This window comes from Empidonax traillii, unplaced genomic scaffold (assembly GCF_003031625.1).
Source record: "Empidonax traillii isolate 1590-97213 ecotype Southwest subspecies unplaced genomic scaffold, ASM303162v1 scaffold65:size4453928, whole genome shotgun sequence".
Lineage (NCBI taxonomy): Eukaryota > Metazoa > Chordata > Aves > Passeriformes > Tyrannidae > Empidonax > Empidonax traillii.
In genome coordinates, this window is record NW_020955258.1 from 3,355,438 (window position 1) to 3,416,970 (window position 61,533).

A 61,533-nucleotide genomic window follows, 5' to 3' on the forward strand; every position below is an offset into this window, starting at 1 on the left:
TGTAATTTTGTTTGTAATCCTGTATATTATGGTGTAATGCACACTGGGATTTTAGAAAAACATCCATCCTTTGGCAACAACATAGTATTGAACATTTGGTCGAATGTTGCATTTCTCCTTAAATGTGATTTATTTTTTCTTAGTGTAAGTAATTCCTATGGGATTATTGTTTTATTCGGATAGCTCATGAAAGGTGCAACACTTATTATTTGTAGAATAAAATTGGACTAAAAAAAAGGACATGGATTCTTTACTTACCTTGAGGAGTACCAGGGGAAGGGGGCGGGGGTTGTTGGTTTGTTTACAGCGAACCCTGCTATTTGCAATGCTGATTTGTTGAATTAGGGAAACGGGGGCAGAGACGCGGTTCGCCAGAGAGCTGGAGCTGCGGCTGCCGGCGCGGGATGCGCCAGGAGCCCCGCACTCGCCCGGGCGGCCCCCGGCCAGCTCAACCCTGCGCCTGCTGCCCTCGAGGCTCTCCTCTCGGGCTCCCAACCTGCCCCGAACCGCGGGAGCTCCCGCGCCCGTCCGGGACCGGCACACCGGGAACGCGGCTCGGCGGCTCGGTGGCAGCAGGTGCGCCTTCCTCTGCAAGGCAGACCTGGACCCAGCGCCATCGATTCACCGTCCCTCCTCTTCCCAGAGGGGAAACGTGTTTCTTTAATCTTCAGTGATTATTCCGAGGCTTAAGAAACCCGGAGACACAACCTGCGGGAGAGCAATTCCCCTAACGACCAAGAACAATTATCAACAGGTCTTTGCGTCTGACCATCAGATTTAAGACGTTACCTGAAATACTTTCTATGAAGCCTGCCACAAAGCGAAGGTATTTCACAAATATTTCATTTAAATTCAGCAGAAAGTGAACATCCTTGTCCCCTATGGACGAAGGATTTTTTTTTCCAGGAGAAATCGAGCTATTGACTTCTATTTTGAAGGTGTTTATAGCTACGGAAATCCAATGCGTAAGCATGGCAAACCTGTCCTAGTGGTGCAGCATACCCCTCTGCCAGGCTTCCCAGCTATAAACACGCTGAAAACTAATTGTGACACCGAGTGATGCATTTTGCAGCATCTCCCTGCGCTTCACCCGAGCCTGCAGCTCGAAAACTGTTGCTGAATCTGAAAAGAAAGCAAAAGGCAACTTTTCAAGCACCCGATTAACCTTTCTCAGTTAGTGGCAACAGAGCTAAATGTACTCTAGATAACCCGAGGGGGAGTGAATGAACTTCAGTTTTTCAGATAAAATTGAAAAAGCTGACCCAGGCCTGCTCGCCTTTTGGTTATGCACCTTCTTCCTAAAAATAAGGATTCTTCTAGTCAGTCAAGGGGCAACTCGCATGCCACCATCTTTTATTCAAAGGCAGGCACAGATGTTCCTTCTGCAGGGGAGGTTTTAATTTATGAAAATGATATTGTTTATGCATGAATGCACTCTGCATAACACACAATACTTCCATCTGATGAGAGAAATACCACAGAACCAGTGCCAATGTCAGGAACATATTCTGCAAATTTAGTCGCTTAAATGTTTAATGAATATTTGGAAGGCATTTCCAAACCACAAGAAACCTTTTCAATTACCTTTTCTTTTTCCACTGTTAATAGGAAAATTCAACTCCTCTAGCCAATGCAACTTACTTAAAAGATCTACCTAGGCTATCTGAATGTTTGCCACTGTGATGCTTTAGAAAAAGTAACATTTTAATGTTACGAGCAATGTCATAAGGAAAATAAATTGGGCATTTTGGTAACTAGAGGCTCCATTTTACAAATAACTTGTGAGTCTTGTTATTTCAATTAGTTTTGGGTGCTTTTTTTTTCCCACCACCCTGATAAAATATTGGAGATCCTTCCCCCTCCCCCGCTTTGCTGATGCTTCTGATGTCTCCATGATATTTCTTTCATACTATTAACATCAAGCCAAATCTTGAAATTTCTGTGCATGACTCCCACAGGAAGGTCTATCAAGGTCTCTTTTAATGGAAAGAATTACTCACACTGTTCCTCTTCTATAAACATATCACTAATTAACTAAGGCTATAGTGGGATTATCTGACTTCCACATGCAGAGAAAACTCTGGGGTTGAGTTGTACCCACACACACATACTGGATCATCTGGCACAGACCTGAAACTGTATTTTCATGGCTTATCGTGACCAATGGCCCTTCCCTTCTTCACGGCATACCTCCTACAGCAGAAATTGCTCTGCCACCGGTGCATGCTTGAGGAGACCTCAGAGAAATCTCTGCAGGTTCAGTACATAAGTAAGTCACAACTTGCAGCTTTTCCCTTGGTGTTCTGAAGCAACAGAAGAGGGTCTGGAGTTTGTGGACCCCTCGTTGCCTGTGATACAGCCGAGGCCCCAGCTATGGCAGAGGAATCTCAAATGGTGGAATCCCACCCAGGTTATATCCACAAGACCTCAGAGACTGAAGCCTCAAGTTTCACATAGCCCAAATGAGAAATGTGCCTGAACAACATCAAACTTTGTCCCACTGCCTGCAGAAGTGAAGGGAAGTAGATTCAAGGAGAACCAAGATTCCCGAATTCACTAGAAGAAAACAGAGAGCTGCTTTTTCCAAAGATACTGTTCTACAGTTTTAATAAACTGATAGTAAAAAGCAATATGCAATTCCAGAGCCAACAAGGATTAATGGAAATAATTCTAAACTAAGTTTTGAGGGCAGGTAAAGCAAATCTTTTCTACCTTCTGTAACAGTAAGAATTCTTGCAATTATTTCAATATTGTAACTAATTAATCCACTAGGATCTTAACAATTGCTTTTGACATATCAAAAATGAGTCTCTTTTAAAGTAGAATACAATACTTCTGTTCAAAGAACCATTTTGTCAAATAGTTTTAGAAATTACAGAGATAAATGCCAGTCTCTTTTTTTTATATTTAAAGAGAAAAACAAACAAACCCCATTCATTCTTATTGAGGAAGAACTCACAGAAATGAAACTTGGAGTTCTGCCTGGCGCTGTAGCAGAGAAAATATGTAGACATTTGTCTTTGTTTTTATTAACCAGGATGGGATGTATGGTAATTTCAGAAATTATAAGTGGTCTACACTCTTTCCTTAGCTGAAAATCCCATAATCCAAAAATCCTGAAAAATATAGTACATTAATAAATGTTGAAACCATCGAGCTGAAGATCTATAAATAGACTGTTATTTAAATATGTACATAAGTGTTTTTTAAATAATTCATATATGTATTTAACAACCTGTCAGAAGCAATGCAATACAAAATTAAAACTGACAATGCTCTCAAAGCATTCTCTTAAGTATTTAGGTTGCCTACAGGGTATGTAAAACATAGAATATCAGCCCTAGTTTTCACTTTCCTAGCTTGTAGTAGCTTGCAGTATACAGTTAAGTGCATTTTGTATTAAATAGAAGCAACTAAGATTTACACATTTACACTCATTTTGGTGACAGAGCAATAAGAAAAAGATTCAGAGAAAAAAATTACTGCCTTAAAAGGATAACATATCAACTTCAATGCAAACAAAAGACAATGTCTTCTGATCAAGACATTCGTATTTTATATTCTTCCCATTACCACATTTTTCTCCTATTAAGATCAATATCAGTTCAAGGGGGTCTCAGGAATGACCTCCATTTCAGACTGCATTCCTGCAGCTTCTTATGCCTGCATAATAATTTCACTTGTTATTCTTGCAAATATTTGTCCATTTCCTTACCTGCTTTTATTTCTCTTGTTTTTAATGCTTTCCCTCTTTTGAGAATAGAGAAAGATGTATAGTAATAGTAATGCTCTCTTCTACAGACCTTTGATGCCATTTTCCTTCAGAATAATTTATGACTTTGCTTACTGTCCAAAAAGTTTGGTGTTCCACCTAATGTCTCTTTTTCAGTCACAGTAAACCAAGAGAGCTGAATTAATACTGATAGTTACAGAAGATTCTTTTCTAAAGTAGAAATGCAAGAAGGGAGCATACGTAGGAGAGCTAATATCTGGGAATGAACAGCTGAAGGAGAACTGACTATACACTAAACCTTCATTGTATAAACACACACTGTAGCCAGAAAAACATACGAGCCAATGGTATGCTGCCAACTTCAAAATTCAGCTTTCTCCAGAAGTAAATCTCCATTAGCTACTGAAAACAAGCCAGCTACCAGAAATGTTCAGCTGAAACCTCCAGCATGGGCATAAGGTATTTTCCCCACAGTATCCCCTCATCTCTTCTTGTCTAAATTCCTGTTTCTTAACTTCAATATCACATTGTCCATGAATCAAAAACTGGCCTTCCCATTTCTTATTTATCTCATAGCATTTTTAAACCCATTTTTCTTGAACTGGGAGGAGCTCTTTTCCGATAGCATTCCTTACCTTGCTCTCCTTCAGTAAACTAGCTGTACTTCCCTCACTCGCTATTTCTGCCACAGGTTGTCCTAACTCTTTCTTCATTTCACAGGGTTCTTCTGGAAAACAGTTCTGAGACTCTCACTAAGCATTTAGACAGCAAGAGATGATTTCCAGAGAGAAACTAAGGAGAGGTTAGCTTTGCTCCTTGTTGCCTACTGCCTCTTGTCTGGTAACAGAGGATACTTCCCTCTTCTAGGTCATCTGTCTATGCTCAATGCCATGACATGGAACAAAATCTCCTCTGGGTCTAGACTGCTGACAACACGCTCCAAGAAATCATAAGGGAGATCTCCCCTCCCTCATGCAAGAACTGTGTTTTATAAGAGGCTCTTATGCCTGGTATCTGCCTTCATGATATTGCGGTCATGCCTGTGCCAGGCCATATCCAGGTCCTGACCCACAAACTCGATATCCTTGCTTGACCTTGGACCTGCCTTGACAATATAATGTTCCCTGGTGACTGTTGGGCTAGCACTGACACTGGTTACTATTACCAGACCTGACCTAATAACTCTGCTTTTCAGCTTGATGTTGGGCCTACCCTGTTACAAGGGGTTTGTCTAGCTAGGCAAACCAAGAGTAGACTCTTGATTGAATTTACATAAGTAAACAGTTCTGTTTACTTTTTTCAGGTATATGGGGGTCCTACCTGATTTGTAATCATTCCCAACTCCACTTTCTTTATAAAGCAGCCTGCTCCTACTGTTCCTTAGAACTCCTCCTCTTGACCTTCTAGCTGCTAAGGCTCTAAGACCACTATTGAGCCTTAAAAACCCTGAGGAACTCCACCTGCGTCCCCCTCACTTTCTTCACCTCAGGGCCTGGAGCTCTATTTAAGCTCACCCTGGGGATACAATATTTACAGATGCTGTGGGATGCTGGTTTTCCACTTGTCTACAACCATGATCAGGCTATAAATCCTGCTAACCCAAACCTGTCTCATCATTGTGGACTTGGCTGATGATCTGTATTCCTGATGGATTCTAGCACCGTCCCTAGACTTCCTTGCTCGGGTACTATTAGGTTGGTCCTGGCCAAGAAAGGTCTCTGCCTTGGAAACGCTGGCATTTTCCTTGGCTCCCTGTTCTTAGAGAGCAGCTGGCTCTTGCTGTTCTTGACAGTGGCTTTGCTTCCTTTTCTGGTGTGCCTCCTTCACCACCACCCTCCCTCCCCCACCCCTCCCCCTCGTTTTTATTGTTGTTGTGACTTCGCTTGAGATATTTGTCTAAAACAAAGTAACCAAACAAAAATGCTACAATAATTTCTAGGGCAGTTCGAAACCTCTCCAGTAACTATCTGAAGAGCTGCAAAATTTAATTTGAAGGGTTATTATTAAAAAAATCATTCACCTTACTCTTTATTAAGAGTAGGGCTTCTTTGTTTTTTTGGTATTTCATTGATATTGAATCATAGAATAGCCTCGGTTAGAAGTGACCTGGAAGACCATTTAGTTCCAACCCACCTGCTATGGACAAGGACATATTTCACTAGACCAGGTTGCTCAAGAGCTACATCCAGTTTGGCCCTTAAAAGGAAGAGCCTTGGATATTCTGACATGTAGTTTGAACTGTAACTTGTATCCATCAAGTAAAAGGCAGTATTTTCAATGTATTGCTTTGTTTCTCAGAAACACATTTACATTTGTCTTGTTACAAACACTAAGGATAAAATTACTGAAGCTATCATTTAAAAATACCCTTTTTATGCACTAATAAGCCACCACAACATTATAAAACTTTATATATATACAAGTTTAGCCCTTACAGGCTCAGGATTGCCTTATAAATTGTGAGTTGATGCTGCAGTTCTAACGTGATTGTCATCAGCGGATCTTACAGGACCTGTGAGTAAAGCTGTCATACCTCCAATCAGTAAAGTCTATCACTTACAGAGCAGGAGTAAAGTGGTCTCTCTCCTCTGCATTTAAGCTTTCAGGGTAAGGGATGACTATGCTACCTTTCTGGGTACACTTTCTGCACTGGTCCACTTGCTACAGGAGCTGTGGACCAGTGGAGTATCAGACTCCACTGGTATCAGACTCCGAGTTACTGTGTTTAGGAATGAAGGGCATAATTGTGATACCTCCACTCAGGTTTACAGCAATAATCTGTTTTGCAGCATGAATGCCAACATGGTATTTACATTAAGCCGATGTCATAATCTGTGAAAGATTCAGCCTATTTAGTATGAAAGGGTTATTAGAACTTCACGTCGTAGTTTTCTGAAGCGAAGTAACAGTAATATTGTTAATGATAACAGAACAGTGGAAGACGTGGGACCCTGACAAGGGAAAGTAATTTCTGTAGCTGGAGCGTTCCTGCGTTGCTCTCCTGGTGGAAGAAGCTGAGGAGAACAGAGCGCTGGGATGCCAGAGTGCTTCAGCCCGCTCCCGCATCGCACCTGGCGCGGGGTCCGTGCCGTGTGCGGGATGGAAGCGGCGGTGCCGCCCTGCACCGGGACGGGCTCAGCGCGGCCCAGGCGATCGCACCGCTCTGTCCCGCCGCTGCCATCCACAGCACTGCCAGGCCCGCTGTGCCCGGCCCGGGACGGCTGCCCTCCCGCCGGCCCCCGGGCGGTCGCGACCCCGCCTGCGGGGCGGGGCGGGCGCTGCCTTGGCAGCCGGCGGGACGCGGCGGGGCCGGTTCGGGCGTGCCGCCGCCATGCCGGGAGCCGCGGCCCCGCTCCCCCGGCCCCAGCGCCCGGAGCAGCGCGCCCGGGCGGCGCCCCAGGAGCGGCGGCGGAGGGTGGCCCCGCTGGCCGCTGCCCCGCCGGCCCCGGCGGGGGACGAGCCGCTCCTCAGGGGCATCTTCGAGATCGACAAGAGGAGCTGCGACGTGGTGCTGAGCCCCCGGCGGCTCCGCTGGAGCCCCATCCTGCCCGAGAGCCCCACAGGTGGGACGGGGCGGGGCAGGGCAGGGGGTGTCCGCCCGCGGGGCCGGGACCAGCTCAGGCCGTACCGCGGGGAGCGGGCGCAGGGACGGCCCGGGGCGAGCGGGGGCTCTCCGGGCAGGACGGGGCAGAGTCACCTTAGGACGGGATTACAGTAGAGTGGTTAAAGGCGGCGCTGTCAGGCGCGTCTCTTCCCTTCAAGGTTACTCTGGTGATTAAAAGGAAAAAGAAATTGCGCGTAATGCAAATGAGCGTCTTGTACCTGAACCACCTCTTTCTGGCAATAACTTTTCCTTCTTGGTGGATCAGAATGTAGAATGGATGTTTTTATGTCCTCTTAGCCCCACGCAGAGCAGTAATAGGATTTGATTTTGTTTCTGCTGCATCAACTTTTACCTGCTTACTCTCTCAAGCAGGTACACAAACTAGAGCACATATGGAGGAGGGTATGGTTCTGTGTGATGCACCTGTGTTTTGTAATGAGGCTTCTGTGGCAGGTCGTCGTTGCTCTACACAGTAACACACTGAAAAAGTGCAGTTGAAGAATTTGGTCAAGTGAAACAAATTATACACAAAAGTTTTAGACGGAAAGGAATGCTTCTTGCACTTATCCATATAGTCATGTTTCTCCTGTAAATTGTGAAAACATAAATTTACTTTTAAAACTGCATACACACTTTTAAAGGTGCTTATTTACTTCAGTGACCTCTCAGTGCTTACATGAAGGAGAAATTAAAGTTGTATTCAGGAATGCAGTTTCCAGACAGCTTATTTGCCTTCTGGTATGCTGTTGTTAGCTTGTCCATGCTTAAAAGACCAGGTTTATCTTAATAGTTTTTGGGCAGAACATAAAACTTCATATAGGTAAGATCCAACAGCCATAAAGTCAGCATAGAGAGAAACAAATTTTCTTTCACATACCAGTTTTTCTATGTTATGATAATCTTTTTCCTTTTAAGGTAGTCTGTATGCTGCAGAGGCTTGGGAGGGAGGTGGAAGCATTTTCACTACTGCTGCTGCGAAGAAATACTGAGATGCTCACGGCTGAAGTGATTATGCTTTATTTCATGTAACTGTGCTGGGATACCAGAGCTACCAAAACTAAACAAACATGGTGCCATGCACTGCTATTGAGTCCTCTCCTCCGAATAGTGTAACCGTGTTAATGTTGTGCTGTGCTCAGACTTAAATATCTGCTTTTCAGCAGGACCACTGGGTTCTGGTGACCCCCGCACTGGTGTGCCCGTACAGTCCTTCCTCTTGTGGAGCCAATCTGGGTGCCTTAGGAATGCTGTAGGCTCTCTCCCTTCCCTTTTGGGATTAGCTACAGGTCTCTGTGTATATGATCTGTTGTGTGATTTATTAATTACTTAGTTCTGTGTGTAGAGCTCTAATATGATTGCCATTTTGTTCTAGTTCCTTGAATGTAGGTTGAATTTCCATATATCAGGAACCAGGGTCCATGATTGTCTTTTAATTATCACCAGTGAAGGATTTTAAGGTACAGACAAGAAAAATAGATTTTTGTATATATTGCTTCATGTTTCCAGAAATGGGGAGTATATTCTGCAATTTGGGATTTTTTTTTGTGAGTGTTTGTTTGTTTTGGTTTTGTTTTGGTTGATTGGTTTGGTTTGTGTTTGGGTTTTTTTCCTAGGAAAAATTCACCCCCCTAAACTGATACTTTGTGTAACAGCTGTTCATCTTTAGATTACTCATACAGACATTGGAAACTTTTCTTTGTTCCTGCAAGGTAATGAAGTATGCAGTGCCTAAAGTCAGATATAGCAGATAGCAGAACTTCAGGAGTCTTACAGAGAGCAGCATTGACAAGTTGCTGTCAATGGTATCAGGATTTGGTTTTTTACTGCATGTATATTAAATATGCTGTTACTTCTCTATCTGACAATTGAGTTTTGTACTACATAGCATTGAGCTGCTGAATATTTTGATTTTTGAGAGGTTCTTTATGTCCTACTTCTTTACTAGCTTCAGTGGGAAAGGCAGTGGTGTCTTCCAAATGCCAAGTTTTTCCTGAAGAGTGTGGTAGATGAGTTTTTACTGTAGGATTGTCAAATTCTTAAATGTCGAATACTGATATTGAAGATACAGAGTTTTTCAGTTTCTCTGTTGCCATAGGTGCCACAGTTATATCATCTGCTGCTGTTCTAGGATCTCTTGGAGAGTGAAATAATTTTAAAAGGAAAACTATTGGGCTGTTTTTAAGACCCTTCTATCCTTCTGTCCACTTTGTGATGGGAACACAACGGTCTACCCAAGCAGCATTCTGAAGGATACTTGTGACTCCTTCCTTTGGGCCAGCATGGCTCTGTGTGTGCCCGCCAGTGATTGAAGATGAGATGAGTAGGAACTGGAAGTTTCACTGTGTGGGGCTTGTTCTCTCAGAGGGACGAATTCAACAGAAGTCTTGTCTGTTTTTCCTTCCATCTTGGATATGGTTGGCCAGGGTGCTTTTACCTCTGCAGTTGCGGGAGTCAAATATGGATTTTGGAGCTTTTTTTTCTGCCTCGTTCTTGGATCCCAGTAGCAATTACCCTGGAGTATTATAAGTGTGGGATCTGTACTGGTGCTGGGAGGAGCCATCTGTGTTATGGTCTCATTCGTAAGTACAGCAGTGCAGCATTTGGGGATGGTTAATGGCTGTGTGGGCAAGTATTTCCACTGGGATTTGGCGTATGCATGCTTTCTCCTAACCGAAAGCTTCATAATGTAGTTTTCTTAGGCTCGAAGAGGTCACATCAGGTTTTTGTGCTTTGCCAGTGATGCTGAATGTCTTCTGCTTGGACCTGTATGTAGTAATTCTCCCTATTTTAGGAAAGGACCTTTCTTCTACGACAGTCGCTCTGGTCTGTCAAAATCAGAGTACTTTCTTTCTTCTCTTTTTCCTAACATCATATCCCCAATAGTTCCCCAATTGCATTTGTTTTGCTGCAATTGTTGTTTCTCATCCACAGTTCTGCAGTTCCAGTTCTGTGTTCTTACATGTTTGTATGTTTGTGCACCCTTGGATCCTTCGTTTTCTAAATAGAACTGAAAGCTCCAGCTCAAAGTTGCCAAGCACGCAACACCTGCTGTGCCTGGACCCTGTCATGTCCCACTGATACATGCATAGTTCTGCCCCATTGCACTGTTCCTGTGGGGTTTCAGGCAGTGTGATTGTCAGGAGGACTTCATTCTTTACCGCGTTTTGATTTCTGTAGCTTCTGTCTCCTAGAGGTTTTTGGCTACCCCTGCTTGCTGATGATTTTTAATGGCTTCCTTTGTTGTTCACTCTACAGCAAAGTCTTCTCCCCTCTCAAGCATGACCCATTATGAATTTTCTGTCTTCTTTATTATAACAAAGCTTTGGGCAGAAGTAAGGCCTGAGTAGGCAACTTGGATGTGGAGCCTGGGGGGGAGTGAATGTGTCAAGTGGGAATTTGGGCAGTGTGAGGCATGGCTCAGCTGCTCCCTCTGAAATGCTGCAGCTACAGCCTGGGTGTGCAGCTCAGCTGAGCCTTTTTTTCTCACCAGAGCCAGATACCCTCTGGCCCAGAGCTGGCTGCTTTCTTTTAACAGTGGAGGAGGTGCTGCAATGAGAAGTAGAGCTCACAATCAGTAGTTACTAGTTCTTTCTCTAGCTTCTTTCTGTGTGGCATTTCTATGCTATAAATGTATTAATGGAAATTAAGAAAAAGGCAAGACTTCTCTCCTATTAATAATCCAACCCTGAACTGTAGAGCTTCTTGCTTTGAATGCTGTTTCAAAGAGAAAGCTATCCTAAGTACAGATTTGAATATTATATGTGATTTTCCGGAGTTCCCAGCAATTCAGAAGAAAGAGTGAATGATGGGAAAAAATATTTATATTTGAGAACAAATACTCAGGATTTTGAGTGTGTGGGGCTAAAGTTTAAAAACTAATGAAATGCAGGGGATTACCAGCAGTGGATGTGGAAATCATTTGTATTTTAGAACAGCTTCAGTACAAATAGTGTCAAATCCTCTTTATGCATATGGCCTGTTTTTTGCTGTTGATTGAGAAGTTTAATCCTGATATTTTTTTAAAGCCTTCAGTGTGTTTTTAAAGATTGTCACAGAGTTTTCTGATTAACAGTAATTGCCATTTTCCAGCAGGTTTCTGTCAGATAGGAAGTATAACGAGACTAGCACTTGCTCAGTGATTTATCAGTATGTGAAGTCTGGAGGCTTTTGATCATTATGAAAAACTTTATAAGTGTAATTTATTGTGTGTGGATATAATGGACTGAAGGGTATATGAAGTTATTCTCTCAGACTGACAGCTTGCAACCTGGTCTGACTATTTGGATAATAATAGTAATAATTTAGATAAAACTTGCTTTTTAAATTAAAGTAATGGAACATACTTTATAAGTTAATTGACCAATAAGAAAAATAAGATCTCTGGAGAAATTCAGAGGTTAATGTAATATTGAATATACATTTCGTAATGAATTAAAAAAGAACATGAATATATATTTTCATAATGAAGTAAAATCAATGTATTGCTTAAGTATAATATTCTTATCTATGCTAAACTATAACTCTTGTTGATCTTCATCTAAAGTATAGATTTATAAATATTCTATGTAAGAGCAGCAGTAAGGAAAAAAAATCACTGATGTATTTCAACAGTGAAAGAGTCAGCAATAAAGGACTTAAAATTAATTCCGAGTGCATAGTGGCCTGTTGCCAAGGCTATTTAGGAACAGATGTGGCTGAAATAGATACCAATAGTCTGTTTGGGATCTCTAAAGTAAGACATCTGTCAGTCTATCGGTCAGTCAGGAATAATGGAAATGGAAACGGGCTGTTACAAAATGTGAATTACTGAAGTTCCACGTTGACCAAATTCAAATCTTTTGATTCTGCTTTTGACATGTAGAGAACATAATTTCTCTAAGTGGCTTATCTATTGTCCAAACAGGAAAACTATTTTTAAGGAGGAGAGATAAAAACAAATAATAGAAGTGTAATTGAGAGAGGTGTCCAGGTGTCACATTATATGGCTTTAAGATGTAAACTGAAGGAAGATAACATGCAGTTTTAAACAATCCCGTGGTGTCTGAACTTACCAGGCCCTCATATCTTCTTCCGGGAAGTCCATAAAATTAATGTCTTTTAGATAAATGCTGCATGAAAGTGCAAAATAATTTTTTATTTTATGACTTATTGTGGAAATTAAAAAATGTTTATGGAAATGGGATTTTCTAATCAAAGGACTGTTAAAGTTTGTTCTTTATTTCAGGAGACTTTTAAACATAATGTCTTTACTGTCCGTGTGTCTTATCCTTTATCAGAAGAGCAGTTCCTGACTATGTGTTTGTTCATGCTTTCTGTTTTTTCTTGTATTTCACAGGTTTATGCATTGCTCTGCTTATACTGAAAGGGATTAACGTACCCTGGGTATCTAATAGGGGCTTTTCTATGCACTTTAATTCTCCACCTTCAAAGAGAGACATGAGATATTTAAATCTTTGCTCCAGAAAAAAGTTTCAATTCTAGGTCTTGCAAATTGTATTTGTGTGTGTTTGGGTTTACATACACATTAAGCGCTGCACATGTTAGTGAGTTGGATTCTGATCCTGCATGAATTTGAAATAACAGGGTTTATTTATCTTTCACAGAAAGTCACCCTTCTTGATGGCCTTTTCTTTTTAATGCAAAACTTTCTGTTGATGATATCATAGTTTGTGTTACGTTAAAGCTGCTGTAGGCCATAAACCAGCAAGTTTTAGACTTGCCAGCAGATGATGGGGTTTGGTTTTGTGGTTGGGTTTTTTTTTGCTTTGTTTCTCCTGTTGCCCTATGTAATAATTCAGTCTTGCCATGTGCTCTTATTATAGGTAAGGCAGCGTTCTGCTTTGCTCCTCTCCTCTCTGCCTGCCTGGGGAGCAAGGATGGTGATGGCTGGGTGCTTGGCATAGTATGCATCATCAGGCAGTTGGCACACCAGTAACAAGCCAGACGTGATTGGTGCTGGTTTTTGGCTGCTGAGCAGGCTGCTGGAAGAGAGAGAGGTTGGAATCAAGGGGCAGTCAAGAACGCTGTGGTGGGGGTGAGCTGATGTACTGAGGAAGCTGTAAGGGTTTTGGTGCAGTGCCATATGGATGTGGGAGGGATTTGTGGGTACTGTGGAGAGGGATTTGAGTGATCAGAGGGGCAGACAAGGAGACGTGCAGGGTGATGCTGTAGTGTGAAGTGTGTGTAGGGTAGAGAAATCACTGGATAGTCAGAAGAGACAAAGTGTAAGATGATGAGGTAAAGAGACAGAGAATGCAAATTCATTTAAAAACAAATTATTAAAGTTCCATAATTTTTTTATTCATAGAATAATTGACAACTCTTACTATTTTTTCTGTGCAAAGGCGTGCAAGAGTCAGTTGATGACCTTACTTTTATAGCATAATGGAGAGAATCCAACAGTATATATTAAAATAAAAAAAAAAAAAAAAGAAAAGTTGATATGCTCTCCATACTGGTGATATTTTCATGCCCACAATAGTGCTGTAGGACTAAAAGTCCCTTTCTCAGTAGAAATTTATGTTCTTTTTAAATAATTAAAAAGATTATGTAGTCAAATCCCTTATCTAAGCATAAATCTCATTTCTCGGTTTCTTAGTTGAGCTGTTCTTTGACTCTTGAGAAATACTAATTTTTTGAACCCCTCTTTCAAATGCTATTGTATTCTTTGCCTGGTTTTCATTTTCCCATATCATCCCTGAATTTCTATGCCTCTGTTATGCACCTTTACATCTTTTCTCTTGCATCAAATATTGTCAACATCTTTTGAGTTTTAAGTGCAGTTTCATGGGCATAATTCCTGAAATACTTTCCTTTTTTGGTAATGTCTACAGGAAACTAATACAAAATCTGATTATTTGCTTGGCCTCTCGAATTCTGAGAGTGGTACCTGCTTTCTTTGACTATGGCTGTTTGTCTCTTTGGACTGTGTAGGATGTGATGGTGTAGCACCTTGTGTGGGTTAGTTGTGGGGATTGTGGTGCCTAGTGGGGTCTTCTACTGTGGAAAATCCATATGAACTTGCTTCCATAGTTGTAACTGTTCATGCTCATAAATGTCTCACAAAAGAATATCATATTCCAATTTCTATTTTCTTATTTTGTTGTCTTGACAAAACACATGCTAAATTAGGGCATTTCTATCTTTATTTTACAGTTGCATAGAAATAAAATTAAAGCAGGAAGGTCTGTCATCTGCTCTTGTTGGAGTCAATATAAACAAAACTTAGATAAACAATTTTCCTTTCCTTGTAAATATCTTGTTAACTATGTGTGTTACAAAAGCAGCAGGTAAATAATAGATGCTGTTGCATTATGCAAAACACAAACAAATAGATATTGGATAGAAGAAATCCCCTTTTGTTTCATTTAGGTATATCCAACTGTATTATGCAGTGCCTTTAGAAGGAAGTGTTTACTTCAATACATGCAGTACTCTAAAAATATCTATATCCTACTAGAAAAAGATTAAATGGCTGAAAATCTGAGAACATAACCTGAAGAACTGAGTAATCTTTGTACCTTAACACTAGTGGGTTGTGGAACTAATGTTTTCAAGGAAGTCAGTGGTCCTGGGTTTTATGACTTATGTTGTAACAGTATGTGCAGACAAAAAAAACATAATGTGTTGAGTATCTGATACATGTATTACCATATTGCCATAAGGAACTGCTATTATGTTAGACACCAACTGATTTCGTGATAGTGTTGGATTTCTCTCACATATGCTTATGTTTTTGTACAGATGATCCTTTAGGAACATCTGCTAGTTTTGTGGTGGTATCTGCTGTTTCCTTTCAAAATCTGACCTTTTTGGCATTTAGTAACTGTGGCTGCTAGAGAACTGTGTTTCACTAGGATCCTTTTCTAAAATGATTCCTATGTCCTAGACACTGTCAATGTTTTGAGTTAATAGTGTTTCACCGTTTTCTGATTGTACTACAGAGTTAAGTGCAGCTCTGAAGTTGTTAAATTAACCTTTTAAAATACCATTTAAGGATAACTTTTTTTTTTAACTGCTGACTTGAAATAGGTGACTAGAACATCCTCCTGCCAACTGTTTAGGTGGTTTAAAAAACACCTGTGTTTGCAGACTAAGGGGGTGGATGGTATTTTTCAAACTGTTTCACTAGGGTTTTGTAACTCTTATCTTGCCATTTAGGAACCCTTTCCACATTAGTTGAAGAGCAGGTAATCCTTTGAACAGTGAAACCAAGTGTTACCAAAAAAAAATTGAAATTTTAGGCCTGAATTTTTGTGTGAGCCTTGATGTCTGGTAGCGTACCTCTAGGGGATTTGGTGAAAACAATTCTACTTAGGTTTGAGATCTGGTGTGACTTTCTCCTTCCCTGACTTCACACTTAGGTGCTGCTGTAGGAATATATTGTATCACTGACAAAAAATTGTTTAATAACTTGGATTAACTCAGTTCTCTAATCCGGCGTGTGGCTATTTCTTGCCTGTGTGCTGCAAGTTTAAGCAAATGGTTGGTTCATTAACAGAGTTCAGTGCTGAACTCTGAATTTCCCAGCTTTTGCCTATTTAAGCGATGTCAGATGGTAGGTAGTTAGACGCTTTTCAGTACAGAATAGGTGCTGTAGTTGTCAGCTTATTTGAACTGTGACAATATATCTCTTCTGTCAGTCCATACACTCAAGTGAATATAGGAAAGTATGCTTTGTGAGGCTCCGAAAATGCAAAGCAACAGATGTTATGTACTGCACAATTATACGTATCCTGGAAACAGATCTTTACACAGTGCAGACAGTCTTGGAAAAACAAAATTTGACATATGAATGATCAAGTTAAGGGCAACAACAATAAATACTTAGGGCTAAATATAATGCTGTTTTGCAGATCCTGTTCTGAGTAATTAAATGATCATTTTTATATTACCTCTCCCCATTTGAAAGAAGTTTAAAAATGACCTTATATTTATATTTTTCTGTGTTGTTTTAGTACAGTGGAGTAGAAACAGAGTAAGTATTCTCACTTAAAAATAACATTTTACGAAAATGGCTTTGGGAAACAAAAGCCTACGAAATTCTTACAGGTGAAAATTTTTATGAATAAATGACTAACAGTGAATAGGAAAAAATCAAGATAACCTGCTGGCTTTCCATGTGAAAAATAGCACATCTTTGTCTGGCTGATCTGTTGACTGTTCTGAAGATGATTCAAAATGAGACTGCTCCTGTCCAAGTCCTCTCCCTGCTATACTGTTTGTTGCATGGCCTTTTGGAGCCTTGTCAAACAGCTCTGTCAAGAAAGGTACTGAAAGATTTCACACTTGGATGGTTTTGGGTTTCCCAAAGGCTGCTCTGTCACATCTACATAATTTAACTTGGAGTGAGGTGATTAGCTGGGATCAAAATTATCATAGTGCCAGTGAATAACAGAGTAACAGTTAGGTGGCTGTAGATGGTGGTAACTCATGTCGATGTCAAACTTTGAACAGGTTTGTGATTTCCTTCAGTAAATTCTGCAGCTGACACCTTCCAGGATAAACTGAAGGGTATTGTTATTTTACCATGTTTGGGAGAAGATAGATGTATATGCATGTCTATTTTTAATTTTGCATTATTTTATTAAAGGGCAAAGAATGCTTCTGAGTATTTCATGTGAAGTGTAATGTTTCTTGGTCACTTGACTGCAACATACCCACTGAACAAGGCCTAGTAGTGACTAGAGTTGGTTTGGCAAACAATTCTTAGCTGAAAAAAAGAGTACCTGAAAAATGGTAGTTTTTTTTTTTAAGTGTAGTACAAACAAAAATTAAATAAGAAAGCTTTTTTTTTATTTTGCACTTACATTTGTTGAGGACTTAATTATTTAAAATATGATGGAAACAAGCAGGTGGTGTTTTTGAAATGTTGTCCCTAGGTCTCACTTGTTTTATGGAAATCATTTGGGGAAGTTATACAAAAATTCAGTACTGAACTTACAATGTTATTTATATGTATATGTATGTTTGCCTTGCTAATGAAAAAAACCGGTATCTCCTTTGAGCAAGTTTAACAGTTTTATTTTTAACAGCAATATTAGTTTTATGCAGGAGCAGAGCAATAAAATAAGGTTACAGTAGAAAGAAAACTATTCTTAGTATGTTTCTCTGTTTTATGTCTCTAATGTTTGGGGTTTTTGTCTAATTCATGGAGTGAAGGTTGCCTGAAGAGTTCACAGTTCCTTTGGTATATTAACAATGTGATCTAGAAGGATTAAGGAAGAGAAAAAATGACATTGAATAAACATAGTAAAGGGGAAATGCCAGATTTGTTTGGGGACTGTTAAAATAGGAGTGGAAAATAATTTTTGATTTGTCAGTTCTGTCCTACAGCACAACTTCAGAGACATATGTTAGTTTTACAGATTTGACTAGGCAATGGGAGAGTCAGTTAAAGAACTGGAATAATTAAGTGTAGTGTAATGTATTGATCTCTTATTTGAATGCCATCAGCTTGGAATAGGGACCTGGAGCTGTAGCTTTACCATTCCTAATGTGTATGATCATAGGTTTATCATGTGGAAAATGTCATCTGTCACTGTAATAGTTGTTAGGACTATTATGTTAAGGATAATTAGAAAATAAGTAGAGACTAAAACAGATGTTTGTATGCTCTATAAACCAGCAGTTATTTAACCACATCTTGAATACTCTGCAATTCTGGTGTTCTCAGCAAAGATGATGTGGGACTGGAGAAGGTTCAGGGGGTGACAATGATTAAAGGCACCAAATGGCTCCTGGCTGAGAATGACGGACTAGGCTGGCACTTTTTGGTCTGAAAGGAAAATAGTTGAGATGGGGCCTGGATAAAGTAGATGGCTTTCTATTGACCAACAGAAGAAATATGGTGTTTTTAATAGAACCAGGCTCAAAACAGAAGGATAGGTAAGAGAACTGCAAAACTTACTGCCAAAGGATATTGTTAATGCTAGAAGATTTTGTGGGTTCAGCTGGAGACAGAAGGCCTCATCTGGGTGCTGTTAAAGTTGTAGAAACCACAGTTAGTTCAGGGTGTCCCAAATGAAAACAGGTGGGGAATGGAAAAGTACTAGTGGAAAACAGAATAAATGCTTCCTTTATTCCTTCTCTTCTCTGAGCATCTGCTTATGGCTATGGTTTGATATAAGATACTGGGACAGATGGACGTTTGTCCTGTTGTAGTTTTGCTGGTCTTATGTATGAAAAAGCAGTTAAATTATATTTAAATGATATTTTGAGTAAAAATACACACATCACCAGTCTGTCTTTCCACCTGTGTTTGCTATACTAAGTGAGATTTCTTGATAGATTTTGAACTTCAATTTGCCTAGCCTACCATTTGCAAGGTACTTATTTTTATCGGCGGAACAATACAGTTTAAAGAATGCATGTCCTTTGCCTGACAAAATATAAAGAAGTTAATTGTATTAAATGTTGTTAAGAATTGCAATACAGTAGCAGACTGTACAGAAAACCTGAATTTCTTAGCCATAATTCCCTTGAAAATACTGTTCATCTGAATGTTTATAATTTCTATAGTCTTGGGTTATTTTTTTATTTTTGTTATGGAGAAGGGAAGTTAAATTCCAAGGACGTAGTTAAACTTGTATAGGATAAGAGTCTGAAACCATTGCAAACCATTTAGTTTGATCAACCTCAAAATGAGGGAAAAGGGTAGCTTCAGTATGCTTAGCTGGTATTTTTCCATAAATAACTTTGAGAGGATTTCTGATGCTCATGGAAGACAATCCTCAGTGTAAAACATCCATTTCCCTTTGTTATGTCAATAGCTTAAAGATGTGTGCCAAGGTATCGATACTAATTATATCTTGAACACAGGTGGTGATAATTTTCTTGCCTTGATTCACTTAAGGCTAAGTCAAAGATTTTTGTATGATTTGTGATGTGCAGCTGAATATGTGTAGAAACTAATATCTGTTAAATTTACTTTTAAATGAGCAAAGTATGTTTAATATTGTGACAGACTAAAATTTACATAGAACAGTAACAGTAACATACACACTGTGCAAATGCATATCGGAGAGTTTAAGATGCATCTCTGTTCATTGCTGTATGAGTGCTTTGAATATGAATTGCTCTCTGAACCTGCAACCATATGCAGGATCTCAGTGCTGTGAGTAAAATTCCTACAGTCTGCAGGTAAGATATTTACTTCAACCTCATAGTGGTTGCCCCTGTACGTATGTGTCCATTTGATATAAATGCTAGTATTTAAAAGTTTGGGGGAGTAAACATTGAAATGTGTTGTGGGAGGTTTGAAGTGTATCTTTGTCATCTGACATGGGTTTATCCAACAGTAAATTTCGTCAGAAACTGGTTGCTGGGGGGGTTTTTTTGTGGTTTTTTTATTATTTTTTTTAATATGTGTTTATCAGTCTCTCTGTTTGATTTTAGTACTAGGATTAGGAATAGATGTGTAAATGTGGTGTGTAGGTGCAGTTACCATACTGGAGCTAAGAGAAGTTGACAGGGGATGTCAAAGAACTTGCTTAAAATAGGAGACTATGTGTTTGAAATTATTGGTGCATGCCAGGATGCAAAGCAAACATTGTGGAACATTTTGGGGTGGATTTTTTATTGGTGATTTTTTTTAAGAGTGTCTCTGTTTTAAAACAGCAGATATGCCTGTCAGAAAATAAGTAGGTTTCTGTATATAACTTAGTATAATAATGTAGTTTGATGTAAAAGTGAAAACTATTTCTATGCTGATCGTTAATTTTAAATTTCATGGTACTTAATGTTGACATTTTATTCATAAAGCATTTTATGAATTCTGCATGTTCTCTAAAATGCATTAACATATTCTACTTTATGCACTGGTTATTTCCCAAATCAAAATGGAGCTCTTAATTTTTGAGTATCTCATGAAAATTTCAAATGTTTTAAATGACTCATTACAAATTACTCATATAATTTCTGAACAGTAAAACAACATAAGATATTTTAAAAACTCAGTGGCTTCACCTGATAATTTTGAGTGTATTTTGATTTTTAAAAATAGCATTATATATAATTTTCTTATAGACTGATCAGATATTCTCTAGGATTTTTTTTCTGCCAAACATTCTGTAGACCTGTTGATGCACTTTATTAGTGTCTGCTGTACATGGATTGAAATTTAAATTAGCTTGAAGGTATTTATTACTCACAGTTTTGGGTTGACGTAAGTGTGTTGCAGTGTGCATTCAACAGTTCTGCTGCTACATGAAGTAAGTGTATCCTTAGCTTGCTGCACAGATCCACGGGCACAGGTGGACATCTTGGTAGTGAGCAACCATGCAGTGAAACACATGGCACTACACAACATGGGGCAAAGAGCACGCGGTTGGAATTAGAAGTCATTTTATGGATACCTTGTAAATTTGTGCTTGCTCATATAGGGGTTGTAATTTCTAAAAAGGGTGCACGTGTTTTATATTGAACATTTGTGATACAGACAGCACTCTAGTGTAGTTGTCTGTACTTTGTGGAAAGAGGCAGTATTGTATGAGCTTGTTTATGTCAATATTTTAATAATTTATCTTTATAACTGCTTTTGTCTGTATTTATAGTAACGCTGGCACCCTGTGTACAGAAGATACAATCAGTGCTGAAAGGAAACTTGCATCCATCTGGAAGCAATAAACTTTTCTAAAAGACTGCACAGTGTTACTTAATCCTGTGATTTCTTACTGTGAGTGAAATTAAGGTTTGGTTCAGTTGTGTCACATCATATTGGTATCAAATCTTTTGTGAGTCGTTTGTCATAGTGTTAAGCTGCAAACAAAATTTTAAAATAGATGAAAGTCTGAGAATGTAATTTCCTCAGTCACAGGTTTATGCATCACTGCAAATGGAGCCAATTCTATATAACAAAAATAATTCTAATACCAGAAAGCTTCTGGAGTGTTGTATTTCATAAACTTCCTCTTTATATGAAAGGCTAATTTGTATACTGCACAATTAACTAAGAGTACCTTGAATTTGGCATTGTGTTCTAAGAAATTTTTGTATTGTACATATATCATGTAATATAAATCATATTTTTAATATGACAAAATATTTTACAAAGTTAGAGAAATAGAATAGTTTCCCTAAGAAGGGGAAAAAAATATAAAGACAATCTAACAAAATTTGGGGATTTTTTTTTTTGCTTTTCCTATAAGTTTGTTACAGTTGTGGGGTACACAAACAAAATAGCACTAATTCATCCCTGCAGGCAAAGTGGTGTAGCCTACATTCTTCCTGTTCCTATGTGGCAACTGAGCCAAAGAGTATTGGTTTGAGGAAAGGGTTTTATGCTTGTCAGAGGATTCTGGTGGTGCTATTGCGATCTTTTGCCTTGGGCTGGTGTCGAAGGTGCAGATATAACCACACAAAGGATGGCTGAGTTTTCTTAATGAAAGAAAAAAAAAAAAGATAGATCAGAGATCAATGAGGATAAAGCCAAATGTGTAGAAGTTCGTGGGTGAGCTTATCTAGCAGCTGACAGCTATGCTTCAATACCTAAAAGCATGACTTGCCAGTTCATGAATTACCAGTGTTATGGAAGGAAATTGTCCTGTGTTTAGAATGGGCTGTTTGTTCTTTTTTCCTGAAGAAAATGTTTCTTGAAAATATTTTTCAGAGAAGACCAAAATTCAGATATTTGAGGCACGTTGAGTTCCCTGAAAGTGAGACACTGATATTTAGCACTGTGGATGGCTTGTGAATCTGTATTTGAGGCTGAAGCACAAGTACGAGTCCAAGTAAAAGTAATTATTAACTTGTATTTAATCAAACTCAGTAATGTCTTGTGGCCATAAGAGGTTATTTGTTTTTCCAAAATGACATAAGTAATTGCCATGATTATGACATAAATGAGTAGGTACAAAAGAGTGTGTATGTGTGAGACGTTTTGGAGGGAATGTAGAATTAAGCTCATGTTTCCTCTTTGGGGTTTCTTTAGTATCTCTCAGCTCTGCTAGCCCATTGTATTAAATCCTGTAAGCCATTAGATCCCTGTCTGCTCTTTATTTCAGAAATATCTCTGAATATTCTATTTTAGGAGGGTTGTGTTGGTGGTCTCTGTGAGATGAGTCATTTAATCTGATGCTTATGTTTGTAGAGGCTTTACAAAATGATGAAAATCAGTGATGCTTTTCACCCTGTTGTACTCCAAAGTTTCTTACGTAGCTTATTTCATTTCTTAAATGAAAAGCCATGAAGTTTCAGTCACTAAATAAAAGGTTTGCTGCTACTTTTCAAACTATATTGTGAAATTAGGCAGTATGTGGGCCATATTCTTAACATAAAATGTAGAGCTTTCTATAAAAAAATTATTTTCAGTGACCCCTTTCTTGCTGTGGTGTTAATGAGGAAAGATAAATATTAAAAAGCAAAGTCTTTGCTCCATTCATCCTCTTGAATGCTTCAGGTTCAGGATCACTTGTCTGTCTTGCTTCCTTTCAGCTAACCTTGTTCTAGCATTATTGCCAGTAGATCTTCTTGTTAAGGGCTTATTTTTAAATTCATGATTTAGCCCAGCAAAACCAACCTTTGACCTGTACTAAACTCTGCCCTTTCCTATGGGATTAATGTAACTCTTACCATGTTTGCTCTGCCAGTAGCCAACGTCATCTTTCGTTTTGGTTCAGCCACAGCTCGGCAGTTTGGTGGTGGTTGTTCTTTTTCAGGAGTTTGCCTATTGCCATTTTTTAAAGCTGTAGTGAAGCTTAACCAATGTTTTGAGTCGTTGAGTATGGTCCAACTCAAGGCTTCAAGGACTATACCAAATGTTCCCTAAAGCTGCTCTTCCTGCAGTTGCTGTGATATGATGCTGGGCACGGGCATGGATCTGCCACAGCCCACCTGGTTTGATGAGGATGTTCAGACGTTTGAGGATTAGTTTTTAAAGGATACGGTGAAGAACAGGGATTGGAATCAACTGGTCAAGGGGTGTTGGGGTCATAGAACCATTTGAAAAGTGGGGAGAGACAAGAGGGGAGGATGAAAGGTAGGAGGTTGAAGTTTTAGGCGGATTTACCCATGCTTGAATATAGTAAAATTGTCAAGAAATACCCCGAGTGAAGAATGAAAACTCTTCATATTATATATAGAATGTAATGAAATTCACACAGCACCATGAAAGCCAGTTTTATATTGTATTTACCACATTGTGTCTTCTTAAAAATTGAAAGAATTACTAAACAGAGAAATAAAATAATGTAATTTCTGTTATATAGTGTAAGATTTTGTCTCAGGACTGAGTTGCATTGGAAAATTACTAGGTTTGTTAGGTTTCTTTTTGCTAGTATGGTGTTGAAAAATTGAAACCCGAAGTACAAATTTTTTGCAGAATTTTATTGTTTTTAGGATATTAATTATTATTCATAATAATACTATTTTTAGAGCTATCTACCTATGATAGTAATTTCAAATTAGATGACTTCTTTAATCTGGAATAATGAATAATGCCTTATAGTGGTGTATTAAAATAGCATGTAACTTCTTGTCCAGTGAAACTATCTGAATGTGTCATTATAGGTTTGTTAAGTGGAGTTTTATCCTGAGACTCTTTTTTTTTTGTTTGTTTTTGATTTGTACGTAGTTATTAGAGCTCTAAAGAACTACCTGAAGCCACTGTGCATCTTTCCCAGTTCTTACTGACTCTTGTTGTTTTATATGATCTTTGGGTAGTTAACAATTGGAAGTGAAAATGCACAGCAGATTGACTCAAACCATGTTGACTTGAAATGATGAAAGGAGATGGTCCCAGTCCTTCCTTCTTCCCTGCTGTGAATTTTCTTATCACTTTGTAGCATCTTCAGTTTTGTAGGACTTGTGATTATACTAAACAACTTGTCAGAAGACTAAGCCAGGGGAAAAAGAAAAGTGAATGATCTATGTCACTTTAGGGAGTTGATTTGATTCAGTTTGGTTGTGCCCAGTGCCAGACATAAGGAAAAGGGTCGAACTGCACAGTTCTGGCAGGTGAGCTGAGGGTGGGTGTCTGCACTGGGAGAGGGATTAGCAGCAAGGTATTGCATTGGCTTGGCAGAATACATCACTTCACCCTCAGATTCTCTAGAGAAGGAGAATGAAAATTAGTTGTATTCCTGTCAGATGTTTTCAAGCTCAGTTTTCTGCCCCGAAGCAATACAGCTGTTGCTGCAAGTGAATAGCTGCCATTAAAAGATGAAGTCAGTAGTTACACCCTGCTTTTACTCTCCAGCTCTGAAGAAGCTGAGATGCATCTCTTCAGTCCTTTGTAGTACTTTCTGAACTCCTTCCTGTTCCAAAGGAGGTCATTACACACAGCCTGAAAAATGTATTTTTCGGCCAGGGCCTTGTTTATGTTATGCTTCTCTTACTACACTATTTAAAAGGACTAGAGTAATGTAAAGGTAATCTTCAAACAAAAAACAGCCCAGCCCCAGCTTGGCCCCTGTGGTACCACCTCAGCTTACTGTTTGATACTTCTGGCAAGCAGAAGTTGCAATTTTGCTTTCTTTGCTTCAAAAGAGAGTAAGAAGCATAACATCAGTTTTTGTCAAAGGTGTTGTGTGATGTGTCTTTTTGAAATAAAAAAACTCTTGAAAATTCAGGTGTTTTGAAAATAGCTTTTCTGTCTCATATTTAGAGTCTTTAAATTAGTGCTGAATAGCCTGAGAAGCTTTACAGTGATTCTTGGCTCTTCTGGCAAAAATGATCATACCTGTTTCTTTAAATTTCTCATTGCCAGACTTTCTTAATCAATAAGGAACTGAGAACTGTGGAGGTTTTATGAATCAGTTGCACACTGCTTACTGTGCTTTGCCAATTTACAGTAAGGGAAAAATGGGCTTAATTATTGATGGGTTAATAGTTGCTGATTTATATGCATTAGACATTATCATATTAATTTAAAATATTCCTAAACCTAAATTTATAGACATATTGTCAAAACTAATTTAATTTTTGATTTTATTTATTTTATTTTTGGGTTTATATTAATAAAGTTGTATTTTATTGTATTTCCCGAATGGTTATTTTGAAAAGAGTGTTCATAGAGTGTAGTAAGGTCTGCAATCAATATTGTAATAAGTACTGTAATAAGATGCTTCTGTAATAGGTACTGATCACTGTATTTTCTTGGGTATAGTCTTGATGATTTTCTAAAATCTCTAATTAGTTCTGTTACGTTACACTGCACTCAGCTATAGCAATCAACTGTTCCAGAAGTAAACTTTGAGAGTGTAATGGAACAGAGAGCCTAAACTGTGTAAAAGATTTATCTATTTAATGTAGTTAAGGGGGACTGGGTGTCTTGCCAGAGGTCATAGGAAGCATTTGTGACCAAGGGGGTATAACCCATTTTGCTTTGTGTCCAATTCTTCGGCTTAAATTATACAGTCACATTTCGTGTATATTTTCTGCAGTTTTTCATGTACTCCAGATATTTGTTATGGAAATTAAGTCCTTAAGTACCACTTCTAGATGTTGGGCCTCTGTGGGAGAAAAACAACCCAAAAAGTGTTTTGTTGTAGAAGTCTTGGTGTTAATATTTTAATAACACATTGTCTTTAAAACCATTCAATTTTTCAGTAGTGCTCCTGTAAACACGAGGAAATCTATTTGTTTAAAGTCTAGTTTAACACTCTATTAACTAATTAAAATTTGGCTTGCTATTTACAGTTAAACTGTATTTGAATGTATTAGATGCTCAGCTTTTGATTTAGCTTGGTATGGTCGACTTAGACGTAATTTTTTATTTAATAAGAGGTTGAACTACCATAATTAGGAAAAATGTAGGATAGTCTCTTTGCTTGAAATTAGTGAGAGGATAAATAGGGGCATAAAACTTCCTAGAAATTCATATATCCAGGCTTTTCTTTTTTTTCATGCTGTATTTGGAAAAAAAAAAAAAAGTGGACATGTGCAGAAACTGTGAGTACAATTAGCGTCAAGCAGATAAATCCAACTCTAATCCTGTTTACGCTCTACATCAGACAGATGTGCAGAGATTGATTTAGACAAGCCCTTGGCTTATAGTAATTTTTTTTTAAGTGCCATATATTCTGGTTTTGTTAGATCTTTTAAATGTTAAGTGCTGTTAGTTTTTCTCTTCCCTAACGCCTGTAACCTACTTTATACAGGTTCCCTCTCTGCTTTCATGATGACAGGGCAGCCTGGTAGAAGAGATTATCTTTATTCCTTGTAATTAAATTGACTTTTTTTTTTTTTTTTCAGAAGATACAACAATAGGAAGTGGGTACTGAATTAAATAAATAGCATGATATCTAATAGATGTATGCTTAAATCTCTTGCAAGAACAGATGGTACCCAATATCTTTCTAAGTAATGTGAGAGGACAGTTAATGTCCTGAAACCGCTAGCAATAACCAATATGATACTAACGAACCAATAGGGTTTTCAAAATTTAAAAAAAAGTGTGTAATCCAGTACACACTTTATTTTGAAAGTAAACTTGGTTGTTATCACACAGTAGAAGTACTTTATAAATATAGCTCTATAAGGTATAAATTCTTTATCTCAATTTTTAAATAAAATGTTAATGTATTTGCTATGATCTTATTTTCAGTAAGCATAGAATATGAAAATTATAGAATATGCCTGGAATTTTATGCAGAGTTCTTAACAACTTTAATAACAATGGGCTGTCCTAATCCTACCAACTAGTTCAACATTTCCGCTACAAATTAAAACTTAGGGGTGGTGGGTTTGTATGATTCAGTATTCCTACAATTAATACATTACTCTGACCTGCATCTGGAAATGTGTTCCAGTAAAACAACCAGAGTCAGATACTGGTTTTGAAAGTGTAGTGCTGCCTAGATAAGAATGTACTATTTTAAATTTCAAAAGGTTTAACCTATATGTGAGCAACACAAAAATTTGATAAATACACAGTAAGAGGAAGATGTAAAAACAAGTACCTGGCTGAAATAGTAGCATGGAAAGAAAAGGCAGACCTTATCTGGCTTATGACTAAATATCATTCTATGAAAGCTAGTGGGGAATAAAAAAATATTTTAACAGGCCTTCACTTTACTTGACTTGTGCAGGACAAATAGGCTAATGTTTGTAATTTATCTCTGATACACGTCCATAACATTGGCATAATAGAATTTGTGTTATTCTCAGCAAAACTAATAGCTTAATCCAAAATATTATTTATTTAAAAATATTATTTATTTAAAAGTATTTAAAAAACAAAGTAGTTTAGAATATTTGTATTGGTCTGGGGAAATAAATCTGCAGCTCAGTTACTGCTGCACAGTGGTTGTGGTTATATTTCATGTGTCTTTATTTACTGATTTTCCTAAAACATTGAGTTTGTGTGCTGGAATTTTCAGTATGCTGTATGTCTGACAGTAAGACTTTCTGGAAAAAAAACAAAAAAGCAGACCCCTCAAAAATGTTGTTTTAAAAATTAAAATCTTTAATAAAGATAGCAAACTATGCATTTCTAGGCAAGTGATTTGGGGTATCACCAGTCAATCTTTCCTTTAAGACCTACCAAGACTCTTTACCCCTAAATGTTTTAGAAGAGCAATACAGAGTTGAAAAAAATGAAAATCTTAGGTTTGGTAATGTTAATACCAAGTTTATTTGTACAGTGTCTAATTTGAGACTATGGAAGGTCATAGTTCAAATGGAATCGTACAATATTGCCCCCCTCAGTTCTCTGATTTCATTCAATGCATCCTATAGAAAATAATTCGACAGCAATCATTACAGTACTTTAAGATCTGTGTTGGTTTGGGTTTTTTTGTTAGATGAGTTTCCTCCTGTTTATTTGCTGTGAACTTCTGAAAATTTGCACTACAATTTCCTGTGTATTATCTCAGTGCACACAAACATTTACTCGTCACAGTATTCCTGCTAAGAATGAAATTATTTCGGTGCGATTTTACACCTTAGTAGCTGACTTACAGAGAAATTATGATGTTAAAATATAACAAGGTGGGAAAAATATGTGGGAATTATAATAAAGGTGTGCTTCCATTTGTAGCAGGTTATTTGGTATAGAACAGGAAAAATTGAATTGGTTGAGAATTGTGAGGAAAGGTAATACTGATTTGAGCTTTGGCTGTGTTGGCATGGCTGAGGTGCAGTCCTCCAGGATTTCTGGATAGAAGGATGATCACTGCATAGTCTCATTCAGGAAATGATAAATGTTGATAAATGCCAGCATAAAACTGTTACAAGAATTGACAATGTCTTTTTTCCTGCCCAGAAGAAGTATGACTTGCTGAAACCCTCAGCTTCCTGTGGTGTAATGAAGTAGGTGGTGCTGTCCATCTTTCCCAGGATGGCAGTTAAAATAGACTTTTCCTGGCACTTCAGTACAGCATGTAGCAATTGTGCATCAAACAATCTGTTATGGCTTTTGCTGTTGAGAAACCAGTTGACAGAGCTGTTGCTAGATTTGGGAAAGGTTTCTGGTTTCCAGCATTTCTTGCCTTGAGCTGCAAAGGGACCTTTTTTGAATAGTGTATCAGATCTGCTGTTATTACAAAGAAAGTGGGGAAACTTTTCTTTCTGTGTCCAGAGTATCTGACACCAACAGGAGCAGTAACACTTTCCCTTCAGTTTGTGTGTTTGACTTTATTTTTTTTGAGGAATCAGGTGTTTTGCAGCTCAAGAGAGCAGAAAAAGGAGAAACCTGTACCACAGTGGTTAAATTGATGCCTCTACAAAAGGCATTTGGAAGTGAAGTGATAATGTCTCCAACCATAGTGTCCATGAATACAACAACCCCAAGATAATAAAACCTTCACTTAGCCTAACACAAATCTGCCTAGGGATGAGGATCTTGAACTGTCACAGTAACTTTTTTGAAACTGTTTTTCTTGTCTTCTAAGGTAAATTCATTACTCAAAAATGAAATTTTGATTTATTTCTCCATTTTTGCTTAACTGATACTTTTCTAGTGTAAACCCAAAAGGCAATGGTTGTATCAAATGAAAAAATATGGTGATCATGTAGTCAACTTGAGTCATAGCACAGTTTCCGATCCATGATTTAGGAGTGTACAACAACCATGCTTGCTATGATTTAGGAGAATGCAATAAAGAATTTGCTTCTTGAATGCAAATACAAAAAAAAGTCATTTGCTCTTCTTAGTCTGCAGTGTTATTAATTTTATTAAACATCAGAAAACTAATTAAATAATCTTTTTGATATTGTGTTATTTGTATAGCTGGATAAAACAGAAAGTTGGTAAAATATAAGACCTGTGACTGAGACAAATGCTATGCAGTAAGTTTCAATACAAACATGAACAGATGCAACAAGTGAAGCCATAACAATATCTTTTTTATGTGTTACTCCTAATCATATTGCTAATGCTTTTCTTTTTTCCCCCGTACAGATGATTCCAGTATGGTTTTACAGGCTCAAGAGGAGATTATTGAAATGAAGGATGTATTTGCAGTAAAACTGAAACGACGTCGTTTTGCAGGGCAGACAAAAGGTGGCACTTTGTTGGGTGTCACAGTTTTTAAATGCTTAAAGAAAGAAGAGAATAAACTGACAGACTGTGCTATCCATTTAAATAACTTAAGTGAAGATCATTGTCAATTGTGGTTTAGACATCTGAAGGACATTATGAACGGTAAGCAATTCATTGGGGTTGATGTTATTTCTATTGGCAATACATGAGGTTGAGTGAAGCCTTAGAAACATTTTGCCTGTGGAAATGAAGACATGCAGATATGAATGTTATTTCTGACAAATGTTTACTACAGAAATTTTGCATGGTGAAGTGTAAAATTTAGGGAAGTGACAGTAATTGACTCTCTCTAAAAATGAAGCAAATTGATGCTGTTTTTTGGAAGTGTTTTGAAAAATACTGAAAATAAGTAGTTTATTCTGACTGAAGAGTCTTCTGGGAAACCTGTTTCTGAAAGAAATAAAATATTTTGTTGAAATTGCAACATACCTGATGGTAGTACAGTAGTTGCAGTTCTGGGAACTCTTTAAGGATTCTTTGGGGACTGTTTAGGAGCTCCCACTTGAGACCTGCAGATTCTTTAAGAGACTAATGGGAGAGACTTTGCTCAACTTCATAAATTCACAGGTGGCAGTGCTCCTAAGGTTCTGTAGGACTCTTGTATAATTTGATACAAAGTGTATTGACACTAGCTAGTGATGAGAGGCAGTTCTTTACTTTAAAAATATCTTTCTGTGTTTGCCTAGGATAATGCCCATTTCAGAATGCTTTATTTAACTCATTATAGTTTTATTTTTTTCTGGAAGTGTATCAAATTTAAGAAAAATTATTCACCGTTTAGGGAAAAGAGCCCCACAAGAAATCCAAACCTTTTACTATAAGTTCATATTAGAAAAACACATAATATAGGACACTTTTGATTTAAAAACCTGAAAAACCACTTCCTTCACCATACCAAACTCTGATTTAGCTCCAAAACGTGCCTCTGTTTACAGATTATAGCAAAGGAGTTTGTTTAGAACAGAAGAAAAACAGTCCATCTTGTAATGGACTACTAAAACTCCAGGTGAATTGTTAAGACAGAACCAGATTACAGAATTCAAATTTTGTACATCTGTAGTGTTTGTAACAACCCTTTCAGTAACAATTTATAGTGTACTAGTAAAGTGACTTGAAAGTGTCAAAGCAGTTATTAGAGATACAACATGAGTTATTAACAGTGCTTTCTTACATTGTTTCTTTACAGTATACTTTGGATTTTTAAAATGAAGATGTTATTAAAAAGTCTTCGTTTTTGAAAGACTTTATCATGAAATATCTAAATCTGCAGAAGTGCCAAGATTCCTGCAGATCTCCAGCTACCCATAAAGGCAAGGACATTTGCATAAGGAGCAAATGTCTGTTTTGTTCCCAGATTACCCTCCATCTATCAGGAGCAGTGATACCATATGTTCACAGGAAAAAAACCTGCAGTATCTCTGCTCAGGTTGCCTTGACCTCAAGGTGAAGTCTCTGTTTTATAGCTTTGTAATTGGAAGCCACCTGAACCTGAAAAAAGTATTCTGTGCAATGTTGCTGTTTCAGGTTCTTCCTTCAGCTTCGTTCTTTCTCTAGAAGCTCGAACTTTGTGCTGATTTTTTTTTTTTTTTTAAGTAATGTCTGATCAGTACATGTTTTTTCTACTTGCCAGGAGTAATGAGACTCAGAGGGAAAAAACCAACCTCCTCCCTCCCCCCCAGTATCATTGGCTAATGTGTATATTATTCGAAGTTCTATAATTACAATAAAGTATTTATTTTCATACTGTTACATTCTGGCTAGATAGTCAGACTACCTTCCTACTAGTAAAATCACCAAAAACCCAGCAATATTTATGCATTCAGTGTGGCAGAGACCCATTATCAGTAATTCAAACAGTGATGGTATAGTTATGATATAATTCAGAAAAAAAGTCTTCTGAATTAAAATGTACCAAACATTGGTAGGAAGTTCCCAGTAGGATTTAGGTCTGGTCTAAAAGTATACAATGCAGTTGAGTTCTGTTGATTCCTCAGTAACTGAAATCTCAGAAGGCACATTGATGTCTCTGCATGAAACAGTGGTGAATTTTCATAGTTTTTGCTGCAGCTTTTTTTTCCCTTTTGTAATAGTGTTGGAGACATCTTTGTTAATGAACTCAAAGTGTCTCCTTTTGGTTTTATCCTTCTGAAATAGTCAAAATTTTAGTGTACTGCCCTGCTCCCTTCCCCTAGTATATCTGATCTCAAAGTAAATTTTCATTAACCGCTGCATTATTTACTTGAAGGGTTTTTTTATTGTTTCTGGGCTGGAACAAATGAAAGGAGGTGATTTAGCAAAGTAGAACATACATATACTTGGGTATGTCTGTCAGCAATACTTTGACATTCTGACAAATGAGGGTACATGTGACTGACAGGTGTTTCCTCTGAAGATAAATGCAATTTCTATTTGTTTACCTTACTCCTTGGCAAGATTTTTTTTATATTTTTATGCATATACATCAATTAAGGAACAATAATATAAAGTTTATCAGTGATGATATGAGTTAGAGCTTTATCTGGAGGTTTCTAATGAAGATTTCCGATCTTCTAATGAAGATTTCATTTTTTTCTGAAATTTTAATGTACACAATTTCTCTATTACTGTATGATTTGTCTGGCATGAATGTTTCATACATGTTTTTTCCCTGTTCTTTCTTACTCTCTTCATAGTGAGTGTCCTCTGTTGATTTGACTTTGTGTTCAGAGTAATTCAATTTAAAGTTTAACTAGGCTATATTTTTTTATGAAGCCTGTCATCATAGAAGTGAGCAAACAAAGAGATATAATTGTTTAGAATTTAGTTACAGTGACTGCTATTATGGGGATTTTTTGTATGTGTGTGACAGGATAACAAAATATATGTACCACCATCTTCCCACTTTTAAATAAGTGTTATTTTCTGCCTATTGTTGCCGCTGTTCAGGTGTGTGCCAGCTGGGTATGAAGGGCTTGCTCAGTGATACAGTGATCTTCTGTACACCAGGTATTTGTTAAACTGATGTCAGGTAACCATCTTAATATGTAAGGTGCCACCTTAATGCCCCTGTGGAACAGTGGTTCTGGACTGGCTCCTGGAAGGCCCCAAAGAGCATCCTAAACAGATTCTAATGTGCTGCTGAGCTCCTGTCAGTCCTGTTACACACCTGGCTCTCAATGATTTCCATTTACACGTCACATCTTTTTGTACAGGACTTATGGGCAGGTACAGTGGGGAGACATACTGTGTCAGTAGAATGTTAAATCTAAAATCCTCTGTACCCAATGTTTTTTAAAGCATTAGGGGTTTTTAAAGGGTTTTAAAGGGTTAAGGCAGGTTCAGAAGGGAGAGAAAATTCTCAGTTGTCAATGCTCATCCGTTTTTTTGGAAATACTTTTTTTAAAAGAATAACACTTATTTTTATTAAGAGTCGTTTTGAAAGTGTTGTACTTAAAAAATCTGTAAACTAACAGAAGACAGTAAATGTGGTTAAGAATAAATGATAAAGTAGCAAAAAAGGCATAAAATGCTTTTTTATTTTTATCTACTATTCTGTAGTATCATACTGGGATTTGATATGAATGCCTGAAACTTCATGCATGAAGTTTTAATTAAACCATTAATGTTAAACATTAACTTTGGTTAGTTAATATTAACAGTGGTATCTCCATAGTTACATTAACAAATTCGTCTCATGTTATTAGTTTTTCTCATATATAATATTCCTAATGTTGTATAAAGTATTTATAAATGTAGGCAGTAATGACATGATTCCGGGCTCTTAACTTTTGTAACATAAACCCATTTTCATAAAGCTGAGGACTGAAAGCAGCACAGATGTATGTCTGAGCACAGCGTCGCTGCTGCCCTATGAGCCTTTGTTTTCAGAACACCCTGATTGACCCACCACCCTTCATGGTTCACTGATTCACTTGATAGATCAAGTTTAAACTAGTGCATATTAGCACATTTGTTAGTACTAGAGGAACAGTTGGCCTTCCTGCTTTAGGCTGCTGGTTCATTTCAAACGGAGCAGCCCCAGAAAACAATAACAGAATACCAGTTAGGGGAGCACCAAAAGGCTGGCAGACTGGAATCAGTTGCACGCTGTAGTCAATGACATTGATTCATTCATAGAGACGTTGTTTAAAGACAATTAAAAGATTATTATTTAAAAATACTTTTAAAGAAGTTTCACGGTAATATTGTCTGAAAGTTTAATCTTTGATACTGGATGTTTTTTCATTAAACTCGGTTGTTTGGTGTCTTATAACATGTCCAGTGCACGCTGGGAATGATAAAGTAGTTATTTTTGTCACGAGCATCCTTTCATGTCAGTTGGCAATTATTTGGCACAAACAAATCCACATCAGCAGTGTACCAGCTCTGTACCAGCCTTATTTATGATACCTGTTTCTGTAAATGAAATATTTTACCTCTCCAAAAACGTAAATTGATATTCAAGTAGTCATAAAGAGAATATTCCAGTACTTTCACCTTGTGAATTTATTTGGTTCTTAAAAATCTCACTAAGATTTATGTCTCAAATCTGATCTAGTTTTCAGAAATAGCCTAATATACATAATCATAAATAAAATTTCTGATTTAGAATAATTTAATAAATAAATTTTTTGTTTTAAAAAAATGAAGTTCAACTGTTTCCTTAAAAATCTAGAATTTTTTTTTCAACATTTGAAAAGCCTTTATTTTTTTCCATAATTAGGATTTCTTTTAAACATGTATATTGCTACCCAGGGCTTAAATTTATACACCTAAAACTCAAAAACATGGAAGTGAGTAGCGATGTTTGCTTTTTTCCCTTCGTTTTTCTCCTAATGGCTGTTTAGCAGTGTTGTGACTTGTGCTGTCTGGGTAACAATCTATGACACTTCATCACCTTTCTCTAATACTATATTCTCTATTCTATTCCCTCTGCTTTGTGTCTTATATTAATTTATATGGGTTTGGTGGTTTTTTTTTAAGTTTAAAGGTATACTTAGAAATCAGTGACTCTGAAGTCAGTTTTTACAGTTTTGTGGCTCTGAGTTTGGTGGGGGTTGAGCATTTGGGACCAGCTGTCACAGGTAGGAGTTCCTGTAAAGAAGATAAAAAGCATGACAGCACATTTATGAATGTGGCTAAATCTTTTCTCTTTTAAATCAGGAGTCTCTTTAGATCAGTAGTTTTCAATTTGATCTCTACTGATGCTTTAGGCAAATTATCAAGTCACAGAAATTACTTTTTTGGTCTTAATATTTTTATAGCTTCTAAAAGACTGCAATAATACCAGATAGCCTAATTTCAGTTAAGAAATTATTATAATATCTTGATGATGATAATTTATATGTATTAATAGTTCTTGGGAACTTTTCTTTAGTCTTCCTTGTTTTTGTTGTAATCCCTGTGATTAGAAATTGCACTGAAGTACATACCTGCAGTGCTTGTTTGTGTTTCCAGAGAAGCAGGAGTAATTTAGGTTGGAATGGACCTCTGGAGATAATCCATTCTAGCTTCTTGCTCAGGGCAGGTGAGCTTCTAATAGAGATCAGGTACGTTTTGAAAATCTCTAAGAATGGACAGCGGCATCCATGGCACAACTGCCCTCATTGTGAAGAGTGTTGTTCTTTATTTCGCATTGGAATATTCCTTGTGCAACTTGTGTCCATTGCCTTTTTGTCCCTGCAAGGGATCTGCCTTGATGGTCTTTGTTACTCCTGCAGTAGATACTTAAGGCAAGCACTTAGGTAGATTCTGCTCTTAAGGCTGTACAAGTCACCTACTGTGGACTCTTGTCTGTGGCCTGTTTCAGCCCCTTGTTGTAGTCACAATTCTCCATTGGACTCCATCAGTCTTGTGCTGGGGGCCCTTAAAGTGGATGCAGTTTTTGCACTTCCGGCTCAAAAGATGTTGAAAACAAGGGCATGGTGATATCCTTTGGACCGCTGGTTGTTCTCTTTTTACTGCAACCCAGTAAGCACTCAGACTTCACCGCATCAAGGGCACGCTGCTTACTCGTGTTCGGCTGCTTGTGCGTCAGGAGCTGCCAATCGTCTCTCAAGAGGTGCTGCATGGTCAGTCCCTCCCCAGCCCCACACTCACAGGGTTTTGCCAGGCCAGGTGCTGAACTGTGTGTTTGTCTTTACTGAACATCTTCAGGCTTTGTCAGACCTTTCTTCTACTTAATCAAGGCCCTTTTGAACAGCAGTCCTGCCCTCCAACACATCCGACGTCCTCACCAAATTCATTTTCTTTCCCCTCCTTTTTGAAGGAGATACTATTAGGTATAGGTAGTAAGATGTGCAGGATTCTTCAGGCCTTAAGGATTCCTCAGGATTAGTTTGCTGTGCAATGACTCATCACTATGTGTAACATTTTGACATAAATATAGTTATATAATTTTTTTGAGTATGCATTTGGGTCTATAGCAGCAAACTCACCCAGTAATTTCTTTCAGTATCTTTAAGAAATCATTTAAATTTGCTAACACAAACTGGATGAAGTACTAGTTTCCATTTCGGATTATTTGATGTGTTTAAATAAATGAAAAAAAGTAATCTATGGAACTTTTTATAATTGTTATTTTTTGGTCTTAAGGAAGATCTTTCACCTTTAATGATGAAATAGTATTTAGCTCTAATTTTTTTGAAGAATCATTCCTGTTCAATTGTTGAGGGAAGGTAAGTGGAAGGAGCTTTCAAAAGTCCCAGCTGACACTCTGAAGGTACACATGGCTGTAAAAATTGAAATAATACTCTATGGGGCAGGAAAATGTGCTTTCACCCTTGGCTTCTTTTGGTGTTATGGCCTACTACTAATTTTGTTCTTGAATATTGAAAGCTGTACACTCACCAGATATTGTAGCTTTTATTTGGCTAAGAAAATGATAGTCTCTCCTGATCCTAAAATAAGAACTAGAATTGTTTAAATCATATATTTTAAATATCTACCAAAAGAACTGCAGTATTGCATGCTACTGCTTTCTTTTTGAAGCAAAGCAGCCTCACTGAACCATGGAAATTTTAGGAATTCTAGAGAAGAGAACTTGGAAAGTAATGCTATTTGTTTAGTACGAGTTATTTACTATTCAACAAAATGCCGTATTTCAAAGAATAAAATTACTTCATTGGATCAATGTGCAGGACAAGGTAGAGCTTGTCTAGCAGTATTTCTTGGTGTTGTTTCCTTGGAGTTCATTACTTCAAAGGTTGAAATGTTTAAAAAACAAAATGAACAATAATTCTCGGATTTCTGAATAAAATTGCCAAGGTTTATATTTCTTTCTATTTCTTTGGACCTCCTTCAAGGTAAGGGAATTTCATTTGCACTGTTTCATTTTCACTCTCAGAAAAAAAAAGAATTGGATTGTATTATCAGTTTTACTGGGTGGTTTTTTTCATGTGCCTGCTGGGAGGGTGTCATATTAAATTCCAACAAGGATATGTTTTGTTGTTTGAGTTTCGTTTCTTTTTTGTTGCCCAAACTTAGAACTTTTTCATATTCCTTCTGTTCCTGTATCAGGATTTAACAAAGTTATGACAGACTTTTTTTTTTTTTTCTGATTCCTGCAGCTGTTTATTAACTGTACACACAAAAGTAATCAGCACTGTAATTTAGAGATAACTAGTGCACATCCAAGAAGAAACTGAACAATTTTTGACCATAATTTATTTATCCTGTTCAAGCGTTATATTGGTTCTAATATTAAAAATTCATATAAGCTGTAGAAATAGTTGGGCTGTGCGTAATCTTAAATGTTTTGTGTTTTTCTTTCAAGGCTTTAGAAGCAGACCAAAAACCTTAAAAGTGTTTGTTAATCCAAGCAGCCACAAAAGAGAAGCCACTCATGTTTATGATGAACAAGTTGCACCTCTTTTTAAGCTTGCTGACATAAAAACTGATGTCACTGGTAAGTTGCTTCAAAAACATACTTAATCCTTTGTGAAACTAGTCCTTAAGCATACAAGACAATTTAAATTTACTGCTAATCCTTATTGGCTTTGCCTGCAAGTAGTGCATTCAATACTCGAGTCAAAAAGCAGTTTTGTAGTTCTGTTATTAATTGAATATTTTTCATGAATAGCAATCAATACTAGTAATTCATGATTGGTATTATTTTAAAGTAAGCATTCTCTATAAACAAACATTTAATATCTGAAAGTCTTATATAGGCTTGCTAGGAGTTGTTCCTGCATTCTGACAAACACATGACCTTAACTGTTCTCTTTGGAGAACCTCTATTGGCCTGACATATAAGAGGGGCTAATCTGAAGGACACAGTATTTCTGGGTTCTGACTCAGTTTCAGGGAAGCCTGAGTGATTAAGTTCTGTGATGACAAGGGCAGTTCTCACGAGGCACATGGGCATGACTTGTCTGGGTAATGCAAAGGTACAACTGTAACGTTGTAGTGATGCTGCCTTCTGCTCAACGATGGGTTCCCGACAGCAGGTTTGGATTTAAGGCCCCAGTTTGAGCCAGAGTTCTGCTTTATGTCCTGAAATTGCCCTTTGGCTGCTTTGTTTGATTGACTTTTTATAAGAAACTGAACAGGGAAATAATGAGTTTTCTTAAGCCAACAAAATATTAGTGATCTGATCATTGCTTCTGCTCCCTTCTATGAACAGACCAAAACTTGCACTGCATCAAATTTGGTCCCCAAAACCACCTAAATTTACAGAGAATTTCCTGTTCACAATTCTTAATCCCTAGTATTACATTTACCTTTAATACATTGCTATTTTTTGATTATGCATTTCACATTCATGTGAAATATAAATTCTGGTGCAAGGCATTTTAAAACCAAAAAGTTTTTTTCCTATGTCTATTGTAACTAACTTGAAAAAACTTAGTTCCCACTTAAATAGATTATAAGACAGAGGGCTCATTCTGCAGTTGTTTCTTAAACTTCTCTTTAAATGATGACTAGTTCTGGTTGCAGGCCAGAAATTATTCTGAGGAAATCTGAAAGTTTAGAAAGTGTTTGTACATGGGATTTATCTTGCTAATTTTATTACCTATATCTTTGTTATTTAATTATTTAAACCACAATTTAAAGTAGAATCACTTGAAGATTAAAGGCATATTAAAATAAATGTGAAAAAGATTGTCTGTGTTAGAATTATATAGCGATAAACCTCTAAAAGGATAACATCCCTTAACTGAGAAGGCAATGCTAGCAGCTTTATATAAGTTTTGATTCTCACAGACATATTTTTCACCTGCAAGACATGGATGGTAGTGTGAACAGATTAATAATAATGCTGTTGTCTTAGAAATGGAACTTAGCCTTGTTTAGTCAGGATATTTAAAAAAAAAAAAAGGTTTAATGTAAGCTATGAATGTAATTTGTAGTAGGTTTAAAAACATTTTTCCTAATTGAATAGAAACAGTGTAAAATTTATTTTTTTAATTATTACTATTTTAAATGTTAAAAGGGAACTTCTGGGTTTAGCCAGAAAAATGTTTAATGGCTTATCCTTTAAATAAGGGTTTTTTGACAGTGTTGAAATACTATTGTGCTTATTAGCTGCCTAACACTCCTCCTACAGGCAAAATGAGAAAACTGCATTACAGTCTTCAATGCTAGTAGAGAACTAAATAATTAGGAACTGCATTTAATAAAAAGGCAGTGGTGATGGTGGTGGGTGCTGAGGGAAAGCCCTGTCCATTGGTACCATCTTATAATAAAACTGAGTGCTTTATTTCAAGTAAATTGAGCAGGGTTTTTCCTCCCATAATTGTTTTGGATTTTGTGAAGCTGGAATGTGTATCTTGCTATTCCTGTTTTTTTGGAATATGGCCAATATTTAGATAACTGGTGGTGTACAAACGTGTATTAGATACTGAAATTGTGAAGGCTTTTGTACATTTTTTACACTGAAGATAGTTTACATTTATACTTTTCCACATGCGCACATTTAAAGCTTAAAATTCATTGTCTACAAAAACCTTATAGCAAATTTGAACCTGTGAAGTGGCTTCGAGTGCATACACAATGCAAAACTTGCAGGTTGACAAAGGTTGACAGTGGAGTGCTGAAAGACAGAGCTCTTCTCTTGCAGTCTTGTATGGTGGTAGCTGCTGTTGCTTCCTCAGTGATCAGGCTTGCCAGATCTTATTCTTCATTGTAACTTCTCTTGGAATAAACTTATGTATTTAGAAGTCTGGAGTGGAAGTATTGTCTCCTACTCAAGGACATAAAGCAATCAAAAGGCATGTATGTAAATGAGTGAGTTCTGAAGTAACATTTACTTTTTCAAATTATCTTCAAATTTGGTAGGTTTTTTTGTTTGTTTTTACCAAATTATGCGCTGGAGCTGTATTAATTTCAGTAAAAGTAACCAAAGGTCTTATAGAGTATGTTTTGTTGGGTTTTGGGTTATTTTTGGGTTACAAATGGGTAAACAAATCTGAAGTGCTTACTGCACTAGAAAGTGGGAATTAGCAAATTTAAACTGAAACAGGACTTTTAACTGTAGCTACGGCTAAACAATAGTTAAAATCTCACCTTTATGCATTCTTCTAAGAATTTGACAATCTTTTGTGCTGCAGCAGGGATATGTCTGCCATGGACTCTTCCAAAAATTCAGTTCAACAAGAGCTCACTCCATTGTTGAGATACCTGCAAATATTGACAAATAGAGATAATTGGAGCCAATATTTTAAAAATAAATTAGTATCTTGCAAAATTTACACATAATAAATAAATAAATAAATAAGTGAAAGAAGCTCTGACAGAATCATAGCTTGCCTCAGTTGTCTTCCTGGTATTCAGTCTTTTGCTTCTGTTTATGCACAATTACAAGCTGACATTTAGGCAAAAGTAAGGCTACCCATTTTTAGGGCAGAATCACAAAGGGAAGAAGAGTGTTTGAGAATTGGATAAAAAGCATTGGTTTAAACTTACTGTGCAGTAAATAATAACAGATTAACTGATGTTGACCCTGGATGAAAAAAAGGTTATCTTTAGCAGTCCTAATCCTGTTGAATTTAGTCTCTGACATGAGTGCTAACATTTTAGGTGTCATTCTGTGTTTGGAAGTGTTGTACTAATTGTATGCTGCTTTTTCTATGTGTAGAGGCAGAACCCTTAGTTCTTGCTCACTATGTGAGAAAGGGTGTTAAAATGTTCTGGGGTATGTGTGACTGTTCAAATCTGCTTCACCATTGGTGTCCTTCCTTCAGGATTCTGTTACTTCAAACTTAAGAACAAAATGTCCTTGAGAAAGAAAAGCTTTCTCAATTATGCATTAGAAGTGCTTGAAAAATAATTAAATAATATTTGTTTAAGTTTTACCAAATAATCTGATTCCTTCTCAAATGATAAAAGAAGCTTTTTCCTCTTATCAAATATATGCTGTGTAGGGGTTTTTTGTTTGTTTGGGTTTTTTTTCCCCAAAATTGGAACAGGGCCAAATATTCAAGCATTTAGCTTCTTTTCCAGCTATCAGAATGATTTGTACATGCCCTTCTGGAGATTGTCAAGCCTGCAGAAAACTTTTTAGACATGGTCTTGTTATATCTGTGTTGGATTTTTTAAAGGTTTTTTTCTACTTGAATGGTTTTCTCTATGTTCTCACAAAGTTTTTCCTGGAAACCTCATTTTTTCATTGCCTTGTTGTCACAGTATTTCAAAATAGGTGCTGTGTACTTCTGTCATTTGCTCATCAAATTTTAAATTTCTTGGAATTTCCCATTCTTAAGCCTTGCAGTAGTCTTTGTACATAATTTTCAAACTTAAGCAATTAGATGCAAAGAGGATGGAGTTACTATCAATCTGGCTAACATTAGTCATTTTTACTGCCTTTATTGATTTCTCTGTAGACAGGAACCCTCTTTATTTTCATGTCCTTGTTCTTTGAGTGAATTAATTTTTTAATAGTAGGCATAACTTACTTACATTAGGAAAGCACTGGGCATATTTTCTGTTACAAAATACATCTTATTTACTGTTCCATTTTAATTAGACTGTACTCATAACTTTCTAAATGTCATCATGTTCATTTAAAAAGGCATGTAACCTGGTAACCAACTGTATGTTTTCATAGGAAGAATTTCTTTCACAGCTAAGCAATGGTAAGATATTTGAACCTTTCTGCCTTTTTGCATGATGTGCAGTTTTATTGGTCACTTTTTACACAGTCTACAGGAATTGATAAAAGCATAGTTCCTATTGCTAATGCAAAACTGAATATGGTAGGTTAAATATTGTGCTTTGATCTTCCAAAGAGGCCCTACATGAAAGAAATTGCTGTCAATAATTCCCAAAAGTTATTGTAGTGATAGCCATTTCTGCAGCAAAATGATAATTCCCTGCCTTTGATATAATCAAAATAACTCTAGTTTTTAATTACAAATTTTCAAAACACCAAGCACTAGAACTTTGCTAATACTGCTTGGGGGATTTTGAAGTTATATGCAATATGTGTGTGTGTATGTGTGTACACAATTTAGTGTGGAGTGTAAACATTTTATTGCTTTTGGTTTGATTTTGTTTTCCTTTTTAAATTTTTTGGAATAAAGATCTGTACACTCACTATATATAGAAGCATACTTGTGTGTATGTGTACATAGGGAGAGAGAGGGGTATTTTCAGTTCTTGTAAGCAGCATGTGAATAGTCTGTAGAAATACTGTTAGAATAGGTACAGATACGGAATGATTGTTTTAGACACCAAGACTAATAATTTTAACAGTGTTTAGAAACACTGGAGAAAAGCCTTGAACTATGCAAGCACTAGGGACAGACAAGCATGAAAGATTAATGTAATTTTGCATATAATGATGCACATTCTTACACAAAAAATCCATCTGCAAGTGTCATGTCAGTCAGCAAAAATCTTTGATGGGTGGCTGCAGCTGGGCTGTCTCTTCTGGCAAAGCTGCCCTAGAAAATGCTAAATGTAGTTATGATGCTTTGTGCCATCTGTAGTATGCCAGTTTATCCTGTCTTCACTGGCATTTACAGTGCTATATAGGGTATCAGCAAACACAGAGACATCAATGTAGAGTGACAGATTCATTTCCTCCAGAGGCTATGAACTCTGGTGTATACTTGTGCCACCTTCCTCTGTGTGTTATATTCTGTTGTCACTGGTATCTGGCTTGATTTCATACTTCTGTGTTTAACTCCTCATATTTTTGATTTAGCAATTTGCATATCCTAACACAAAGGCAATTAAATTTGATTGATCCTGAAATAATTCAGTCTTTACTGAGGATATGCTTATTTTCCTGAAGTTTGTGTCAACTGTGTCAATGCTAAAACTTGCATTTTGATGCAAAAAACATCTTAAATTATCAGAATTTAAATGCACTAAATAGCCACGTGTCTAATGGCAGCTGAGTTTTAATGTCTTCTCCTTTTGGTGTAAAATAAAACCTCATGTACTTTTTAAAACATTAATGATTTAAAAAAATAATCTGAATTGAATTGCTGCATGTTCCTTATGTTATAAAGGCAAAATAATTAAAAACCCTTTAAAATTATCTAATCTGCTGATAATTAATATTTTCCGCAGTAACTGAATATGAAGGACATGCTCTCTCGGTACTTAAAGAATGTGAACTCCAGGCATTTGATGGGTAAGTTGGTTAGTGACTGTGAATGTTAGTAAACCTTGTCACGTTACTGTTTTATTTGTATTCCAATCAAAACTGTGCTAGTAGGCATTTCATGAGTTACTCTGTTTCTCATATCTATGAAACCTGATAAAATCAGTTCTCATTAGATGCTTTGGTTTTTAAATATTACTGACAACAGTTATGTATTTTAGATTAATAAATAATGGTAAATAGACATAAACCTTTCTGAAATACGCTTCATGAAAATTACTGTGTCTGTATTTGCGAGAATATGAAGACAGAGAAGAAAAGATTGTATGTTCTTTCACTAACATCTTCTATGCTGAGGTGTATTTGAATTGTTTGATCTTTGGGTAGAGTCACTGAAGTAGCTCCCCTGTAAGACACATCTAAGGGCAAACTGGAGCAGAAGAGGCTGGAAGAATATAACCCTAAAGTCAATACGATGCTAGGATTTCTGAGGTGAAAAGATCCCTGTCCTTTCTAGAACAACACATCTGTACCTCCTTTTAGGCACTGTGTGTTGTGGTAAGAGGTAAGGTAGTTTTTGTGCTGTTGCTGCACGTACACCTTACATGCTCTGCCCAAGCTTGGAGGCAACTGGAGATGAGCTAGGTGTGGACTGAAGGCTGTGCCTGTGTCCATTAATCTGCTACTCTAACTCAGCTTCTGTTTGCCAAGTGTTGCTTACTTCAGGTGGATAGAAAGCTAATTCAAGTGAAAATATAGAAAGGGCAAGACAACTATTTTTTTTATTATTCATTATATCAGGTAAGCAGTACAGAGACATGCAATTTCAAAATCAAAAGCTTGATTTTTTTTCTCGAAGAGTTTTCTTTACATGTTACAACAGTATATGAAGTAAATTGAAGCTTACTAGTGACAGTAGTAAATTGACAGTTCATATCTCAGTGCTTTCTGTAACAACACCCTTCTATGTGTAAATTTTTTGTCAAAGTTGTTTGTATTTATAATTTCTTTGATTACTCCAGTTACCACTCTGTTTTGCAGAGACTGTTGGCATGTCATATGTCTTATATGTTCCACCTTTTTTGCTATCCACTTTTTTTTTTTTAGGGACACTGAAAATTTTGGCACTTTGTCAACATGGCAGTGTGTTTTTATTACCCCTGTCTTGTGGCTGAGCCTTGGTAACAAATAGAGTGTATTTGTGGTGCTGCCATTGCAGCTGCCTTTTCCTGTTTGTACAATGACAGGAAGAGGCAATGCATGTGCATATATTTCTTCCCTGATCTGGAACCTAAGGCATTAAGGATGTTAAGAGTAGCCTGGGTTAAGTCAGAACTTAGTAAATAGTTGATTTGGAAAGTTGTGTCTGATGGCTAGATAGACGTTTCTTCCTCTAAGAAGCCTTCTTTGTGGTCTAAGTGAAGTCTGTTTGCTTGAAACTTTCTACTCATGCATAGCAGGTTCTCACTGATTAGCTTTGGAATCCCAGGTCCCTGATGGTATCTCTATTTCCAGCCAAAAGGGTAACTCTTGATACTAAAATAATAAAATCAAAATTAGCAGTATTTTTGTTACTCCTTGGACACTTTATTTACAACAAACACAGCTTTCCAAAATCTGAACAAAATATGTCTGATTTCCTAGGCTTTAATAGCCAGAGGACAATCAGATAAGTCCTTCCACGTGTATATTTTATCAGACTTCAAAAATTAACTGTTTTTGCTGCTGTGGAAGAAACTTTAAAGCCTAGGAATAAACAAAAAAGGAGTCAAAAGACAGGTATTGACTCCAGATTACGAGGAGGAAGAAAATGTGCCTCACAGAAATTAAAAACCACCTTGGAAATAATAATAGGAACTGAAGAAAGAATGTAAGGGAGCTGAGGTAATTGAATTAAAACATTTAATAACATAATGAGTATTTTCTTGTCAAGACTTTACTAGTTTTATCTGGTTGAGTTATTGGATATAATTGCACAGCTGCATTCATATAGATATACAAAAAAAAATATTTTGAGTTCCTCCTAAAGTGATTCTGACATTTATATTATAAATGCTTGAAATGTATTATTACTATTTTTATCATTAAAATGTGTTTAATAATTTGGAGAATCACTGTAATAGCTATTTAAATAAACAAAAACAAGGAGGGGGAAAAAAAAAAAGGTTTGCTCTAACACAGCTTTTACAGACAAATGCATTCCTCTCTATAGCCACAGCAGGTGGGAGTTTAATTATGTGCTCCAGAAGCAGTGATTAAGTACCTTCGTGCAAAGGATTGCTGGCACTAGGATTTTATACCTTCCTAAATCCCTCAACTGCCTACATAGTGTGTGAAAATAGCTGTTTTCAAGTATTTTTTTATTTTATTGTAATATTTGGTGAGTCGTTATTATAAGGGCAATTAAAAGGCATTGGAATGATTGTGTGGGTCAGCGCTGAAAAATGTGAAGAGCTTTTTCACTGAGGCACTTAAGCTTGTGTTTGGTTCTTCCATCTGATCAGTTTACGACCATAATGTGTGATAAGGTAAGAAGAATTTTGTAAGTTGTTAAACATATTTACTCCTATTCAGACTGAAAGCAGCAATAAGGATGCTTATATCTCATGAGGTAGCATTCACTGATCTGACAACGAAGCCTGAGCTTGTTCTGAAAGAATAATTTTAGCTATTTGAAATATCATTATGTAAATGGTGTGTGGTCGCTGCCTTCCACTTGTTTGCTCGGCTATGAAAGAGTTTATTTTGAGCTGTAAATTTTTTGTTTTGTAATAGGGTGGTTTGTGTTGGTGGAGATGGATCTGTCAGTGAAGTTGCTCATGGTCTACTGCTTAGAGCCCAGATAGATGCTGGAAAAGACACAGATTATGTATCAGACCCTGTTAGAGCACTGGTTCCTCTCGGAGTAATACCAGCAGGTGAGAATAAAAGGTACTGTTACATTTTGTTAGTCATCTGTTTTAAGTCCCCCTGGTGTGTTTTACAGTTTTGGCTACTGAAGGCAGTTCTTGATGCTAAAGCTTCAGTTACTTAAGGGAATAAATGTCCTAAATTAGTGATTTAGATTGATTACAAATGACTAGATTTTAAATTGTAATGATAATTTATAGTAATGGCACAGATGAGCTCTTTGCCTGAAGGAAGAAGCTGAGGAAGAATAAAACTAAAATAATTTTCAGCTGATTCATTTAAAGATCAAGTTTTGCCCTTATTTCCTGAGAGAAATGATACCCTATGAAAACTTTGTTTTCTAGATCTTCCTTTCTTGCATCTCTCCTGTTTTCTTGGCAGAGTTCTCTCTTGGATTCATGCTTAGGGTCTATTTTAACATGGCGTCCCAGAAAAATATTTTGTTGATTATATTAAAAAAAAACATATGCTAACAAAACTGCTTTTTCTTTTCTTTACTCTCACAGACCTGAAAATCTCTCTCTCTTTAAAAATCCTTTTGCTTCTTTGCTAACTTTTACTTGAATCTTGTGGTGTGGTTTTGGTTGGTTGGTTTGGGGGGGATTGTGTGTCCCTTCTCCTCACAATTTTTGTATTTGCCCTTATTGGAGTATAACTTGGCCCAGGCAGGAAGGCTTTAGCTGGAACTGTGTTGAGGTTTAACCACAGCCAGCAGCCAAGGCCCACACAGCCACTCGCTCACTTGCCCACCAGCAGGATCAAGGAGAGAACTGGAAAACTCATGGATTGAGGTAAAGACCGTTTAGTAGGTAAAGCAAAAGCTGTGCATATAAGCAAAGCAAAACAAGGATGTCCTGGCTGTGTCTTCTCCCAACCTCTCACTCACCCCCAACTTCCTTGCCATCATGGCAGTATGGAAAACAGAAAAGGCCTTGGCTCTTGAAGCAGTAAAAAACCCCATCACTATATTATCAACCCTGTGTTCAGCACAAATCCAAAACACAGTCTTACAGCAGCCACTGGAAAGAAAGCGAACTCTACCCCAGCCAAAACCAGCACAGATCAGTACAGTCAGGGTTGATTCTGGCTGAGTATATGAATCGCTTCCCTTGAAAAGAGAAGGGGCATTCATGGACACTACTTTCTTCTGTGGATGTTTGATGTGAACTACTTGATGTAGTTTCTCAGATGTTTCTAACTAGTAAGGAAAAAATTCCTGCAGCCACTTGAACTGGAAATCGCTGTTTTGTTTTCTACAAAAAATTGGAGCAAGTCACTTTGAACTGAGCAAGCAAGATTTTTTAAGTGCTTTGACTTGGTTTGCACTTACAAAAGCAAGATGAAGACAGGGACTAGTTGCTTGTAGAAGTGTGACATTACATTAGCTTTTTTGCAAGTTAAAAACCCCTTGGAAATGTATTTGTAAAAGAGGTGGCAGTCTCAAATACATAAAGCTAATGAGTTTGAGTACAGCAGTTGGGCCATCACTTCAGTGATGTGAATCACGGTTCAGTTCCTGTGAATATCTTGATAGTGTTGAGAATCTCTCCAGCACTTGACTTCATGTTGTGCTTAGGTCACTGTGCCTCATCATTAGTGCTTACTCTCTTCAGTTTAAGACAAATATGTCACGATCAAAAAGGACCTGTAAACCCAAAAGGATGCTGTACAGCTTGTTACAAAAGGATGAGAAGAATTTCTTAAATTATATTGTGAGAAACTCCTTAATAAGTTCTTAAAAATAGTCTATTGTTTATTTTATTTCCATATTGCTGATAATCCACGAGGTAGTCAGTTAGGAAACAAGTAAGTACGGTACTTCTTCTCATGAAGATGGAACTCAATGGTCAATTAATGTTTTTTCCCCACCAGAAATCCATTGTACCGAAATAATAGGATTCCCCAGCTGAGTAGAAACAGCAACTGTATTACAGGATGGCATTATGTGAGTGGCTTAAAAATCTGGTTTTAGCCCCTGTTATAAGTAGTTAAGACAGCGTTTTGAACTTTCAGTCAACTTGATGGGAAGGAAATGCTCTTGAAGCAGTTTACCTCCCGAAGAGAAAGGTTCAGAGGGGAGTGTGTCCTTACTAAAATACTCTACTGAGCTGCCTTATTCTGGTCCAAATCAAATAGATGAGATGTGGGGAAGCCTGCAGTTGTACTGTTGGCCATTAGCAAGACTGTTTGTTGCTATGGGAACTACTGCTAAGAAACTGTACAGAGGGGGAAATGGAGAAAGGGAGGGGGGAACTGGAAGGACATTAAAAAAGCTATCCAGTTGTTACAGAACAAGAGACAATCTATATCTGATGGCTGTGAACCTTTTGGTCTGAAATGGTTCATTTAAATAAATTCATGATTTCCAATTAATTCAGAAATATTACTGAGGGAGTGTTAATTTCTGTGATATTTCAGGCAAAGAACCAAAATGTTGGTGCAGTTTTCAACGGAATTTTAGCTATGCTTGACTAGGAAGTCATTACATCACATTTATCTGTTTGGATGGGGGAGACATTAACAGCCTTATGAATATTCATGTCGTCTGGTTAATTAAGTTAATTGTACTGCAGAAGTGCTTGCACTTCCAAGGACAATTTTTTTTCTCTGCAATTTCTGTTTGGTACCTTCATCAGTCATGCTTTACATGACCCGCAGATACTTTGTCCTTACTGTGATGCTTATTGCACATCTCATAGGAAGGAGGTTGTAGGAGTTGTTTGTAATGTCAGGAAAATGGGTTGATATTTTGAATGAAATCGTATTTTTTGAGTAATAAAACCTTCTTTGTTTCTGTTCAAAAAAATGCAGGTGACAGAAATGCTTGAATTGTATGGATGAAACCTTTTCGTAGTAAATTGAGTAGTTGGAGTGAGAAATGAAAATGTGACTGTTAATAATGTGTGAGGGGTGCAAGCCAGACAAGGGCATCAAAGTTAGTCTCTGTAGTGATATGATAATGTTCAGGGGAATCATCTTGTTATTGGTAAATAATGGCTTGATCTTACACAGGGAAGAAGATACTTGGGAGGAGGAATAATGGCATTAATACCGTTATTATTGAATCACCATTTATATCAGAAAAGCTTGTAGTATTTTTGTTTTCACTTTGTTTCTAGACTGCATGTTTTGGTTTTCGTTGTTTGTTTTGGGTTATGTTGTCTGCCATCCTGCTTATATAGGACCTAGTTAATGAGACACGTTATTCGGTCGTTATTTGGATCAAAAATGCTGTTAGGGATGTACTAAGAGGGGTTTTTCGAGAATATAACAAAATTGTGCTTGTTCTAGATTTTCAATTTGTAGAAGGATGGATGTGGTATTTGTTTTTAGCACAGATAGAACTTGTTTTATCTTCCTAGGAGTCCTGAAAGGATGGGATTTTGCTTTGTTTGCTTTTGCAAATGTTGATGAGCTCCACAGATTTAAGAGAAGGATGCAATTACTTGTGCCTATCCTGTTAAGTAGAAATGAGATTTAACTCTCATTAAAATCAGTATGAAGATTGGTACTGACTTCAGCTGTGGTCATTTGATATTGTGCTGCCATCTGTATTGATAAATTACTCTTAAATGAGGAATTGAACTTTTAAGACATACCAAACCTGATCTTCAGAAGTATATTCTGCCTTGTGCTCTTTTATTAACTTGATGTTCGGGGACAAGGAAAATAGTTTGTTCAGAATAACAGCTTCTCTGTTTCATGGTACAGGCAATAAACATGATTAGCTTGACTTGTGATGATCTGCTGCTTGTGTGTGTGATTTCCCTTGTTTTGGAGAGATACCCATGACAGTTGATAGGAGTAGAAAAATTGTGATTGAAGGAAATACTTGAGTATTTTTGAGTTATGTCTTTAGCTAGCTTCTCTGGCAGAGCAGAACAGGTTGGATCTAGAAGTTAAATCTCTGAAGTCATTCATACGGGAAATGGTGTTGTCCATATACTTGTAGAATTTTGGGGAGAATTGCTTTTTAGATCAAATGTAGGGGGGTTTGTGGCTTTTGGGCATCCGTTATCTCGCTGAGGATGTACCTCACTTCCTTTATTTAGTAGGAACCCTGAGAGCCCTACTCAGAGCTCCTCTCTCTGGTGTTACAGCAGCTTTCCATGAAGTTCTGAATTACCTTCAGAGACTAAGATGCTTCAGGGACTTAACAGGGGATCTGTGAGATACTGAGATCTCCAGTTATTTTACACTTTTTATTGAGAGAAATTATTGAAAATAACCAAAGGATATATTCCTGAATAAGAATGAAAAGATACCTTTAGAGCATTGTAATTATGTACATTAGTCTTTACAAATTTAGAGTGTTTTTTTTTCCTACCACTAACATGATATCAAAGATAGCCGAGTTTTGGGATAAACAAAATTTTTCAATCTAGTACATGATGCTTTAAAAGTGTTTATTTAAATATTGAATGCCTCTTGTTTGAAATGTGATACTATTTCCCTTTTCTCCCTATCCTACTTCTGAAAGTTTAAATGCTTCCATTAAATTTAAGGCAAATTTAGCATCCAGAATTGTCTATTGCTTCTGTAGCATATTAAAGAATTCATGCAACCAGAAAATAATTTGAAAACGTATGTGAGATCATTTCTGTATGGGAACTTTAGGTTCTGAGTTTTCCTATTATAATTTTTGTTCTTTTAATTAAACTCTCATTGAATTACTAATCCCTTAATCAATGATATGAAGAAGTCAATATTCTGCTTGGTGGCAAGCTCTGGTTCTTTACTTTTCTGCAAGCTCTTCTGCTTGGCTATGAAATGCCAGAGATGACAAAAATCAACTTTAAATTCTGTTAAAACTTATACCCATTTGGGAAAGACGTAACTGTTCCTTCTTCAGGACTTAAAAAATTAAATGATGTTTAAAAGTTAACTGAAACATGGTATTCTATGTCCTGGACATTAAAGGAGAAGGGCAAAATTTACATATATGTCTGCGTTTCTTACATAGGTAAAGTGCCTTGACAGGTATCAAACAGGTAATTTTTGCAAAGCTTGTTCAACCCCCTTCATTTTTATGGCACATATGAATGAATTTGCAGAGAAAATTTTATAGACCTCTGGAAGTTTTAAAGGTTTTAATTTAATACTGTTAAGGATTTCTGCTGCTAACGAGACTGAGTAATTTATGGGGAGGCTTTTTTTTTAAAAAAACTAGTAACTTTTTAACCTTTTTTTTAACCAGTAACTAAAAATGCTGGTTTTTTCTTGTTATTCTGTATCTGTCATGTTTTTACAGCAAATTGTGTTGACTTTTACAGGTACTACTAATATATTGGCCCATACGCTCTATGGTATTAAGCATGCGGTGACTGCGACATTGCACATCATAATGGGTAAATATTTTTACATACATTGTCAGAGTTTAAATAATAAAGCAGCATCTAGAAGTTTTCCCTAACCAGTTGTTCAGTAAAGGCATAGCATTATGCTCTGTTGCTGTAAACTGTACTGTAAGGCTTTTAAACCCAAATGATTCTATCCTGATTTATAGTGGACTGGAAAGGTTATCATTCCTTGAGTATAGTTCAGTAGCAATGGCTGTGGACCTCATCTTCTGGTGACTAAAATCTGCCATGGAATAATGTCTGATTTTGGTCTTTGTGCCCTATTACTGATGTTCTTTTAATGCAAAAAGTAACCTTTTCCAGACATGATTGTGTAAATAGCGTTACTCTATGTGTGTTCTTATGCAATGATTGGTTGGATTATTTTAATTTCATGTACCTCCTGCTGAAGACAATATGAAAAGAGAAAAAACACTTGAGGAAGTGATTAGGATTGGACTTTTAAGGAAAGTATTGTTATATTTCTCAGAAAGTATCATTCATCTTTTTAGCTCTAGGCAGAGTTCTTTTCCATACTAACAGCTTTAGAAGAAAACTTTATCAGTAGAAAAAACTGTCTCACTTGCCATTTGGTCTGCGCAATAAATAGGATTTTGAATGTGAAAATGCTAAAAGGAAAAAATTAGTTGCTAGTGCAAACCTAATTTTTGGGTCTTAGGAAGTAGCGAATACTTAGGCAATGTTAATATTGCTCTCTCAGCAATTTTTCTTTAGGACTTTCTTTTAATAAAAAATAGAATAATGGGGCAGATCCATCTTGAGTATCTGTTTTCTAGGCCTTGCAGTCAGTAGTGGAAGAGCCTTCGCTGTAATTTCTTAAATAGTCATACACAAGTCTTTACAGCCAAAATCTAAAACTGTCTTTTTAAAAATATCAGAAACACTCAATCTAATGCAAACTTCCCAGGTTCTATTACAGAAAAAACATATATACCTTGTCTTGAAGAGAATTAGATGATTATATTCTATAACTGTAAACGAGAATACATTTGAAACCTATGTTTGAGTTCCCATATTTCCTCCAGTAGGATGTTCAATCATTACCGGTATTTGGTGAAATGGTTGCAAATACTTATGCAAATATTAGCAATATTACATTTTCTTTAATAGTAGTTGTTAAAAATATGAACAGAATTAAGAGTCAGACCCTTTGCAGCCTTGTGGATGGAGTAGCTGAGTTTTCACTATAACTAGTATTGGTAAAACTTGATTTCCTAAAGAGAGAAGAGTCTGGAATGTTTTTTTTCTCCCAGCTAAATTACATGGAAAAGAAAGTTTTATTTCATGTGCAACACAGAAGCTATTTTTAATTTCTGTTCTCTGTTTGAAATTTTAGGACATATTCAGGCAGTAGATGTCTGTACCTTCAGTACTCCAAGCAAGCTGTTGAGATTTGGGTTCTCAGCTATGTTTGGTTTTGGTGCGAGGACTCTGGCTTTGGCTGAAAAACACCGTTGGATGCCCTCCAGTCAGCGGAAGGATTTTGCTTTTATCAAAGCACTGGCAGATCTCAGGTACGTCATGAGATGTTCTATTTTTCTAGTATTTATCATTTTCTTGAGGGAAATGCAATACTTAATGTGATAAAAATACAGACAGCAGTAGTTTAGCTGTTTTAATTGCAGACAGGTTTAAGTCAGATGGGATGTATATCCCTCTTACGAGTTAAAGAGGAGATCAGTTCTGTACATTCAGCATCACCTTAAATTCATCTTAACTTTTATTGAAGTCTGTCTAACAGTCACATGATAGTTTACATGATAGTAAATATTTAATATTTGTTACATGATAGTAAATATTTTCTAGGCCAGAGGAATGTGAATTATCATTTCTACCTCTACAAATTCCACAGGAAGACTCTCCTGAGAATGACACGTAAGTAAAACTGAGTCAATTCCAAAGCTACAAAAATATGTTTTTGAAGATAAAATTGTACAGTTTCTTAATTGTGTTCAAATTTAATCAACAGGTGAAAAGTCTTAAATATATATATATATATATATATATATATATATATATATATAAAATTATTTTGACAACTACAAACTTGAACACATTGTAAAGTGTTCCCTGTAGACTATGGAGGATTTGTTACAAGGCAATCTTCCACTCAGTAGTATTGATTTGTTCTGTTCCAATAATATGTTACTTTTTTCTAAAGTATGTGTTGTTTAAATGTGCAAAAATTAATTATTTTATCTACGTGTTTCCACCCATTTAGAAAGAAGAAAGAGAGGATGAAAGAAGGTGAGTTTTTACTTTTATGACTATTTAAAAACCAACTGTGGCTGATTAACTGGAGTAATATAGAATTACTCTGTTATATTTAGGTAGCAAGGATCAATGGCAGAAAATTCAGGGTCACTTCCTGAATGTGAGCATTATGGCAATCCCTTGTCTGTGTTCAATGGCACCAAGAGGCTTGGCACCTAATACAAGGTCAGTATGGGTTTAGAGAATTAGTCATGTCTATAAATTCTGACATCTTACCTTAAGACCTTGGCTTTTCCGAGAATATGAGCCTATGTTTAGGTAGTCTGGTCTCTCTGGAATGGGGGAGGGAGCATAGACTGCAGCAGACTCGATAATCCCAGGAATTGTAATCAGTTTTTGGATCAGGCAAATAAGGTCAAGCAGTCTAACTAGAATAATGAGTGGATAATTGCTGTGATTGAATTAGTTGGCAAGTCTGACTTAAGAAGTAGTCATCGAGCCATCATCTGTCATCGGATTTAGCTATATGTGGAAACTTCATTCTTGGATTTTATTTTTTCAAATAGAAAAATGCGTCTCGTCTTCTGCTTTACAATCAGCAGAAATGAAATAAAAGTCTTTCCTGTGCTATTAAGAACTAAAATTCACTTGTGGTGTTTTTGTTGTTGTTGTTAGGTTTTTGTTTGTTTTGTGGTTGTTTGGGTTTTGTTTGTTTGTGGTTTTTTTTGTTTTCCCCTCTGAACTTGAGAAATACAGCTTCTACATGCAGGGTGTTTTTGGAAACAAACAAGTATGCAACCTGGTTGTTGACATTGACTCATTTAACCTTTAGGTCATTGTTGAGGGTATGCTTTGTGGTGGCCCTAACAGTTATTAGGTGATAGATATTTGTACTTGATGTATCCAATTGGTGATTAAGCAGAATAGAGTGAGTACAAGCTTTGTAGTTGCTCTTGTGTGTGTGAGTGTGTGTGTGTGTGTGTGTGTGTGCACCCATGTATGTTTATCAAAAAAACTCCAGCACTCAGGAAGGTTTATGGAATAAGTCTGTTTTGTTTCATTTAGTTATCATTAGGTGAAAATAGAGAAGAGTTGATGAGGTGTTTTTCTTCAAAACTTGTGGCTCAACCAGTAGATTTTGACTTGGAAACAATATAGAAACCAGTAATTATGATGAAACCCTTACTGAGAAGTTTTCTTTGCTACGGAGATCCTGCTAAACCTCATGCTTCTCTAGATAGTGCTGTGATGCTGTCCCCTCTTAGGAACTTTATTCTCCATTTAGTGCATTTATGTACCCGTCATCAGAAAAATCATGACAAGAATTGAAGAAATTTTCTTCTAGCTTTGCTTTCTCTTTCCATGTGTTCTGGCCTGTTTCTCCATGACAGAATTTTGTGACAACTCCATGCAATTATTGCGGGTTTGAATGAGCTTGTTTCTCTCCCAGTTTAGCTTCTTGGTGGATGTCCCTGTCTTTTCATAGAAAGGACATCCTTTGTCCTTTCATCTCTTTTTAAAAATAATCTTATGAGTTAGGTCAGCTAGTAGGGTAGGAAAGGTAAACTTCCAAACAGGTGCTTCACTTGTCATAGTGAACAGCATATTGACTCTATGTCTTTTCAGTACAGAAAACATCAGTGTTGCACTAATTTGTTAGAGACTCCAGACCCGCTATAGAAGGAACTCAGCTAGGTTTCTTCTCTCTCTCCTATGTCCCCAAGAAGTTTCTGCCATGTGAAGACCTTTGAAGTGGAATGAAAGCTTTGGCTGCTGCCTGTAACTAGTTATGCTGGTCTAAATTTTCAGAAACGTGTCAAGATCCATTTAACTGTGTGTGCTGGGTGAGCCATGTGGGACACGTGTTTCTCACAGCATTGGTGTTGTGCTTCACTGCAGATCGGGCTTTCAAGAGAATTAATGGGAATTCTTAGTCATTTTTGAAGATGAAAAGCCACAGAGCTGAATGCATTGCCCAGTAGCCTCCTCTCCCTTTTACTGAAACAAATATGATAGGCAGTTTTTTAAATGTTACCATCACTGTTTTCTCAATCAGCAAAGTAATGCTATGCCAGGTGACTTGTTTAATGTCTCTATAAAAATTACCCTCCTAGACAGTGCTGTATCATAGTCTGAGAACATTCCTGATGCAGTTGTTCAGTAGCCAAAGAACTATCAGTGAGGACAGATCTGTGGTGGTTGGCTGGAAGTTTTTTTTTTTTTTAAGTACTCTTAAGATAGTTTCCAACCATGGATACATGCTGGATAAATAAATAAATATATGTATTCATAAGATATGCAATACATCATCTCTGTACAGAACACAGTCTCATCAGTGATTGTCATGTTCATCAGATACTCTTGTTGAACACTGATTTGTCTCTATAACTCAAATGGGACGTAGGCATGATTGAACTGAGATTTGAGTTGTTAGGTTTTGTGTCAAAGTGCACATTAAAGAATCTGTGAATTGATACTGGCTCATTGTCTGACTCAAATTCTCAAGGATGCTAAAATACCCATGGTGACTGGATGCCTAGAACAACTAAGCATCTGCAGTGGTGGGTCTTGTTTAATCTCTAGTATGTGACTGTTTTATCTAGTACAAAATTCTCTTAGTCTTTAACTTTTATGTGCTTTGTGAAATATGTAAATAGAACTATACTAAGAACTGCTAAGAGAGTTTACACAGTGGCACAGTTGAAGATCAACATCTTTGTGAGGGCAGTGTGTTCAGTGGAGGGGGTGGATGAACCCATCTGCACTGGGGTATATGGTGGCTGTGTCCTTGCAGGCACACTGGGATTGTTTTCTTGGTAAAGCTTTGCCTTGCAGCACTCTTGGTAATTGTTTTGTTTCAATGGAGAGAAAAGTAAAAACATAATTTTGTGATCCCCAGTGTTTAAAAACCATCTGTTAAGTAGAAAAAAAAAAAAAGGTTTTCTTAGGTTATATGTATTGCAGTCAATAAATTATTGATAAAGGAGTACAATTTAATTATTACACTGTATGATATAAATATATCTGATAAATAACCCCAATGCATATTTTAGATTGATCTATGGCTGGCGCTTGACAAAAGATGTAATTAAAAGAAAAAGACACTATTCTATTAATTTACTCTTATTGGCTTTCTTTTATTTTCTTTTTAATCTAGACTATTGAAGAACCTGTTAAACTTCCAAATTAATGAATATTCTTTTGGGAACTAAATTGGTCTTCTTTTCAGGTTGAATAATGGAAGCATGGCTCTTATTGTTGTACAAAATACTTCTCGAACAGAGTTTATAAAGCATCTGAAAAGATACACCAGCGTAAAAAATCAGGTACTGGTAATTTCTTTCTGGTGATTATAAAAAGAACAGTTAATCACGAAAGTAGACAAGCTGCAAGAGTTAATGTTAGCATCCTTGTAAGGAGACTTAGCTTCCTGTCAGAATACATTAGCCCCCTTTTTATCTGATTTTTTTTCTTTTTTTTTTAAATCACTAGACTAATACAGATTAGCCTATTTCAGTCCATCTGTTGTGGTTTAAATTGTATTTGTGTTGTACCATAGTTTTATGGGTGTAAAGCCCTTCCACCACAATAAGGAAATCCATGCTGTGTCAGAATTTTGTGTAGTACAGAGATCAAGAACACAAACTAGGGGGCCATCATGCAACTCTGTCAGAAATTGGTCCAGTTCATAATTTCAGCAGATCACTGGATGCTGTGCTGGTAGCAGTGGATTATGAGCATTCATTTTTCAGCAGGTATGCATTCCATTTAGTTATGAATGTTTGCAGAACTGCATTTCAGAATTGTGGTCATTATTTTGTCTTTGAAGAGAAGAATGAGGCATCCAAATACAGATCTTACTGCTGTCCTAAAGACCCACTGCATAGCCTAAGCACATTGGTACTCATTCAGATATTCCACGATTATGTGAAATCACTTTAACAGGAAGGTTGGGGTTTGGATTCATCAACAGCCAGAGTTTTGGGGAGAGGTGGATAACAATTCCATGTGACAGCACTAACAGCTGAATGTAGGAAACAGTTTAAGCTTTTCATTTATGCTTTTGGAGGAAGGCCTTGCTTTTCTCTCTGCCTTTGTGTTTAGAAATCAGCCAAGGAGATGTGGGCCCTACTTTAAATTTAAGATGACCATTTACTAGAATTCTAACTAGACTTGCTTAGGACAAGATTACTGGTAAAGATGAACAGAGCACAGGGAAAAAATCTGCGTGGACTTAAACATTTTCTGAAAGTATTTGGTGGGTGCAAAATGTAGCACCTCACCTGTAGACTGATTGAGCCCAGTATGGGAATGCAAATGGAACAGTACTGTTTTTTCCTGAGGCAATACTTAGGATAACCCCCCCCCCCATGTTAATATATAAATGTTAGTTGGAATATATAATGGCTCATGTGGTCAAAGCTCAAGTTAAATGTTCCCATTTACTTAAGATTAAAAAAAAAAAAAGCCCAGCTTTCCAGCTTTTTTTATTTCAAGTAATCCAGTTTGTTGCTAAGCTACTGCCTCTATCTTTCATCCTCATTTAATATATATCTGTGTTTGGTTTAGTTCAATTTTCCCTTTGTTGAGACCTACACAGTTGAAGAAGTAAAAGTACAACCAAGGCTTAAAAGTGGACTTCATGCCAAAGAAAATACAGATATGAATGCTGCTTCTGCAGAAGGAAATTACCCCTGGAATATAGATGGAGACTTAATGAAAGAAGCATCAGAAGTTCATGTTCGGTAAGGTTAAATATTGCATTTAGGGACCTCTAACAGATTAGTGCTGCAATCTTAAATGTGTTGCTTCTGTAAATAAAACAAATTACACCAAAATTAGGTGCTCTTAGAATAGTACTGTTGTGGTTAGAAAGCAGCATGTGTAAGGTTAAGGAAAACATGTAATTCTTCAATAGTGGGAAACTTAATGCTGCTTGAGAATAGTTTCCATATCTAGGATCTAAGAAAGAGATTACAAATACATGGGGAAAGAGGAGGATTATCAGTGAAATTAAATGGGCAGTAGCTCATTTTTCTGCAATGCACACAGGATTAGTCGAAGGCACACAGCTTGGAGTAGCAGTCTGGTACATATGTAAAATAAAAGGTAGATCTTGTTATAGGATATATACTTCTAAAGATGACCTTATAGGAATTGTCAAAATGTAATTCACCCTGATTTATTTCCATATAGCAGCTCATACATATTTTTTTCTTCCCCTCAACCTCAAAAAGGAGCACACCCATTGCAAGAGTTGATGAAGTTGTTTGATTAAATTTGACTTCCTTGCTTCACAGGGTCCATCCTCAACTTATTGATCTCTATGGAGTGAACACTGATGACCTGGAAAGTTCCCAAGCTACGTGTAACTGCATATAGAAGGGACCCACTGGAAGTTCTGTAATAAAGAATCCTTTTCTCATCTCTATGCAAAGTTTTCCAAGGTGCTGGACTTGCACTCCATGATGTCAGTTGTAGCAGAAGCTTAACTGGGATGTTTGTAGTATTTCTGGTTTTAAATTCTTATCAAGTTATATATTTTTACCAGGTTGTATTTACCTGTATAGAAGCTGTTACGCTTAATAAGAAAAAATGAAAATTGATTTTATTGGTCTCTTACAAATTTGGGGTTCAAGAAGTGTGCATCAGAGGAGGAGAAAATATCTTTTTTTCTCTAAAGTTTTTCTAGATTTTTTTAGTATGAGATACTTTTAAATCTGCTGCTGGTATCCATGTTGTCAGCTGACTCAGTTCAACTAGAGCTGGCAAGTGCAGGTATGGTACCACCTCATGCTGAAGAATGGTGGCAAAATGTAGATTTATGTATTTATTTTTTTAATCCAGAACTTCTAGTTATGATTTTTAATGTTGCCTTAATATATTTGCTTTCAAAATGTTTCTAGGCAAATAATATAAAAGACTATGCTGGTGTCCTTTATGACTTTTCTTTGTTCACATGCATTTTAAAAACTACTCTTTGTACAAAATAAGTATTTTCTCTACCCTAGAACTGAGATGTTATTCAGCATAGTTTTTAATGTTGCTGAGAATAAAATTATGATAAATAACTTCTGAGTTGACTTAAATTCTTTTAATTTCCTTATAGGGCATAAACATAATTTTTGAGTGGTTTTTTTTTTTGTGTGAACTTATTTAATACTTAATACAATAATTTGAGATGACAGAAAATTGCAACTATACATCTTTCTGATGAAAAGTAGCAGACCAACATGTTTTTCTGTTTGCAGGCCCATGGTGATAACAAATGTTTTCCTGGTCACTCATCTATGAATGGTTCAGAAGGCAGCTGACAAATAATGGTATGAAAGCTGCACTGTCATGGCCAGAAGGAGATGGTTTAAGTTCTTTCCTCAGTAAGCAGTTGAGTGTAATGTGAAATCCAGTTCTTTAAAGTTGTTGCTAAATCAAGGGCTAAAGCTTTTACAAGAGATCTATAGCTACTATATGATTTTAAATACTACCTGGGAAAAATTCTTACCTGTGCTAAATACACAAGACAAAGAAGTACTGCACCTAAAGTACTGCAGATGATGAATTAGCTCCTAAGAGCAAGCTGTTACCTGTTGTCTAAATCACAGTGAATAGTCTCCAGCTAAAATGGATGCTGTATCCCATCAAGTATTTTTAACCTGCTAACAACTCAAGCTAATCTTCCTAAAGTTGTCTAAAAAGGCAATTCCAGCAGCAGTTAGTAGATTCAACTATAATTAAATAAGTGAAAATCAATGAAATAATTGAACTTGCAGAAGAAACAGCATTCATGCATTTAACTTTTTTGGGTTCTTTTTAATGAAATGAAATCAAGTGATACTTTATAATCTCACCACCATCAGGACATTGTACATTCATTTTTTGTCAACTTGGTTTATAAAAGCTTCATAATTTTGCTTCATATCCTAAGAACAGGCAGCCAATGTTTACATGTTAACAGTTAAATCTGAATAGGAAGTGTACAGTTTCCAAGTCAACATTATCTCATGTACTGACTTGAGTAAACTGTTTCAAAGAGAAATAAAAAGCTTTGGTTTAACTTCTTTGCATTGTTTGTACACAAAAGAACATTAATGCTTCTTCCAGTATTTGAGGTATATTTTTCACAGTAATGTCAAACTAATTTCTGTTCAAAGGTTTTTTGGTTAAAGTGCAAAAATTCACTATAGCCATATGGAAGATAAGCATTTTGTGTACATTTTCAGAATACATTGCAAGAATATATTTAATTCTTGACATACTTTATTTTGACTTTAAAAAAAATATATGCACATTCATTTGTCCTTGCGCTGTAGAAGGTTTTAGAGGAAAACACACTTTGGAGTGATCCACATCTTTGGCATCAAATGCAGCGAAAGAAAATTAGAAAATGGTCCCCACTACCTTTACAATCTGTGGACAACGTGGCTTTTATGGCACCAAGCACTCTAATAGCTGAAGCACTTGCTAAGGCACTCTGTGTAGCTTTTGATTGTCAGGCTAATTCCTATAAGATGGTGCAGCTTCCAAGTGTATGTACAGATGACAGACAGTTCTCCTTGCAGTTCAGAAAGACATCAAAGGCCGGGCCAGAAAGGCCATGCTGCACATTGCTGTTGGAAAAACATCGAAGTAGTTGCATATTCTCCAGCTGTACTGGGGAGCAAAGTTAACGTTTTTCTTCCCTGGATTGTACTATTTCACCAA

General features: G+C 36.8%; 1 protein-coding gene across 1 annotated transcript; it reads left to right on the forward strand.

Annotated features, from left to right (window-relative positions):
* The first annotated feature begins 7,064 nt into the window (after positions 1–7,064).
* Positions 7,065–59,906, forward strand: CERKL (ceramide kinase like). Its single transcript, XM_027880241.1, has 13 exons — positions 7,065–7,296; positions 29,677–29,919; positions 37,571–37,702; positions 43,315–43,378; positions 46,124–46,266; positions 51,532–51,606; positions 52,955–53,132; positions 53,425–53,493; positions 53,840–53,865; positions 53,949–54,057; positions 57,062–57,158; positions 58,402–58,577; positions 59,133–59,906. Exons 1-13 carry the CDS (start codon positions 7,065–7,067, stop codon positions 59,212–59,214), a joined length of 1,626 nt encoding a protein of 541 aa, XP_027736042.1. The 3' UTR covers positions 59,215–59,906.
* Positions 59,907–61,533: the final 1,627 nt, after the last annotated feature.

Excerpts from the sequence above, each read along its gene's own strand:
- CERKL (XM_027880241.1), top strand. The coding sequence starts at position 7,065 with ATGCCGGGAGCCGCGGCCCCGCTCCCCCGGCCCCAGCGCCCGGAGCAG. Across the intron at positions 7,297-29,676 it reads CCTGCCCGAGAGCCCCACAG|ATGATTCCAGTATGGTTTTA; the intron begins GTGGGACGGGGC and ends TCCCCCGTACAG. Across the intron at positions 37,703-43,314 it reads CATAAAAACTGATGTCACTG|TAACTGAATATGAAGGACAT; the intron begins GTAAGTTGCTTC and ends TATTTTCCGCAG.